The 68693-nt window shown below is 48.0% G+C and overlaps 5 protein-coding genes and 3 pseudogenes across 9 annotated transcripts; 3 read left to right on the forward strand and 5 right to left on the reverse strand.

Annotated features, from left to right (window-relative positions):
• LOC136526571 (uncharacterized) overlaps positions 1-720 on the forward strand; it is a 9701-nt pseudogene extending 8981 nt beyond the window's left edge.
• Positions 721-1682: 962 nt separating this feature from the next.
• On the forward strand, positions 1683-7649 carry LOC136528342 (serine/threonine-protein kinase STY8-like). Its single transcript, XM_066521292.1, has 15 exons — positions 1683-2005; positions 2114-2205; positions 2329-2436; positions 3592-3646; positions 3766-3876; positions 4117-4173; positions 4891-5060; positions 5172-5279; positions 5579-5652; positions 5821-5996; positions 6442-6537; positions 6665-6745; positions 6867-6920; positions 7357-7491; positions 7572-7649. The coding sequence occupies exons 1-15, from the start codon at positions 1700-1702 to the stop codon at positions 7647-7649; spliced, it is 1701 nt and encodes a 566-aa protein (XP_066377389.1). The 5' UTR covers positions 1683-1699.
• A 3050-nt stretch (positions 7650-10699) lies between these two features.
• LOC136525148 (thiosulfate sulfurtransferase 16, chloroplastic-like) lies at positions 10700-21258 on the reverse strand. 3 transcript variants are annotated; one of them, XM_066518144.1, is made up of 8 exons: positions 21106-21258; positions 20875-20973; positions 20483-20614; positions 20153-20226; positions 19932-20051; positions 11175-11245; positions 10999-11052; positions 10700-10887 (listed from the first exon to the last, which is right to left on the reverse strand). In XM_066518144.1, the coding sequence occupies exons 1-8, from the start codon at positions 21162-21164 to the stop codon at positions 10813-10815; spliced, it is 684 nt and encodes a 227-aa protein (XP_066374241.1). In that variant the 5' UTR covers positions 21165-21258; the 3' UTR covers positions 10700-10812. The 3 variants fall into 3 exon arrangements, with proteins under 3 accessions (XP_066374241.1, XP_066374242.1, XP_066374243.1); XM_066518145.1 differs by lacking the exon at positions 19932-20051; XM_066518146.1 differs by lacking the exons at positions 10700-10887; positions 10999-11052; positions 11175-11245 and having other exon boundaries at positions 19385-20051.
• A 625-nt stretch (positions 21259-21883) lies between these two features.
• Positions 21884-24026, reverse strand: LOC136527924 (thiosulfate sulfurtransferase 16, chloroplastic-like). Its single transcript, XM_066520787.1, has 6 exons — positions 23548-24026; positions 23205-23468; positions 22775-22848; positions 22474-22544; positions 22309-22362; positions 21884-22224 (listed from the first exon to the last, which is right to left on the reverse strand). Exons 1-6 carry the CDS (start codon positions 23607-23609, stop codon positions 22147-22149), a joined length of 603 nt encoding a protein of 200 aa, XP_066376884.1. The 5' UTR covers positions 23610-24026; the 3' UTR covers positions 21884-22146.
• A 4107-nt stretch (positions 24027-28133) lies between these two features.
• LOC136529562 (PKS-NRPS hybrid synthetase cheA-like) lies at positions 28134-29689 on the forward strand (annotated as a pseudogene).
• An 11160-nt stretch (positions 29690-40849) lies between these two features.
• On the reverse strand, positions 40850-42727 carry LOC136529532 (GDSL esterase/lipase At4g28780-like). Its single transcript, XM_066522603.1, has 3 exons — positions 42340-42727; positions 42013-42143; positions 40850-41775 (listed from the first exon to the last, which is right to left on the reverse strand). Exons 1-3 carry the CDS (start codon positions 42611-42613, stop codon positions 41053-41055), a joined length of 1128 nt encoding a protein of 375 aa, XP_066378700.1. The 5' UTR covers positions 42614-42727; the 3' UTR covers positions 40850-41052.
• Positions 42728-45501: 2774 nt separating this feature from the next.
• On the reverse strand, positions 45502-46435 carry LOC136528027 (GDSL esterase/lipase At5g55050-like; annotated as a pseudogene).
• A 1190-nt stretch (positions 46436-47625) lies between these two features.
• On the reverse strand, positions 47626-49604 carry LOC136528026 (GDSL esterase/lipase At5g55050-like). Of its 3 annotated transcripts, none has more exons than XM_066520912.1 (4): positions 49519-49604; positions 49045-49406; positions 48687-48829; positions 47626-48612 (listed from the first exon to the last, which is right to left on the reverse strand). In XM_066520912.1, exons 2-4 carry the CDS (start codon positions 49331-49333, stop codon positions 47848-47850), a joined length of 1197 nt encoding a protein of 398 aa, XP_066377009.1. In that variant the 5' UTR covers positions 49334-49406; positions 49519-49604; the 3' UTR covers positions 47626-47847. The 3 variants fall into 3 exon arrangements, with proteins under 3 accessions (XP_066377009.1, XP_066377010.1, XP_066377011.1); XM_066520914.1 differs by having other exon boundaries at positions 47630-48600; XM_066520913.1 differs by lacking the exon at positions 49519-49604 and having other exon boundaries at positions 49045-49504.
• Between the last annotated feature and the right edge of the window lie 19089 nt (positions 49605-68693).

The raw sequence follows: 68693 nt of genomic DNA on the forward strand, positions 1-68693 counted from the left end.
GCCCTTAAACTCTAAAAAAAAAGGTTTGTATTGAACCCTAAGGTGATTATAGGGTAGGTATGTGCTTATTAGAACTGTGGTTTTAATCTTGGAATCTGAGAAATCTTTTTGCAGGTGCCTAATACACCACTGGTGTCAAAAACATTCCTCCATCTCAAGTATTTGAGTATTACTCTTTCTGAAGGGGTATTTTCCCCATATTATGGTTGTTTCTCTGCGGTTTCTTTTTTTGATGCTGCACCGTCCTTGGAGACTCTACTGTTGGGTGTAAGTCATTGTTAATCCTGGAATGGCATATAGTAACTATGGGGCCCAGTAATTTCTCCATATTGGCTTTTCATCTTCAGGTAACACAATTACGGATGAAGCATGATCTGTTTGTTGGAGAGCCTTCGCCCCATAATCAGATCATGGGAACCCGCCACAGCAACCTTAAGAGTGTGAAGATCAGTGGTTTCTGCTCTGCAAAGAGCTTGGTTGAGCTAACATGCTATATTTTTGAGTATGCTACATCACTTGACTGCCTTACGTTGGACACCACTTGGGTTTTTTTTCCCTAGGTGCTCTGATCACGAAATTAGCAAATGTCCACCATTGACCAAGAATATCATCAGGGACTCCTAGAATGCTCTCCTGGTTATCAGAGCATGGATTGAGGGGAAAGTTCCCCCCTCGTTGAAATTTAATGTTCTTGCGCCTTGCAATGCTGATGAAGACTGAGCAACCATAGTTATAAAATGTACTTATAGTTTTTGATGAGCTCTGCTCTGGGTTAAATTATGCTATTGTTTATGTTTGGCTACATTGTTGCAACTGTGTCTATGGCTCTATGCTTGTCTACATTGTTGTAATTGTAATTGTTCATGCTTGGTTAAATTGTTGTGACTGTACTTTGTGTATTAATCTATCACGGTGTCTAGTACTCCCCCCTTCCATAATAACGGCACTTGTAGTATTTAAATTTTGTCGCAACCAAACACATCCTAAGACTGTAAATAGTGATGCCTGATTAGCACAGTGGCTGTTTTTTCTGGTAAGAGAGCGATGCCGCTTGTGTATGTATATACACTAAAATGTTAATGTAGGTGAAACTGAGCCTGGACTTGTCTGGGGTCGTTGTCTCTGGTTCTTGAGAGACGCAGCGACCCTGCAACGTACGGGTACGGCAGGACATGGGTTCATGAACCTGGGGCAGCCAGCTCGTCGCGTCAGCAACCAGCAAAGTAAATGCTCTATATTTGTTGACCTTCTGAACAAACAAGTTGCTGTTGTCGATGATGTGTTGTCTTTCTTATCCAATACATCAACAGTTTAATCAATTTCAGTGCCAGTCGATTGAGATTTGCATGCTGGAAAGGCCAGGCCATATTCGCTGGGCATTTCGTTTCCGTCTCTCGGCTCATGGTTCGCTGACGTGAGGCCGGTTTTTGATCTCTAGCTACAGCATGCGAACCAAAGTCAACTACGATGCTGTCCACGAAGGGAATGCCAAAATAGTACTCTGCGGTTTGGCCAATGGGACGCTAGTCAACGGCCCCGCAGTGGGGGCGCCGGATATCCGGTCGGTGATGCCGGCGGTGCCGTGCGGCCGTACGCCGTCGGGATTCGGGACCAGTACAAAAGCCGGCGGTCGGGTGCGTGAGAACCGAGAACTGAAGAGCCCAACCACGACATCAGCTAGCTCTGCCTCTGCCCGCCGATGGAGGGAGGCCAGCACCGAGTGCACCCGCAGCCGCCGCCGCAGCGGGTGGCGGCGGGCGAGCACGCTAGGCTCGGCGTCTACCACGACATGCTGCGCCGCCTCAGGGACGCCGGCGCGGCCGAGGCGTGCGCGCCGGGATTCGCCGACAGGCTCTGGGCGCACTTCCACCGCTTCAGCGTCAGGTACGCGCTGGAAGTGAACGCCGAGAGGGCGGAGGATGTTCTGGTGCACATGCAGCTGCTCGACAGGGCTAAGAGCTCGGAGACGGAGAACCGGCCTGCCTTCTCTGTCAGAGTTGTTCAGGTGCGATGTGGCCCAGCAAAATCGGCTCTTGTTTCTGAATCAGCTTCTCACTCTGTATCAGCAAGCAACTGTGATGTGTTTCTGAGCCACCTGATGTGTCTTGTGCAGGTGCCTCCAGAGATTGATGCCACCGAGACCGATTCTGCCGAGCCCAATCCGACTGAAGAGGGCGGCGACTCTGCAACCCCAAGAAAACTGGCGTATGCTGCTTCTAGCTTATTTACCTTTCAGCTGATCACCATGAGATACCGATCATCCTCGTTCTAGTTAACAAATTTCAGTGTTTGCCCCCTCAATGATCATTATGTTGTTTGGTTCATCAGTGTGCACCCAGAACCCATTTTTGGCTCCTCACGGAATCTCAAGGCTCTTGTTCGTGAAGCCAGCAGCAGGAACCTCCTGGATGACGGCGATGGTGATGCTATTCTCAGGTTATTTCTCTGTCAGTGGAATACCAGCGCCTACATTCATGTTACCGGCTCAGGCCTTAAAAAAACAAATTACAGAATCCGTCGCTAATCCGCGAGACGAATTTATTAAGTCTAATTAATCCGTCATTAACACATGTGTTACTGTAGTACCACATTGTCAAATCATGGACTAATTAGGCTTAAAAGATTGGCATCGTAAATTAGTCGCAATCTGTGCAATTAGTTATTTTTTAGTCTATATTTAATACTCCATGCATGTGTCCAAACATTTGATGGGATATGGAGTAAACTTTAGGGGGGAACTAAACAAGGCCTCAGTTACATGGTCTCGAAATTCTATGGTACTCGTTTGTAGTATGTGCAAACTTGGGTTGTAAACAGATTATATACATATACCTCCTTTCAAATGTTGTTTAGCAGTCCAAGTTACTCTTACTCGACAGTGTTTTTTTTTTACGTACTAGTATAGAGAAATGCTCCCCCCGTTTCAAATTATAGGACGTTTTGGCTTTTTTAGATACATTGCTTTTACTATGTATCTAGAGACAGTGTATCGGTAAGTGTATATAAAAAACTATGTATCTAGAAAAGACAAAATGTCTTATAATTTGGAATAGAGGGAGTATCATGCTTATGCCATCTTCAGCTGTTTATACTCCTATGCATATGTTCACAATTGTTCCTACCACCCTGCCTGTTTTGTTTATCATGTAGTACTATGTACATGGTTAGTTGGTTGCACACAAAACTATGTATCTAGAAAAGCCAAAATTTTCTTTAACGAAACACAAACTACAAAATTTCCCAGATCTCTTAGATTCATATCTGCCAACTTTGACCACAAGGCTACCAATGGACTAGCATAATGTTGAAAGGGGATTTGTACCCAGCACTGTAAATTCTCTGTCTTTTGTATGCAACGTCCAGACATTCCAAAATACTATTCGCTAATCAGGTGTTTAGTGATAATCATGCCCTTGTTATTTTTTCAGTTGTGGTTGCTTGTTAACAGTTCCTTGTTCAAATCGTTATTTCAAAGGTCAAGCCAACTGCACCCAATGAGGAACTGGTGTATGCTTGTGCAGTAAAGCACTTAGATAAATATAACAAAATTCTAATTTTGTCTCCATTTGGCTACCTTTTCTTATCTTGCAGACCCATGCATGAGATCACCTTTGCGTCCAACGACAGGCCAAAGGGCCTTACTCAAGTACGTTTGTACCATAAGATAGATATTCTCTTACCCTGCATTATTTGTATTTTCATTTGTCTATCGTATTACCTGAGGTTTGGAGGCTATCTGATGCTAACAGTGTCATCACGTCTCAGTTGTCTACACTTTTAGGCCAGCTCAATCTTGACATCAAGGAAGTACATGCACTTTCAACAAATGATGGCTACTTCTTAGATATCTTCATTGTAGTTGGGTGGGATCACAAGGTATCCTTATCCAAACCTCTCCACTTAGCAAACACTTGGTTTGAAACTCTCTGCAGTTGTGTTGCTCGTGTTCCCTTTACACGCAGGAACATCAAGTTTTTCATGATGAAACCATTCCAATATTTATCTCTGTTTTAACCTATATTTATTGAATTGCTAGACATATTATACTCCCATGACATTTTCTTGATTCCAGTACACTTGTCGGTTAGGAGTGAAGTCTTACTTTTGATTATGCAGGAAACTGGACAGCTTGAAGAAGCATTAGACAAGGAAATCCTTAATTATAAGGCAGAGGTAAAGTAGCACTCATCCCATTCCTTCCCTTTTTTGTTCATGGGCTATCTAATGCCCTTTTTTCCGGCCAATGAGAATAATCCATTAGAATTCTTCTGTTCATGGAGATGCATGAAAAGAAAAAACCCACAAACGAGAACAAAAAGACATATGAGTAAACTCAACTAAGAAATTTATAATAAAAAAGTAGTTAAGTATTTGCCTCGCCAGGATTCCGTAAGCATCAGAACCACCACTTTTCGACCAAACTAGTGGCTTATTATGTGCATGCATGATATCTAATATTCTTGTCCAAAAGTAAAAAACCTACAATTTAAGTTTAACATCTCTAGCACAACTGCACTGCATGTCACTAGATCAAATCACAAACTCTTTGATCCACATCAAAGAATTGAGATTCAGAAGTATTAGAACATTTTGTTTCTGTATAGGATGAGATCCTAAGAAAAGGTTGCAACATTAGAATATCTTATGATCCATTTTGTCCTGGTTCTAAGTCTACAATATCTTATGATCCATTTCCCCCCTAGTTTTAAGTCTGCAAAGTGAAAAAAAAAAACATTCTACAGATGTCAGTGTTTATAATCAAGTTGTTTCTACTAAATATCCTGTTCGTTTGATAAGCTTTGGGACCCATAAGCTTTTGCAAGACTTAACATGTGTCTATTTGACTATTTCCTGGTGCTCAAGTTTTGCATTGTCAAAACTCTTCTTCAGATGCATTCAAAAGCTTCTTGCTGGCCTCCTGAATTGGCAGGCAAGAACTGTGTGAATGATTTGCAAGACAACCATGTTGAGATACCTAAAGATAACACTGACGAATGGGAGATTAATTTCAAAGCAGTGACATTTGAAGATAAAGTGGCATCTGGAACATACGGTGATCTGTGAGTATTATGCTGTTGACCACTTGACCTGCATTGTGATTCAGTCTATTAATCATTGCCTACAAAGGAAAAATAAATAAGTCACTCTTTAGTCCACCCTTGATGTTGCAGTTATCGTGGTACATACTTCGGCGAGGATGTTGCTATTAAGGTGCTCAAATCGGATCGCCTTAATGAGAACATGGAGAAGGAGTTTGCCCATGAAGTCTATATCATGAGGTTGTTAAGAAAGTCTGTATTTTAGAAAAATGAAAAGGGAATGCATGCTAGTTTGCCCTTATGGGGAGGCTGTTTCATATCTTAGAACCAGCTGCTTGGGCACCTATTTCTCTTCACTCTTTACTGAATGTGGAGCTCTTGGCATTGTCTATTCTTTTTAAAAAGAAAAGTTTTGATGGCCAAAATGAGCAATCAGTTTTTTTTTTCTACGAGAATATACAAAACCAATGCAAAGTCTTTTCTCGTTGGTAAATAGTTTGCATTTTTTAGCATGTTGTTGACAAAATTTTCATTTTTAGGAAGATCCGTCACAAGAACATTGTTCGATTTCTTGGGGCATGTACCAAGCCAAAAACCTTATGCATAGTCACAGGTAAAATTAGTCACTCTTAAAATTAGTCACTCTTATGCATAGTCACAGGTAAAATTAGTCACAGGTAAAATTAGTATATATACTATTCTTCCCGCCTTGCAGATTTTCTTTATTTGATATATATTTGATATATGCTTATATTTTTCCCAATTATAATAAACTCACCAGAATTTATGAAAAATGGAAGTGTCTACGACTTCCTTCACAAGCGTAAAGGTTCTTTCAAACTTCCTGGACTACTTAAAGCTGCAGTTGATGTATCAAAAGGGATGGACTATTTACACAAAAACAGAATTATTCATCGGGACTTGAAGACTGCCAATCTTCTTATGGATGAACATGAGGCAAGTTTTCTTCTGTCGTTATATGGTCAAAGAACAGGTTTGTATATATTTGCAGTTTTCCTGGGTCCAGCCATTTATTTCTGGGGGCACTCACTATCATATACTCCCTCGCCATTCCAAATTGTAGGTCCTTTTGGCTTTTCTAGATACATAACATTTGCTAGGCATCTAGATATACACTATGTCTAGGTACATGGATATATAGTAAAATTATGTATCTAGAAACGCCAGAACGACTTACAATTTAGAATGAAGAGGAAGTAGTTTGAGTGATTCATATCCAACTGCTTCTTGTATTCCTCGTATCTTTTTGGCATTCTTTACCCCTTCTCTATTTAATTTCTTCGTTATGTACAATGACTTGTTATATTCTTTTCTTCCTGTATCTTCTACTATACTACATCCAAAGTTAACTTCAAACTGATTACCAGTGGCACCTTTCCAGCTCATCAAAGTTGCTGACTTTGGTGTTGCACGTGTCAAGGCCGAGTCAGGTGTTATGACAGCAGAAACCGGCACATATCGTTGGATGGCTCCTGAGGTAATCTTTCCTAATCGATGACAGAGGAACGGCCAGCACTGCCTTTTTTTCAGTGCTGCTTGCTGGTACTGTAATCCAAATACTTGGAAAATTTCCTATCTAGCTATGCAGCGTTTTTCCTGTGTAGGTTATAGAGCACAAACCATACGACTCCAAGGCTGATGTATTTAGCTTCGGGATTGTTTTGTGGGAGCTGCTAACTGGAAAGGTAACACTGGTCCATTAGCTAGAGAATATAATTGATCTCCTTTAATTTGTATAAGCCTAAGCTTGGTCATAGTACCAGACGCCAGCATATCCTTACCATCGAACATGTTATACTTGAATAGATTCCTTACGAATTTCTAACGCCGCTCCAAGCAGCCATTGGTGTTGTTCAAGAGGTAATGAACAAACTGAAATTCTTCATATGATTCGTCTTTCTATCATTTTACTGTGACACATGAATTACATACAGCCTAGGTCCATTAGACATATCTTTGCATATTTTTTACTTTCTTGTTTCCCTCATTAGGGTACCTGCCTATTTTCATAAGGTGTACCGGATTGTGTGTGGGGGTGGGGGTGTTAACTAGGGAGGGGGAGGGGGATTAAGAGGCTGTAAAACCAATGGAATGGTTTTTTGGAGTAACCAAGGTATATGTGGCGGTGCTTGTGTGTTCTTTTGAAATAAGACTGGATGATCATCCATGAATGTTAATGATGCACTGAAGGTATTTGAGCATTTTCAAATCACTAGTAGAGCACACAAAATTATTTCCGCTTCTTAAATTGACCATCATACTTAAATAAGTGAACTGTGAACACTTCATCTTGTAGGGCTTAAGACCAGTTATCCCAAAGGGCACAAACCCTAAGCTCGCGCAGCTGCTTGAGAAGTGTTGGCAACAAAGTCCTCTCCACAGGCCAGACTTCACAGAAATTTTGACAACACTCAATGAAATCGCTGAAGAGGTAAACATCCCTGCCCTCATCTAGTATTTCTCAAAAATCCTATATGGTTAGATTGATTAGTGCATGAAACATCCATGCAGGTCGCCATGGATCATATTAAGCTCCACAAAGAGAAGGAAAGAGGAACCAACTTCTTTTCATTTGGGAAGAGCCACTGATGAATTGCTTGTCTGCTGCATTCGTACTTCACCATTGATTGTACAGATGTATATTTTCTAGATGGGTTTTCCTCTTTTTGTGAAGATTCAGGTTTTCGTATGTAGTGTGGTTGCGGTTGCCTAACTGCCCAAGGCATCTCAACTTACAGGACTGTACCGTTTCTTAAATGGAACCCTTTAGGCACGAAAAAAAAAAGCCACAAGATATAGGGATGAGATCGACCCCCTCCCCTCCCCCCGAGCGCTCCTAAGGGCGACTCGGGGGTCTCCTCGCCGGCGCCTGGGGCCACCCCCTCCTCGCCTCACCTCTGGCCGTCGTCGCCGCCCTCCAGCACGGCGGTGGCGGCCCGAAAAAAGGATACCGCCTGCAGCACCCCCTCCCTCGCCCCTCGCTTCTAATACCCTCCCCTACCCTCTTCTTCTCCGGCGAGGTAGGGCGGCCGCCCAGCCAGATCTGGGCTCCCCGGGGCCGGATCTGGCGTCTACACCACGCTCACGCCTTACTCCTCGGCCTCGGGTGCGTACAACGGCGGCCAGGTCCGGGCAGCCGGCGCCGTCGGCCAGCACCTAGCACCTAGGTCCGGGCAGCCGGCGAGGATGGGTGGTCGGACAGCCAGATCCGGCCTCCCCAGTTCCAGATCTGGCGTCTCCAGCTTCAGTGTCAGTGGCAGCTGGTGCCCTTTTGGGGTGCCAGGGACTGGCCATGGACATGGGGCGGCAGCTGCTTTCTTGGCCGCGCGCCTGCCCCCCTCGGGCGGCTGCTGGTGGCTGGGGACGCGCGCCTGCCCGTAGTGGTTGGCTGCTGGTGGACGGGGCCATGGCCTGCTCCGCCCGGGCGACGACTGGCGGCTGGCGGCCGGTTCGGCCCTGCGACGGCCTGCTCTGGTGCCCTTTGCCGGCAGACTTGCTGGGTCGCACGTCTGCCAACACGGTGGATGGCGGCTGGAGTTTGGGTCCTGTGAGTGGGATAGGCCCCCTTGAGGTGGCGGTTGAACAGTCGCTAGGTGAAACTCTGCCTGACTTCTTGCATCGGGCCAGCGGCGGAGGCAATCCCTGTGTCATCTACCTTCTTGGAGGCGTCATCGAAGTGTTGTTCGCTGCGTGTGTCATTGGGGGCGGCTTTGGGACGAAAGTCCATCTCGTGCATTCCTTCCAGCGTCGTTGGCGTCTACGGATGTCATCCCCTCCTTGGAGGATTCGTTGGGGCACTTCTGTTGTCTTCAGCTTACTCAACGCTTTGGTCTGTCCACCATGGTGTGGTGTTGTCGCAGTCGTTTGGTTCTTCGCAGCGGATGCTTGGCCGCCTGCGCTTGGGCGGATGCTTTGTGTCGACGTCGCTTCGGGCTCCCCCTCATGTAGTTGCTGCTGAGTGCGTGATGGACGCCCTTGCTTGCGGATTCTTTGCCGTGTTCTTTGGCGGATGCTTTGCCACTGGGCGGATACTTGGCTGCCGCAGTCGCCTCTTATCGGTGGATGCTTCGCCACCGCAGCCGCCTCTTATCGGTGGATGCTTCGCCACCGCAGCTCCATCTAGTATGTTGGCAGCCTTGTGTTGATGTTTCTTTCTTTGCAGGTGTAGTCAATTAGGTTTGTGGTGGGGGGTCTCCCCTTTCACCTTTCTTTCTGTACCGTTGTCGTTTTGGTTCCTAACTCAGCCTGGGCGTTCGGTTTTAACTGACCATTCGGTTCGGTTTTTTCGGTTTTTCAAAATTTTGGTTTCCAAAAAATGACTCCCGATCGGTTTGCTAAAATTCCAAAAACCGACCAATTTCGGTTCGGTTTTTTAATTCGGTTTTTCGGTTAAAACCGAATATCAGACAAGACTTAGAACTGATAGCACAACACAGTACAAACTTGCACAGCACAGTATATTATTTGAAGACTCAAGACTGTTACAAACTTAACAATTCAATGCTCAAATAAAATATTACAAATTTACGGTTCATTCTTGATAATAAACCACAGTACTCCATCAGTTTTGATAAACAACAGGGGAAAAAACAGGTTTCTCGGTATTTCGGTTTGGTATGGCATAGAAATCGAAACCGAACCAAAAAACCGAACTTCACAGAACTGGAAACCGAAACCGAACCGAAAAACCGAACTACCGACTATTCGGTTTGGTTTCGGTTCGGTTCGGTCTTCGGTCTTCGGTGAAAAAGTGCCCAGGCTGATTCCTAACCACTCTCTCTGTGGTTCTGTAACCAGCACTATGTGATCTCCCAAGATCTCATAGTTGCGTCGTGTATGCTGTTCTTTCGGCCCTCTTCTTCTTAATGAAATACGTGTGAAGTAGTGTTCTAAAAAAAATGCAATTTACTGTCACTGAACTTGTCAAGGGCTCCACTTAGGTCTATAAACTTTGAAAAGTTATTTTAGGTCCCTAAACTTTACCTAGAAATGTATTTAATTTTTTAACATTTGTAGACCTAAGTGACACATCTTGACAAATTCAAAAACCGTTATGCACTGTACTCAATATAAGAAATCGGCCTTTCCCAAACCACCCCTTCGACGTTCGAGCTCTAGTCACCAAATCTAAATGCCATGGGCCAGATTCAGCAACGATGGCCATTGGGACAATAAACATCTCAACAGACTTTCTTTGTTATTTTTAACTATATTTCACCTTCTCTTTCCTAATCCTCCACGTTCACTTAATATCTAGGTCCACCACTGTATATGCTGCCGTATCCAACTTGCTGCTTTCCCCTCTCTTTCATTCTCTCCTCCACATTATAAAAAATGCTAACTAGCTTGGCTATAAAACTATTGTTATACTTGCTCTAACAAGCTAATTAGCTTTGGCATACATATGCATGCATGGTCGCCTATTGGCTATTGAGATGTGTACAGCTTTGCCTGGGACTGGTGATGGACAACTGAAAAGTGACTTGTTTTCTAACATACCAAAACCCAACTTCGCCGTCTTGTAACTTGTTTTCTAATATATAACGATTTTGTAGTTCTATTAGTATAATGATTTTAAAATTTCTAAGTCGTGCAACCCAATTCCCAAATTTGAAATGATTCAATTGTCCAAGCTAGCGTCATATATTTATAATCAAAGTGAGTATTACATTAATTTAAAAGCCAAGAAGGCTACAATCTATGATCCAAGAGCAGACCCGGAGCCAGAGTAGACAGATTTGGGGGGCAAACATTACTGGGTAATAGGAAGTCCATTCTCCGTCCATGAAGAGAATCCACCGGCGACGTCGGTCACAGTCGTGAAACCCTGAAAATGGTTGCATTGCATATGAGAGAAAACAACCGTGAATCACAGGGAAGCCAAGAACTGATTGGCGACATGATATGATACCGAGGATCATAAGATGATAATGCTTACAGCGGAGCTGAGCTCAGATGCTGCCATGAGAGACCTCCTGCCACTCTGACAGCCCTGAAAACACACATGACAGTTTCTCTTCTTTCAGAATCAGAAACAGATTTAAGATGAGAAAAGAAAGTAGATCAACTATTTTGTAGTTAATCATTGGTTCATCATGTGTTCAGTGAGCGTACAACGATGATCCCATCATTCTTCCCAAATATACTGGCCACTTGCTCGAGGAAGCACGTGTTCTTCGTCGTTCCTATACATGGTTGATAGCAAGTAGAGAAACTGCTCAGATGTGAACCAAAACAAAAAAAGGGATAACACTCCAGGCAGTAAAATTTCAGAAACCTAAGCATGCTGAGGAGTTTTTTGCTAGAACTTAGAAATAAAAGAGAAGGTCAATCAATATTAGGTGTCACACATGTTAGAATTTACGTGAGTACCTTTTGTGTAACCCGTAGATCCGTAGTTAGGCTCCTCGACCGGTGAGGAGCTTCACCACAGCGGCAGCGTGGACGCCGATGCCGCCGTGGATGCATCCTCGCGGACGCCAGTGCTCGGCGTGGTGGTGAAGAGGAGAGGTGGCGATATAGTGGGGCTGCAGAGGTGCCGGTGTAGACCTGCAGGGGCGACGGCGGTGGTTGGGGTACATCCCGTCTCTGGCAGCAGCTCTTTAGATCGGTATTAGGGTTTCTGTGTAGGTGGGTGTGGCGGCTCCGGTCAACCTCGTAGTCCGAGCCCTCACCCCCACCTTCCTTTTATGTGTGCTGTGCGACAGGGGCCCTCCAACCGAATTAGGGTTGGGCTCCCCCGATCAGGGAGCAGAGATAGGGCCCAATAGGCCGTTGGGCCTATCAGTGGAGATCAACTAACATTCTCCCCCTTGATCTCATTCCATCTTTCACTTTCATATTATTTGCTTTTGTTCATTCCATTATAGATTAGCTCATAGAGCATGTCTCATCGTCACGGTCCATTGCCGATAGACTTAACAGCTACAACTCACTACTCTGTTCTGAAATAGATACTTATCTTTGGGCCTTCTTTTGTCCAGGAATATTTTAGGCTTTCCCTTAAACCCAAGCTAGCTACATGTTCTCTGAACACCATGTCCTCTGAACATGTTGGGTGGTAAGCCTTTTGTAAGCGGATCCGCGAGCATCCTTTCTGTTCTCATATGCTCAAGACTTATGACTTGATCCTGGACTTATCTTTCACAACATAATACTCTATGTCAATGTGTTTGGCAGCACCACTTGACTTATGTTGTGAGCATACTGTACTGCCAGATTATAATCGCAGTATTACTTTAAGTGGTCCATAGATGTCGTCAACCACCTTCAAACCGGGTATGAACTTCGTTAGTTAGTTCACTTGCCCGTTGCCTCATAACATGCTACAAACCGTTATACATTGTGGACGATATAGTGACAGTTTGCTTTGAGCTTTTCCATGAAATAGCTCCCCTTTACGAGATGATAGAAAATCCACGTCTGGATATGCATTCACTCTCGTATAATCAGAATCTGAATATCTCACCATGTGGAGTGAATCAGATCTTCTATATGTCATCATGAGGCCTTTCGTTCCTTGCAAATAACGCAAGACTTTCTTTATCAATTTCAATGTTCTATTCCAGAGTTCCTCTGGAATCTGCCAAGTAAAACCCGGTAACAAATGTCAAGTCAGGGCGTGTTCATACTTGAGCATGTTGCAAGCTTCCGACAGCTGAAGCATATGGAACCACTTTCACTTTATCGATTGAGCTCATATTGGTTCCTGGGGCATTTAAAATCCCCATGTCTATCGCCCTTGACTATAGGAGCAGGTGAGGGACTACATTTGTGCATACTGAATTTCTTTAAGATCTTTTCCATGTATGCCTTTTATGACAGTCCTTATACCCTTTTTCTTCTATCTTGGTGAATCTCGATCCCTAGAAGGAACAAAGCTTTACCAAGATCTTTCATATCAAATTTCTTTGTCTCCAGTAGTAGACTGACATCACTACTAGCAAGTAAGATATCATCTACATACAGGACAAGGAAGATAAACTTCCCATTCTTAAACTTTGTATTGACACAATTGTCCTCTACATTCTCTTCAAACCCAAAATGCCTTATTGTCTGATCAAACTTCAAGTATCACCGTCTTGAAGCTTGCTTTAATCTATAAATGGATTTCTTTAGGTGGCATCACATTCGTTCTTTTCCTTCCATGACAAAACCTTTCGGTTGTGCCATATAAACATTTTTCTCTAAGTCGCTGTTGAGAAATGCCGTCTTTACATCCATATGATGTAATTCTTAATCGTAATGTGCCACTAATGCCATTATAATTCTGAAGGAAACTTTACATGAGACTGGATAAAAGGTTTCATTGTAATCAATCCCTTCTCTTTGCATAAAGCCTTTTGCCACAAGTCACACTTTATATGTCTCTATATTCCTTTGAGAGTCATGTTTAGTCTTGTAGACCCATTTATAGCCTACTGTTTTGACTCCTTTAGAAATTATTTCCAAGTCCCAAACTTTATTGGCATTCAATGATTTCATTTCATCTTCCATGGCCTCAAGCCACTTTGATGACTGATCACTACTCATGGCTTCTTCAAACGAGGCTTTGATAATCCTCCATTTGAAATTCTTTAGTGTTGTACTAACTCTTTGAGACCTTCTAGTGGCCTCCACATTTGGCACATCTTCTATTTGAGGCTGTTGTTGCTCCCCCTCATATGTGGCAATTGGTTCTATTGGATACTGAAGAACAGGTTCCTCATTTTCATTCATTATTGCCACAGGTGGAATAACAACAGGTGTTGACACTATAGTATCTTGCACTGTCGATGCAGCTACAGCAGGTAGTGAGAAAATTGGCTCATAAATCATTGAAGTGGGCGCTTACACCTGCTTCACTTCAAGGTCAATTTCTCGAGCAACCATGCTCCCCCTCATCAATTCGTCCTCTAGGAAGACAGCGTGTCTCGTTTCCATAAACTTTGTATGTCTCTCTGGACAGTAGAAACGAAAACCTTTTAACTTTTCTGTGTAGCCAATAAAATGACAACTTACTGTTTTGGGATATAACTTCCCAATATTTGGGTTAAATACTTTAGCCTCAGCAGGGCTCCCCACACACACGCAAGTGGTTAAGTGAGGATACTCTTGCTGTCCACAACTCATACGGTGTTTTGAGCACCGACTTTCTTGATACTCTATTGAGAATATGAATGGTGGTTTTATCGCCTCCATCCACAGGCTCAACTGTAAGGTAGAGTAACTTATCATACTGCCCACCATATCCATCAGGGCACGATTGATTCTTTCAGCTACTCTATTTTGCTGAGGTTCGCCCAGTGTAGAATACTGGACTACTATGCCATTCTTTTAGGGTATGCCGACCGTAGTACTCCCCACGATCAGACCAGACTGTCTTTATCTTTAAATTGCATTGGATTCCAACTTTTGCCTATTTATCCAATGCTTCTGTTCTTTCTTTGATTAGATAAATTTAGCCATAATGGGAGTAATCATTTGTGAATGTTATGAACGAATCATTTCCATCCACACTCTTTTCAGGAAACTGACCACAGATGTCTGTGTGAATAATCTGTAGAATTCTTGCGCTTCGTTTGTCATCTTTCTTACTTTTCTTTATATACTTTCCTTTTATGCATTCTCTGCATTGTTCTAAGTCTGCATTGTTCTAAGTCTGAGAGCTCTAATGGAGGAAGAATATCATTCTTAACTTTTCTTTCTATTCTTCCCCTCGAAATATGGCCTGAACGATAGTGCCATAATTTCGACAACGCATCGTGAGCTCTCTTATGCCACCATTTCCAGAGTAACACTCTGTCACCAGCTGCTTTATCGGCTGAGTAGCATATGTCTTTGAAGTACCAGTGAACTGACTCTTTATTCTATCGATGTACTTGGTGACCATGTCACACTTTGGGATTGAGCCCACAATTGCAGGTTCAATCATGTTCTTTATCACAGCCAAAACATTTCTTGTTGGCAGTGACCCACTTCCTATGCACAACAGTCATAGGACTATCTTTTGGGATTTAAAATCTCTTTCTTTAGTTGCTCAAGTGGCTTCATTCTCTTTTGTCTCCCTCACCGGTGCCACAAACTTAGTGGAACACGGTGAGGTGACTACCCAGTCCATCTTAGACAAGATGAAAACCAGGTTAAAACTTTTATTAACATAAAAATAATACTATTTGCATGCCTTGATTCCAATGTTGGTCAAAATCAAAACATACAACTATTTTTATACACTAATTCTATATCACCGTTGGGCAGAAATAGAATTAATGCATAAGTCTTTAACTTTTACAACTGTTCTTACACATTAATTCTACATTACCGTTGGGCAGAAGTAGAATTAATGCATAAATCATTAAAATTAACATATGTTCTTATACACTAATTCTACATCACCGTTGGGCAGAAGTAGAATCAATGCATAAATCATTAATATTATGATATTGTTATTATCAACATTGGTCAGAAAATAACAACATCATAATCATGTCAAATCTCTTTTTCTCTCCAATTAAATACCACATTGGTTCAAAATAACTGGAGAATCAACGTTTTCTTTAGCAGCGGAAAAATCTCTTTTTCTCCAATTAAATACCACATTGGTTCAAAATAACTGGAGTATAAACAACTTTTCTTTGACTGTGGAAAAACTCTCTTTTCTTGAATTTTACTCACAGGCAAAATTGTAATTTTCTATTTCCTTTAATCCATTAATCAATTTCCAGGAAATAAAGATTTACTGGAAAAAATTTTCTTTTCTCCAGTTAAATACCACATTGGTACAAATAAACTGGAGAATATACTTTTTCTTTAGCAGCGGAAAAATCTCTTTTTCTCCAATTAAATACCATATTGGTTCAAAATAACTGGAGTGTAAACAACTTTTCTTTGACTGTGGAAAAACTCTCTTTTTCTTGAATTTTACTCAAAGGTAAAAAATACTTTTTCTATTTTTCTTTTGAGCCAATTTGCATTTTTCAATTTTCTAGGAAAAAGGAAAAAAAAAACGAAACTGGGCTCATGGTTTACTGTTTCGGCCCATAGCATTAGAAAAGGCACACGGCCCACAGCCGTTTGCGCCCTTTCCCGTGCGCTCCCCCGCGCCCAGGCCGAAAGTATATAAAGAAAAGTAAGAAAGATGACAAACGAAGTGCAGGAATTCTACAGATTATTCACACAGACATCTGTGTTCAGTTTCCTGAAAAGAGTGTGGACGGCGTGGTGGTGAAGAGGAGAGGTGGCGATACAGTGGGGCTGCAGAGGTGCCGGTGTAGACCTGCAGGGGCGACGGCGGTGGTTGGGGCACATCCCGTCGCTGGCAGCAGCTCTTTAGATCGGTATTAGGGTTTCTATGTAGGTGGGTGTGGCGGCTCCGGTCAACCTCGTAGTCCGAGCCCTCACCCCCACCCTGCCGCCGTGGATACATCCTCGCGGACGCCAGTGCTCGGCGTGGTGGTGAAGAGGAGAGGTGGCGATACAGTGGGGCTACAGAGGTGCCGGTGTAGACCTGCAGGGGCGACGGCGGTGGTTGGGGCACATCCCGTCGCTGGCAGCAGCTCTTTAGATCGGTATTAGGGTTTCTGTGTAGGTGGGTGTGGCGGCTCCGGTCAACCTCGTAGTCCGAGCCCTCACCCCCACCCTGGGCTCATGGTTTACTGTTTCGGCCCATAGCATCAGAAACGGCACACGGCCCACAGCCGTTTGCGCCCTTTCCCGCGTGCTCCCCCGCGCCCAGGCCACAACCTGGGCCTGGGCCGGGAATTCGGCCTGGCGCGCGCACCCGCCTGGGCTGAAAGCCGGCCCGGTGAATCTGCGCCGTATGTCTGATCGGACGATCGCGCGCGCGGATAGGGCGAACAAAACCCCCCGCGGCCGCGCCCTCCAAAACCCTAACTTATTCTTTCTTCGCCGCGCTCTCTCTCTCTCTTCTTTCTCTCTTCGCCGCTCTCCACTCCTCTCTCAGCCGCAGCGATGACAACCGAGCGAGTGACCGAGGTGGAGCAGCGAGCCACGGCGCCGTCGCCGGCCCCCTCGCCGGCGCGCGTGCTCCCCGACGGGTGAGCACGCCACCGTCGAGCGGCCTGGCCGCGGCGCCCCCTTGACCGAGCCGGTGAGCAACTGCCCCCGCTCGGCACTTCTCCCGCGTCGGCGAAAGGACGGTTCCGTCCCCTTCCCTTTCTCCTTTCCCATCCCCTTCTTTTCGATTTGGATCTCGTTTTCCTTTTATCCGAACCGGTAATGGGGTATTAGGGTTTGGATCTGGGGTTTCTTTTCTTCTTCCTTCCCCTTCGGATTTGAGTTGTTCTTCCTTTTCTTTTCTTTGACATCCGAATGGATCTAGGGTTCGGTTCTGTTTTCTTTTCTTTCTTTTCTCTTTTGGATTTAGGGTTCGGCTTTGTTCATCTTAAGGCCGAAACCTTTTCTTTCTTTTCATCCATTCTTTAACCCAGTTAGGGTTAGAGTTCAAGTGCCGAGGGCCCTTCCTTTTCTACGATCCGAATGGATCTTGTTTACTTTTCTTATTCTTCTCTGATCCGAACACGGATCTGGTCTTTTCCCCCTTGCGCGGTGGCAGTGGTGACTGGGTTCCAATGAAATCCGCCACCCCCGGTCCCTTTTCTTTGCTTTTACCCGGTTAGGGTTAGGGTTACACACTTGTAACCTGGCTCTGGTACCATTGTTAGAATCTACGTGAGTACCTTTTGTGTAACCCGTAGATCCGTAGTTAGGCTCCTCGACCGGTGAGGAGCTTCACCGCAGCGGCAGCGTGGACGCCGATGCCGCCGTGGATGCATCCTCGCGGACGCCAGTGCTCGGCGTGGTGGTGAAGAGGAGAGGTGGCGATACAGTGGGGCTGCAGAGGTGCCGGTGTAGACCTGCAGGGGCGACGACGGTGGTTGGGGCACATCCCGTCGCTGGCAACAGCTCTTTAGATCGGTATTAGGGTTTCTGTGTAGGTGGGTGTGGCGGCTCCGGTCAACCTCGTAGTCCGAGCTCTCACCCCCACCTTCCTTTTATGTGTGCTGTGCGACAGGGGCCCTCCAACCGAATTAGGGTTGTGCTCCCCCGATCAGGGAGCAGAGATAGGGCCCAATAGGCCGTTGGGTCTATCGGTGGAGATCAACTAACAACACACACTTTTTCTCGAAAGCGTGCATTGGCACGTGCTTCATTAAGAAGGAGATAGAAACGTACAAAGGCCGGGGCTGGCAATGGCGAGGCGCCAATGCCAGTCACCCGGACGAACACACACACAAATCACCGGCTGCAACGGTACGTGGAGCTAAAGAGTTGTAATACTAACTTAGCAGCTAACTTTGCGACTTTGCGACGTGAGTAGCGGCGGCTCAATCGTACCCAGGCGCAGCCCTCGCCCTGCACGTGCCTCGCATGGGGAAGAGCTCGCGCATCGCTGCCCTTTTGGAAGAAGACAGCGGCTCCGCAAACGTGTTGTGAAACTTGGTGCCGATCGTAGCGTCCGGGGTGCAGCTTACAGCGTCGTCAGGCCTCCGCCTCCACTTGTTCATCATGACGCGCTTGGCCTGCTTCTCCGGCTGAGGGTCGCGGAAGACTGATTTGGTCGCGGAACGACAGAGTAATCGATGACGGCGCGAGCCTTGTGCGCTCCACAGCCCCAAATAGCGTATGATCATCACCAAGTATGGAGCCCACGAAGCATGCTTAGGCTACCTGCTGGCCTGGGTCAGCGTCGTGACGGGAAACCGGAGGTCTGGCCTGAGCAGCACCCCGGCATCCGGTATTGGAGAGAGCGACGCTTCATACAGCATTGGGTCACTACCCAACTCCGCCACGTGATCTGGCAGAGTCGAAGGGAGGGCACCACACACACGGCTGAAAGGACACTTGGTGCACCGTAAAGAGTCACTAACATAAAGCTGTGCCCTGATGAGTATATATTATATAGGGCATTGGGACGATGGATATATATCCGGTGGTGTAGTTGGCAGACTTAGCAAAGTTATAAATGTATTGCCCATTCTATGTGTGGTGTGTAGTTGGGACCAGCAATCTGGGAGATCAGGCGAACAAGCATGCATGCACACGTTACAAGGTCAACAGCCTGTTCGTTTCGTCATAAATGATCGTGGATTATTTAGGGCCTCTTTGGCACGGCTTATGCCGGCTTCGGCTTCATCTATTTTGCGCAAATCGAGGCACTGTAGCGTGAAGCCGTTTTGTAAGCCGGGGTTAAAATGAACTAGAAGCCGGAAAAAGCCAGTTTTTCTGGCTTCACCGGTGAAGCCGTTTTGGATGAGCCGTGCCAAAGGGAGCTTTACTGCTGGCTGGTTTGGTGTGAGAGAAAAATAATATTCCAGCTTATAATCCACGATCGTATACGATCGTATAAGCCTAGCCGAACAGTGATAAAGTTTAGTAAGCTGAGTACCGCCCCTTGCCAAGCCAAAGCGGCGCCTTAGTTTGCTGCTATTTTGCTTTTAAACATGCAAGTTGACAGCGGTAATGCGGTCATGTACGCGAAGGGTCCCTTTGTGTTCAGTTTGTCCATCTCAAAGAAAGAAAGAAAGAAAGAAAGAAAGAAAGAAAGAAAGAAAGAAAGGAAGGAAAAAAAGGTTTGTACGCGTGCATCAAGTGGAATTATTCTCCTCCTTCACAAAGCACACGGCCTTTTTTTTGCATTCCATCTGGATAAGATAACTGCATACGAGGAGTTGCATCGGATCGAGAATGCTAGCTGTCGTAATGAACATGGATACATGGTGTTTACGCATCAACACTACTCTAAAATGTTCAGCATGTCTTCCTCCTCCTAATGAAATGCGTGCTTAGCACACCCGCGAAAGAAACAAAAAAACATGAATGAAGCGTTGTTCATAATGGGCTCTGAGAATCATCAGTAGACCGACAGGTTACCCTCATGGTCATGGCGGTGATCACAAGAGCTGAATCGACACGGACACGAAAATTTTGCCTCTAAGGGTACATGCCCCATGCGCGCGCCATTGGATGCGCGCGCACTCATCCCCATGCGACCTGAGCATGGGACATGTGCCCTTGGGGCAAAAACAACATTACCAAACCGGACACACACTAGTTAGAACAATGCTGTTAGAGGCTGGAATGGAAGGCATTACCTGAGCCGGCTCTGAACAGGTAGGGGATGTTCACAGCTCTCTCCGGATGTCCGGCACTGAACTCAGATTCAGTTCTGCAGGAGGAGCAGTAGTAATAAACATGAAAGGCGAGACCACAGCGAGGCGTTACAATTAAATCAAATCGAACATGAGAAGAAACTAAAGCTGTTCGATTTAATCGTAGTTGTTGTTTACGGGCAGTAGATCTTTATTTATATATTAATTAATTTGCTGTTCGATCGGTAGTATATATATATTCTGCTGTCAATTGTCACCGTACTCTCTACTCTGACGGTGGCCAGCAGCGTGGCGTGACCGTGTTTATACTACCTGACGTCGAGGTAGCGGTGGCCAGCCTGCTGCAGCTCGTACGCCACGCGCACCGGCACTGACCGTAGTGGCACCGCCGCAGCCGCCTCCGCCTGCAACGCCCTGCCGCCGCCGGCGCTGGTGACGGTGTGCCTGGCGAAAGAAACAGAAAGCACCGGGAGTATCAGGGAATCCATCAATTAATAACATAATATATGATCCGTCCACATGACAGGACACAACGTTGGCATGCGTTATGAATCATAGATAGATGTAGATCCGATCCCAAGGCCGGGCGTGGGATCGATGGTTTCTAGTTTCAGGAGTTGGAGGATGTGAATCTCGATCGATCGCCGGAGTCGGAGAAGACGATCAGGAGAAGAGACAGTCAGACGGAGAGGATGATGACGCACCTGAAGTTTACGAGGGAGCCACCGGACGTCTCCTTCTTGGCGCTACCCGCGGCGTCGAAGCGGCAGAGAGCAGCTCCTGCAGCGCTGTGCCGCCGCGACCTACGGATCGTCGCACAAACGCAGAGCATGCACCGTGTGAGGGTGAGCAGGGGCAGCGACGTCGCCTTCAACCGAGTACAACACCGCGCGCATGGGGATTGGGGAACTGGGGAATCGGGAGCCGTGGCCTACCTGCTGGCAAGGGATCGGAGGGCCGCAGGGAAGGAGGCGCGGGCCAGGGTCGCTGCCATCGCTCGCTCGCCGCCGCCGGCCTGAGGCTCTGTTCCTTTTCGGTTCCTCTTGTGCGTCTCTTGGGCGGATCGCGGAGAATCTGTAGTCTGTACAGGAGGGGCGTCTCTCTCGGTTTTCAAATGGTAGCTGGACACTACTAGTAGACTTTTTAAAACACTTTTCCTAGAAAGCATGCGCCTGAAATCTGTCTTTGGTTCAGGCGATGACGTGATTCTTTGATCTTGCTTTAAGATTCGTACATCTCTGTGTCAATTCAAATCATACTTTTCCTAAATGACTACTGTTTTTTTTTTGGACTCCTACTGGCACCATTAGGTGTCAAACATTGATTGACGTAATATAATATCTGTGATGATCTAACCTTGTGTTTCTGGAACTTCACTTTTTTTAACGCCGATGTTTGGCTCGCATTTTGGGACGTTCCACATTATATATTGGTAAAGTTCTTCCTTAAGGAGATTGACATGTTAGATGCTACTGTCTACTTCATGGACTCATGTTGGTCATAAACTTGTAATCTGCTCTGAATTCTGATGGAGATGTGTTTTTTCTTGCATTTTTTTAATAAAAAGGAAATATGTTAAACTTCTTTTGATATTGCTAAGCATTTGGTAAGACAATACGGTTCTGAGTTTCCTCAGGAATGGCTGGCTGAATATGTGAAAATGTAGAAATTGGCACATCCAGTTCCCCGGTTCGCTAAAAAAGAAAGAAAGAATAGGTGAAAATGCAACATCCAAGGGCAGGGAGTACCGAGTAGATAATGTACTATACATGAGATGAAGCATAATAATGTAAAAATCACCTATTTGCTGTGCTGCTACTCTGCTTTACTTTACATGCTCCATTTTCCAGCACTCTTATTCGTCCAGAACTATGGAAGACATCAGACATATGTACAATCCTGGAGCAGAACAGGCTTGACAGAACGCTGGGCTAGCCCCAACAACACATGATGCTGCCGAGGCAAGCTCAGATCGATCACTGGATTGTGGCAGGCAGCTCATTCTCCCTCCAAGTCGAGAATCCACCAGCGATGTCGGTCACAGCAGTGAAGCCCTGAAAAATATGGCCGCAATGATTGGATTGCCATGAATTGCAAAAGGCCAAGTGATAATCTTTGGGACGGCCATGCTAGCTTACAGCAGAGCAGAGTTCGGTCGCCGCCATCAGAGACCTCTTGCCGCTTTGGCAGCCCTGGGAAGGAACAACAGGCGAGATTAATTTCCACTGAGAGTTAAGGAACCAACCGAAATGAACGTATAATCTCTGAAAGTTAGATTCAGTCAGCAAACGTAGTTTACGTACAACGATGATCTCGTCGTCCTTTCCGAAGATCCGCGACACTTGCTCAAGAAAATGCGTGTTTTTCGTCATTCCTGCTCGTGCGTGGCACAGCAAGTTCAGAAACGTTCAGAACCGAACACAACTTAATCACAACCGAAAGAAAACACATTTCTCAGCTTTGATGATGACGCAGGCAGCTACATGGAGACGGAGATGCTCACAAATCACAGAAGTTGAACTGAAGTGGCTGGCTCGGACAAGACAGAACAGAAGAGAGGAAGCAATGGTGGTGAGAACAATGGTTTTGGCAGGGAGGCATTACCTGAGCCGGTTCTGTTCATGTAGGGGATGTTGACAGCTCCTTCCGGGTGGCCAGCGCTGAACTCGCCCTCCGTTCTACATACATACAGGATGGAAGCATCACATCAGATCAAAACAGGAAAATTAGAATGGGAACGACGAGCCTGCAAGAATTCTGAATCCCAGTTGAGGTAGCTAACATCAATCGTTCGTTCTCTGAATCTGAGTGAACTGGGAAGTGGTGAATTGAACACGCATTTTCATTCAGCAGCTAGCACTGAGATAGAATAAGGAGCCCAAGCCCAGACCAGGGAGAGGCTAACTACTGAATCACGCAACACAACTGAAGGGACTGTAAAAAAATAAATAAATTGTGTGCTCTTGCTCTTCAACGCCGCGTCTCTCAACTACCATCAGATTCAGGGAGCGTGGCTGTGCTGTGCCGTCCGTACCTGACGTCGAGGTAGCGGTGTCCGGCCTGCTGCAGCTCGTAGGCGACGCGCACCGGCACGGACCGCGGCACCGACGACGGCAGCGCCTCGGTGCCGCCGACGCCGACGCACCTGACGCTGACGCTAACGCTAACGAACCGAGGCGTCCTCCTCTTGGTGATGGCGGCGGGCGCGGGCGCGGGCGCGGGCGCAGCCCTGGCCGTGGCCGCGAACCGAGCAGGAGCAGGAGCCCGCGCGCGGACACCGACGCTGCCGCGCCACAGGCTGCGAACGGAACGGAGCATGCATGCGGTTAGCTAACGCGCGCGATGACGGTGGACATGGTGATTGACTGTGTGTGTACCTGGTGCCGTTGGCAGGGAGTGGCTGGGCAAGGAGGGAGACGCCGCTGGCCGAGGTCGCCATTGCTGCCTAGCTAGCTAGCTGCCCTCTCGGTCTCGGTTGTTTCGTCAGCAAAGGAAAGACTAGTTCCGTCCCGTGCTTTCTTCCTCCTCTCGACTCTCAAGCTCACCGTCCGCGTCTTTGTCTTGTCTGCAGCAGCCTGCAGGATTCACTGGAGACTGGACAGGAAAGTTTAAGCACTCTGCTTGATTACTTCACCACTTCACTTGTGGCAAGAACAAGAGTCTTTCTTGTGTTTGCTCCTGCATATATAATCACAACAGTTTCTCCTTTCCTTCTTTGTTAATTAACACTATTGTTAATTGCGATTAGTTACTGGTTAGTTGGTGATTTTGAGAGGCTTCAGCTCCTGTCATGTCCTATCCTTGCGACTTCTGGGGACGGGAAGGAGAGAGTTGGCTGTTGGTAGGAACACAAGGACCATGGCTAGAGCAGGGTGTCAGTGACTCAGGGCCTGAGGGAGCAGGACGATATGGATGGGCAGGATGCGAAATGGATAACACGCGGTGTGGTGTGGTGTGGACGTGTGTGGTGTGCCGTGTGCGGCGGCGGCGCGCTGATGACGAAGCGACAACAAAGCTATCCGCAAACACATGCATGCATGCCCGAGCCATTCCAGAAGGTGGAGGGTCAGTCAGAGATTTGCTCTTGTTTCTCCTTTCCGGATAAGGCCCTCTTTCGGTTCGAGGACCCATTTCCTGGAAAGATTTGTTGCTAAAATTTTAGTTAATTTATATGAATTTGATCGAGACCGAATGATTTCTAGCCTCATTTCAGGCTAACGGAACGAGCCCTAAGGAGGAGAAGATCATTTCCCTCCGCCACGTATTATATGATTATAATTATATACGGGGCAACATGCCCACGTACACCATGGGTATTTCTTTCTTAATTAGAAAAAAGTGAATTTCATTTTGATCTGTGCATAAATTATACACTAAGTCAAAATGCAGTACAAATCAGCAAGTCTCTAGCTTATAAAACAAGCTCTATAAACAAAAGTGTGCTACATGGCAGTCGGGGGAAAAAAGATGCTGCATAGTTTTTTTTTTGTGTTACAAAAACAACAGCTCTTATCACCATAGCTATTCTCAGGCAACAAACACATGCATTATTTCAGAGCTTTAGATCTGCTTACACAAAGAAATTGTTTCTGGAATACAAACACCTTCATGCGATCTAGGGGACCATACTGTTCGCTTGAACTTATCAGCTATAGTACAATATTTTTCTCTCACAACAAATCAGCGAAAAATATTTTTCAGCCTGGCTTTTCAGCGAAGCGAACATGTATCACCCTCGGCATTAATACTACTTCTTGCCAAATTATACGCATACTCGTGTGTGAATCTTATCTCTTAAAAAAATAATCTCCGGTGACTTGATCTCCCGAATTATCTCGCTACAGGTGTGCCGAGATCTTTCATTCATAATTTTAGTCATAGGCAAGCAGTCGGATACCAGCACGACCTTTCAATCTGTTACCGTACTACTATTGATCGATTGTATATTATTGGTAGAGTTTGGGTAGAACAAGGTCTCGAGCTCCGGCAAATCGCCAGACTCGCCGCCGCCGCCACCGTCGCCAACAAGGCACGGTTCCGAGTTCACGGCCAAGTCAAGTCTCTCCAGGGTCCGGCCTCGTTTTGCCGCCAGCCCAGTAGAGGAGTCTTCAGAGATTAGGCCTTCATCTCTAGCTTCTTCGGGAGCGCCTGCACCTTGCTGCTCCTCTTCTTCAGATGCAGTCACCGGAGTGCCGTCGGTGACACATTCATAATGATCTATGCATTATTTTAATCATGATTTTTTCTGTGTATATCGCAACAACAAAAAAATGATAGAAAAATTCATCACTTCACAGGGCAACCGGCTTGTTGTGCATGACCTTGCTGCACTTGCGCTAGATTCTTTCCTTCAACCATCGTGAGATGAAAGATAAATGAGTTCAGGAAAAGGAAAGTAGTAGATAACGGGCTCTAAAATATATTGTTGTGGATAGCCTTCCTGCAAGCATACCAAGATGCCCACTGTAATTAATTAGAACCCGTACCAGATCCTCATGCTTCAACGTCTCTATCGACGTACGTAAAGATCTAGCTTCTTCTTGCATCAAGTTCCTGAACATTGGTGGGATGTTCAATAACATATTAGCTAGTCAATGATGGTGCAAAGGATACAAGTGTTTTCGGGAGTCCACAACACTGCACAGAGAGCACTTTTGAATGTTCATCCATGTGCCTGTGATGACGTACATATGCAGTCGGAAGTGATCGTTTTGCCGATCTCCAAACCGCATGGATCCCGGATACAGTAATAATTTCCCTCCGCCACGAATTCCAAAGACGTTCCCGGCTGCTGGCCCGGCCCATCACTACGCCAGTTGCCCAAGAGGCCCAAGATCCAACCCAGACATCAGGCTATGACAACCGCGCGGGCTCGCAAGGATTACTCACTGGGCCAATGGTATGGCAAAAGGCTGTGCTCCGTTAATTAGGCGGGCCCAATACAGTTTTCAAACATACTCATTTTTTAGCACATTTGGCGGCTAACCGCTCATGAGAAAATTGGCTATTTGCCATTGTAAACAATGGGCTTCGCAAAATTGCCATTTAAAAAATTAACTTCGTAAAATTATCAGTCTAAACATGTACACTTTGTTTTTGTTGCCATAATCCATATTTAGCTCCTTTGTTTTTGTTTTGGGATTGTCCTCCACGCGAAAAGACATTGTTGTCCTTGGCTGCTGGGAGACGTCCGTTTGCATCACTGTTCGCATCGGACGTCATAAAGATGAGATCTCCAGAAAGATAGTTCAAACCGTTCGTATCAGACGTTACAAAGATGAGATCTCCAGAAAGATAGTTCAAATCCGTATCCAGTAGCAAACTGCATCAGACGTTAGAAAGATAGTTCAAATCCGCATCCACTCGCAAACGAAGAACGCTCGCGTGCCCTAGACGTCCACGATGTAGGGCGGCCGTGACACGGCACCGCCGGCGGACGCGCTCGCCGCCGCCACACAACCACCCATGCTCAGCACCGCCACGTCGTCATCCGCGCTTGCAGCGACCACGATGGCCGTCGGTACAACCATGGAGGAACTCACAGCGACCTTGGCAGCCGTCGGCACAACCATGGTGGAACTCGAAGTGACCTCGCTGCCCCTCGTCGTGGCCCCGACAGCAGGCGCGCTCAGCTTGCTGCAAGCGGCCGACGCGTTCGACAGGCTAGATGTAGCCCCAACGTCGTCACGCGCCCCGCCATATCCTAGTCCGTCCCTCGTGGTGGACGCGCCCTCGCTGACCGGCGTTGACGCGGCTTCGTTGGCACCTGCGCTCGATGGAGACTCTACGCCCTCGACGCTGCCTGACATGGTGCAACGTGCACTGCCTCCGAGGTGTGGTGATGTAGACTTTTCGCTTTTTTGTTTCTTTTTTTTCAAATTGTTTTTTGTGTAAACCGTAAACTGCAAATGATATTTGGTTTAGGTTTGATATGGAGGTTGATGATCCTATACCACAAGTTGACTGGGACAACTTGCAGATAGTAGAGTCACACGATGAGGAAGGAAGAATTGAACTTTTGAGTGAAAATCAAATATCTGTGCTTTTAGGGCTTAGAGATGAGGAGAGTGCACATGTGGCTGCACCAAATGATCGATCAATGGATATGCAGAGTGTCGATAATGATAATGATGCTGCAATTCCTACTAGTGATGTTATACCAAGTGAGTTGGTAATTTCATATGATAAGGATCACCCCAAGATGGACCTTGGCACTATCTACCCATCTATGAAAGAGTTCAGGATGGCAGTGCGGCAATTTGCCATCAACGAAGAGTTTGATTTGGGAACTGAGAAGTCTGATCCGACCAGGTTTAGAGGTTTCTGCAAGTCCACTGGTGACTGCCCTTGGAAAATCAATGGTTCGAAGCATAAGGGCGCAAGCACTGTAGAGGTGAAAATATTTTTATGTAGTTCAGATTTAGATTACTTAATTTGTTGAATTTATTTCATATAGTTCTCACAAATCGTGTAATTGCAGGTCACAGTTTTAACTGATCACCATACATGTGTTTCCACGATGAGGGTGAAAACTATTACACCATCTCGTAACTGGGTAGCTAGCAAGGCTGTTAGTATCCTCGAGGATTATCCTCATATGGGTGCTAAAGAGTTGCAAGAAAAGTTGCAGAAAGATCACTCTGTTACAATTTCATATGACACAGTCTGGAGGGGTAGAGAAATAGCTCTCGCGGAGGTTTATGGTAGCTGGGAAGAGAGTTTTGAGCTGCTGTACAGATGGAAGGCTGAGGTATTGAAGAGGTCACCTGAGAGTGTGGTGGAAATTGAGGTGCTTGAAGTGGATGGTAAAGTTTATTTCCATCGTTTTTTCTGTGCTCTTAAACCTTGTATTGATGGTTTCTTGGAAGGATGTAGGCCTTACTTGAGCATAGATTCTACAACACTTAATGGAAGGTGGAATGGCCATTTAGCCTCAGCGGTAGCAGTTGATGGTCACAATTGGATGTACCCACTTGCTTTCGGGTTTATAGCTTCTGAAACAGAGGACAACCGGACTTGGTTTATGACCCAACTAAAGAAGGCCATAGGTGATCCTCCACTCCTTGCAGTGTGCACAGATGCGTGCAAGGGTTTAGAGAATGCAATGAAGCGTGTGTTCCCAAAGGCAGAGCAAAGAGAATGCTTTCTTCATCTTATGAAAAATTTTCAGAAAAAGTTTAGAGGGTTTGGAAGGATGTATCCTGCAGCAAGGGCATACGATAAAGATACATTCTTTGAGCATATGGCTGCAATCAAATGTGAATCACAAGAAGTGGTGAAATGGTTAACTGACTACCATAACCTGTTGTGGTATAGGTGCGCCTTTAATCCAGATATCAAGTGTGACTACATCACTAATAATATAGCTGAGGTTTTTAATAATTGGATACGAGACATTAAGGACTTACCTGTTGCTGAACTTGCTGATAAGGTTCGAGAGATGATTATGAGATTGTGGAACAAGAGGAGAAATATTGCAGATAGACTACCAGTTGGGAGGATACTTCCAGGTGTTATGGTTCAACTAAAGGCCAACACTAGAGGATTGGGACACTTGAAAGTTGTGTCAGCTGCTAATTGGAGTGCAGAGATTTGGGACCACAGTAAGAATATTGCTGAAAGGCATATTGTCAAGTTGCATCAAAGGACTTGTACTTGTCTTGAATGGCAGCACACTGGTAAGCCATGTCAACATGTATTGGCCTTTGTAACCTCACGACGGGGAGTGGACCTTGAACAATTTGTGCATGACTACTACTCAGTGGATAGATTCAAGGCTGCTTATGGTAGAGAGATTGAGCCAATGACAGGAAGATCACAATGGCCACATGTACAGCTGCCATTTGTCGTTGGTGCACCTCTTAATCCTAGAGAAAGTGGAAGACAAAGAAAACTTAGGATAAAAGGATGTCTTGAAGGTGGACACAAGAAGAGAGGTAGGAAAGATGGTGAGAGTACTAGTAGTGCTACCAATGCATGTGACAATGCTACTAATGCAAGTGATACTGCTCCAACCAACGTTAAGGGAAAGAAAATGATTAGAGGCCCAATGACTTGCAAGAGATGCGGTGAAAAAGGTCACAGGCAAGCTAGTTCCAAGTGCCCACTCAATGGGACAAAGAAAAAAAGGTAAACCTTTGTTTTTACATTCAATCCTATAATTATAATGTCATTATAAAATTTAATTCCCTTTTTCTTGTAGAAAGAGGCAGCCTAGAAAGAATGTCACAAAGGCTAAGCCAGGTGAGGTTAGCACCCCACAGAGAGCAAATACTACAGGATAGTCCTGGAAGGGTGACTAGAAGGTAAGAAACAGTCACAAATAATCTATGTCATTTTGATGTACAAATCTGGTCTAAAAATATTTTTCTAAGTGTAGTATTATCTGTGTGTAGCCGTCTTGCTTACTTGTTGGGAGAGGGCGGTTCAACACAATCTATGACCACTACTCCAGAGAGAATGCCTACTACAGCTGCACCAAAAAAGTTGACGCCAAAGAGAAAGCTACATACTGGATGAACTCGTTTAGGCTTAAATTATAGATTTGCGAGATGAACTCATTTAGGCTCAATTTATGCACGTGTGAGATGAACTCATTTATACTCAGCTTATGGATTCGGATACGAAGAACGCTGACGGTTAAAATTTGTCCATGCATTGTGCAAGTAGCAAAGTGCAGCAATAGCGCATATGCATAGTAGCATCATCGGCCTGTTCGCTGGTTGGTTTCTGGGCTGGTTTGGGCTGGTTGGTGCTGGTTTATTGTGAGAGAAAAACACTGTTGGTTGGCTGGTTTGGGCTGGTTGAAACCAACAAGCGAACAGGGTGTATATCACCGCTCCAAAATCCCCCACCACTTCCTTCCATGTTCACTGCACCCTGTAAAAACAGCCGAAGCACGCTCAAGAAAAGTCAAGAAAGCTGACTTTTGGCAGCAAATTCTTTGGTCTGGACTCTGTAGTAGTGGAATGCATCCCCGGAGTACGAGTGTATGGCAGCAATAGCTAGCTGATATTTAGTAGGTCTGCTCCCTGTTTTACTTTCTGAGAACCTTTTTCTATTATAAAAATTTGACAGAAAGAGCATGTATGTTAATAGTTCTAGGCCATTCAATTGCGGATCATATCCGAAACGTTGTCTCATTTCACATCGCGGTGGATACATGTGTCGCTGGCAGAGATAAGCTAGAACAGTTTCAGGAATGTACATGTGACGCTGACAGATAAGCTAGAACAGTTTGCGACTGGATACGGATTTGAACTATCTTTCTAGAGATCTCATCTTTCTAACGTCTGATGCGAACGGTTTGAACTATCTTTCTGGAGATCTCATCTTTGTGACGTCTGATGCGAACGGTGATGCAAATGGACGTCTCCAGACAGTCAAGGGCAGAAATGTCTTTTCGTGTGGAGGACAATCCAAAAAAACAGAAACAAAGGAGCTAAATACGGATTATGGCAACAAAAACAAAGTGTACATGTTTAGACTGGTAATTTTGCGAAGTCAATTTTTTGAATAGCAATTTTGTGAAACCCATTGTTTGCAATGGTAAATAGCCAATTTTCTCACCGCTCATAGTCATACCATATCATCATCATGTACTAGTGGGCCACCGCAAATTTGTGTAGTTGTTGTCTCACCTTAATTACGAGTATAACGTAGTATTTGATTTGGGATGTGTGTGCAGTGATTTGTTGAGTTACACTTACGGGTAGGGATGAAAACGGATCGGATACGAACGGATATCACTCATATTATATTTGTTTTCATATTTCTGTTCGGATTCGGATTCGGACACGGATAGCGTTCGGATACATATACGAATACGGATTGACTCGGTTACGGAAACGAATAATGAGTATCAAATACGGTATGAATCAGATTCGGAGAAGGTCGAATACAAATATCTATTCGGATATTGAGTAAAAGCAGCATATATATATATATATATATATATATATATATATATATATATATATATATATATATATATATATATATATATATATATATATATATATATATATATATCATACGTGTGTAAACCATTACACCACTCTATGAGTCTATAATCCATCTAGATTAAGCCAAAAGACTAAAGAGTAAAGCAACAAATAAGATACAGATACAGATGCATCATACATCAAACATCATACAAGCACCAATCTTCGCGGCATGAGTAAAAATAGCTAAGCTCATGGCTTCATGGGTCTCATGGAGTCATGGTCATGGATTCAAGATCTACAATCCTTATATAGGCCATTTTTTCATTTGAGAAAGTTTGAACAAAATGTAGTTCAAATTTCATAAGTGTGTGACATTGTTTTAGAAAGTCTATAAGAGATTCAAGAATTTGTGACTAGTGTTTGATAAAACTTTCTCAAATGGGAAAATGAGCTATGTAACAATTGTATATCTTGCTGAGATGATCAAACTTGGTATTCAGAGTTTTTTCATCTGGGGTCATTTAGTGTCTCATTTGAGCAAGTTTGACCAAGTCAAATTTGGTCAAATGAAAAAACAACACTTTGACTCTAGTATTATGAACTCTAAATGACTTCAAATTGAAACTTTTTTAATACCAAGTTTGTTCAACTCATCAAGATCTACAATTGTTGTTTTAGTCAACTTTCCATTTTGAGATAGTTTGGATGGTTCAAATTTATGATTTTTAAATTTTGACGTCTACAAACTAGTTTTCGGAACCGTAGATTGTCTCAAATTGAAAAGTTTTGAATACCAAGTTTGTTCGGCTCATCAAGATCTACAATACTTATATAGGCCATTTTTTCATTTGAGAAAGTTTGAACAAAATGTAGTTCAAATTTCACAAGTGTGTGACATAGTTTTAGAAAGTCTATATGAGATTTAAGAATTTGTGACTAGTGTTTGATAAAACTTTCTCAAATGGAAAAATGAGCTATATAACAATTGTAGATCTTGCTAGGATGATCAAACTTGGTATTCAGAGTTTTTTCATCTGAGGTCATTTAGTGTCTCATTTGAGCAAGTTTGACCAAGTCAAATTTGGTCAAATGAAAAAACAACACTTTGACTCTAGTATTATGAACTCTAAATGACTTCAAATTGAAAAGTTTTGAATACAAAGTTTGTTCAACTCATCAAGATCTACAATTGTTGTTTTGGTCAACTTTCCATTTAAGATAGTTTGGATGGTTCAAATTTGTGATTTTTAAATTTTGACGCCTACAAACTAGTTTTTTGAACCCTAGATTGTCTCAAATTGAAAAGTTTTGAATACCAAGTTTGTTCAGCTCATCAATATCTACAATCCTTATATAGGCCATTTTTTCATTTGAGAAAGTTTGAATAAAATGTAGTTCAAATTTTACAAGTGTGTGACATAGTTTTATAAAGTCTATATGAGATTCAAGAATTTGTGACTAGTGTTTGATAAAACTTTCTCAAATGAGAAAATAAGCTATGTAACAATTGTAGATCTTGTTGAGATGATCAAACTTCATATTCAGAGTTTTTTCATCTGAGGTCATTTAGTGTCTCATTTGAGCAAGTTTGACCAAGTCAAATTTGGTCAAATGAAAAAAATAACAGTTTGACTCTAGTATTATGAACTCTAAATGACTTCAGATTGAAAAGTTTTGAATACCAAGTTTGTTCAACTCCTCAAGATCTATAATTGTTGTTTTGGTCAACTTTCCATTTGAGATAGTTTGGATGGTTCAAATTTGTGATTTTTAAATTTCGACACCTACAAACTAGTTTTCGGAACTGTAGATTGTCTCAAATTGAAAAGTTTTGAATACCAAGTTTGTTCAGCTCATCAATATATACAATCCTTATATAGTCTATTTTTTCATTTGAGAAAGTTTGAACAAAATGTAGTTCAAATTTCATAAGTGTGTGACATTGTTTTAGAAAGTCTATATGAGATTAAAGAATTTGTGACTAGTGTTTGATAAAACTTTCTCAAATGAGAAAATAAGCTATGTAACAATTGTAGATCTTGCTGAGATGATCAAACTTCGTATTCAGAGTTTTTTCATCTGAGGTCATTTAGTGTCTCATTTGAGCAAGTTTGACCAAGTCAAATTTAGTCAAATGAAAAAACAACACTTTGACTTTAGTATTATGAACTCTAAATGACTTCAAATTGAAAAGTTTTGAATACCAAGTTTGTTCAAATCCTCAAGATCTACAATTGTTGTTTTGGTCAACTTTCCATTTGAGATAGTTTGGACGGTTCAAATTTGTGATTTTTAAATTTCGACGCCTACAAACTAGTTTTCAGAACCCTAGATTGTCTCAAATTGAAAAGTTTTGAATACCAAGTTTGTTCAGCTCATCAAGATCTACAATCCTTATATAGGCCATTTTTTCATTTGAGAAAGTTTGAATAATATCCGGATAATATCCGTTTTAATAATATCCGGATATATCCGATACTTAACCGGATTATCCGATATCCGCCGGATATCGATGATATTACATTCGTATTTGATATCCGCCTAAGATATCCGTTTTATTATCCGTATCCGAAAAAAATTACAGATATCCGAGTAACTATCCAGATAAGTGTTCATATTTGTTCGGTCGAACGGACGGTCGAATAAATATCCGTACCGTTTTCATCCATACTTACGGGGAGACTTGGGCAGTGTCAGTACGTCTTGCCGTTTGGGAGGAGGGTACGGGACAAGCAGACCCACATGTCAGAGTTGGAGGAGAGGGAGACGCATGCACGGGCGGTGCCTCCCCCTATAATACATTGTACAACTTTATTTACTCAACTTGGTATATTGACAACAAATAATCTGCAACATCTTGACAAAGTGACGATGAACAAAGCACTCGTGTACTAAATTACTATAATCATATCATCACGCTCGTGTGTTTGCTGCTGCCGACGCGCTCATGCCCGGACCAGCTGCTCGAAGTTGACCGGCGCGGTGAACTGCTCTGGGCCATCGTAGAACGCCGACGCGATGACCTCCGCGCCGCGCTGCGTGGGATGGCCGTAGTCCCAGAAGAGGTGGCGCCGGCGGTCGCCGCACAGCGTCGAGTTCGGCTGGCCGCAGACGCGATCTAGGGGACCATACTGTTCGTTTGAACTTACCGTGGTACAGTATTTTTCTCTCACAACAAATCAGCGAAAAATATTTTTCAGTCTGGCTTTTCAGCGAAGCGAACAGGTATCACCCTCGGCATTAATACTACTTCTTGCCAAATTTCTTATTTCTTCAGTCCAGTGCATTACATCCTGATTGCATAATTCTAAAAGGATTGGATATTCACTCGGCAAGATTAAAGAATTTGCAGTCAGTAATTTATTTGACTTGTCTTGCATACGTTTACATCTCATCCATGGCATAGGGCACGTGCTGCAAAAAATCTAGAGAACTATCTAGTCAAGAGAGTAACTAATATGATGTACCAAGTCGTTTGGAGGCTGTCAAGAAATGGTGTCATAGAAATCACAAAGACTGCGATGATACTCGAGTCCGCACCATTGAACTAACAGTGCAACAGGGCAGTTTGGGCCTTGCTTGCCAAATACTAGACTTCTGATGAGTACAAGGAAAAGAGATGCAGAGGCCAACAATCGCGCATGAGTTGTGATGATCCAGCTCAAAATAGAGGAGGTTTAAGAATTTTTTGCAGAGACAACAGTTCTTGGTATGGCAAATGCTTGTGTCTTGATTATTTTAGTTAGGAACCATTGAAAAAATCTACAGCTTATAATTCTTGTGCAGCTTATAATTCTGCAGCTAGCTTATTTTAGTTGTGATAAATGCTTGTGTTTTGACTATTTTAGTTAGGAACCGTTGAAATCTGTAGCTTATAATTCTTGTGCAGCTTATAATTCTGCAGCTTACAATGTCTGCTTGCTGCTTATAACTGACGCATGCATAATTTGTGATTTTAATCTTATAGGAATTTAAATCTAGCCGTCCACAGAGTGGGATAAACACATTTGCTGCAATGAAATTTGGAGTTAAAAAAGTGGATAGCACTGGAAGGAGTGCTCCAATCCCTAGCCAGAAAGCACAAAAAAGATTGGTATGCTTCGCACAACATGCTTTCATTTGTTCTGAAAACTGAATTGAGGCATCATTTGATACATTTTCCTGTTTCTATGTTAGGATGAGTACATGACATTAGCTCCAGATGCAAATTCACAAAAACTGGACGGAAGAGCATTGTACACTATAGGACATGGCATGAAGCATGGCCGCGTTCCAATAGGTGATGGTGCTGTGGATAAGGCAATTGTTCTAGCACATTCCAAATCTATATCTGTTAGGCCACCTGATCCTGATCATTATGAAAGTGTGCTACAAGAAAATGCACAATTGAAAACGAATAATGACATACTCGCTGAGGAAAATAGAATCCATCACGAGCTATTCAAGGTAATAATTTTTCCATTGTATCTGCAATTACTGTCCTAAGCATACAATTTCATTTGGATACTTTCAATTGCAGAGTGTGTTTGATCGGATAGGTGTAGAACCACCTGCTGAACTGCTTCAACGTCTACAAGACCTTGATGCCCGTCGTCATCAGGTTACATTATTTATTGAATTTGTTTGTGCAATTCGTATTCTTTATTTCGATCATAATTCATCTAGAGAATTAATATTGTTTCATGGCAGAATGCCAATACGAGTTGCAGCAGTGAACAAGTGTATTCTTGTTGATTAACAATTCCATTTTTAGGTTTTATGTTCATGGTAAGGTAGTGAAGAAAAGCTTTGATTGGCAGATGCCTATTTTTTAGGGTTCTCATCTACAAGGTTGTTTTAATAATACAACAAAACAGCCCTCAGTTATTTGATACTTTATAATAGGCTCTTAGAGATTGAAGACCAAACTTTTATGTTCGAGAATTGTACAAAAAATATTTCAATATTGCCTTTTGCAGGCTACTGGGTCACATGGAGGCTATCATTCTGTTGATGAAAGGCGCAACAACGACAACGCTGATGACGAAGAAGACGATGATGACTACAGCTACCATGAAAGCGATGATGATGACTGCAGCTACCATCAAGGCAACGATCATGTCCAGTACTCCAATGAAGACGATGATGATGACCATATTGAGGACGATGATGACAATGGTTGTCTTGAAGATGGTGATGATAGCAGCTCCTCCCAAAGCGACGATGATCACCGCTCTACTGAGCAGTGACTATGCATGCAGACAAACTAATTCCAACAACTCCAAGTGACTACACAATGGGATATGGACTTTCTTTTGGGTTTATTGATTGGTAGGAACTAAGATGATATTAGGCTGATCTTTTGCTAAGTGCAATATTGCCTTATGAACTGTGTGCAGTATTTGCCTTGTGTATGTGCTGCTATCCTGCTGACATATAGGATGATACACTGTTGCTATCTACCTAAGTCTTATATTTGCAAAATGGACATGTAATGAACCAATGGATATTGGATGTGTTATCTAATCTAGCACTGGTTTAGTTTAATTGTGGCCTCTATCCTGATATTTGTTTTGGTCTACATTTATAATGAATGATCAATATTTTTTTTGGCCAATTAAGCCCCTGTGCCATTGAAAGGTCCTTGTTTGGTTTTGGTAATTGAGTGACAACCTAGGTGGACTAATTGTGTTTATGTGAGATACATAGGTGATTAGTCCACAGGTACATGTGTGTGAGCAACATATGCCATGAAGGTGAAAATGGCTTGGAGATGTTGCAAAGCTCACACATATGATGATGAAGGAGCTTAAATGCACATGAGACATGACATTGAGTCATGTGATCAAGGTGGAGAAGATCAAGACAAGACTTGGCTTGATGGACCGGTTGCAAGCGTGAAGGGCAAGTCGAAGGCTTTGGAGTGATGGACCGCGTGGCGGTGAAGCTTGAGCAAGACTTGGCGCCGATGGACGATGACAACGGTGAAGAGCAAGTAAAGTCAAGATCGATGAACCAATATGATCATGTGATGATATGAAGTGGATCATATCATTGTTGATCGTGTTGGTGCATGTGTTGCATCGACATTGAAGGAGATGGAATGGAATGCGCAAGATAAAGGTATAACCTAGGGCATTTCATTTCATCGGTCATAGGTGTGTAGAGAAGTTTATGACCGGGTTTAGGATAAATGACCGTACTATCAAGAGGGGCAAACTTGTTTGCATATCGGTCATCTAGTGTCACTCGAGTGATCTAACTTTGCATCGTCGCTAGGATCGAGTGGCGTGGCAAGTTGAGTGGCTAACATCCTTTGGGAAATGATTGTGAAAATGCTAACACACATACACATGATGGTGTACACTTGGTGGTGTTGGCACATTTACAAAGGAGGTGGTGTTTGCAGGGGTGAGATGGATTTTGGGTCCCTCTCTCCCTCCCACCGAGATTGCGAGGCGGGATTCGGCGCTTTCGGGAAAATGGAATGCCTATTTTCTATTGCGCCGGATGCAAATTCTTGTGGTTAGCACACTTGAGCAAGGGTGAAGAGAATGGAGGAGATGCCAGCATCGGTCAAGTGACCGGACGCTGGATCCAAAAGCACCGGACGCTGACTGCCTGTGTCCGGTCGCGCTGACGTGGAGTGTAGCAGTTGCTGGAGAGTGACCGGCCGCTGGTGCTGTGTCCGATCGCGTTCGATCGGACGCGTCCGATCTTGCTCGGGAGCTTACTGGAAATGACCGGACGCTAGGGGTTTAGCGTCCGGTCAGTTGAAAGCTGCTGCGTCCAGTCAAGTCAAGTGACCGTTGGAACCAGAACACGTGGCCGTCTGCGGGCGACCGGACGCTGAGGTCCAGCGTCCGGTCAACACGACCGGAGCGTCCGGTCGGCCCGACCGTTGCCCAGTGAAGGGGTAACGGCTAGTTTAGCCCTTGGGGCTATAAATAGAAGTGGCCTTCGGCTATGGCTGGTGTGGAGCACCTTGGGGGACTTTGTGTCCATGCTTGAGAGTGCTTAGGAGCCCTCCATCTCACACATACTTGATAGCGATCATCCGATTGTGTGAGTGAGCGATTCTAGTGCGATTGCATCGTGAGGTTGCATTGAGTGGCACTAGGTGATCGAGTTGCAAGCCGGTGGTGCTCGTTACTCTTGGAGGTTGCCACCTCCTAGACGGCTTGGTGGTGGTCTCCGTCGAAGCGCGCAAGAAGCTTGTGCGGCGCTCTAGAGAAGTGCTTGTGAGGGGCATTGTGCTCGCCCCGCGGGAGCCGCGAAGAGCAACTCTAGTAAAGCGTGTCATTGAGCTACCCTCACTCAAGGGGTAGGTTCTTGCGGCGCCCGACATGCGGGCTTAGCGGGTGATGCTAATTAGCCGCCGAACCACCAAGTGAGCGGTCGACACAACGGGGACTAGCGTGTTGGTAAACACGTGAACCTCGGGAGAAAAATCATTGTGTCAACCTTGTTCTTCCCGTTGGTTTGCATCCCCATTACACAAGCTTGCAATTACTTTTATACATATTAAGCTTGTGTAGTTGCTCTTGTAATTAGATAGCTTGTGTAGCTTGCTAATTACCTTCTTGCTTGTGTAGCATAGAAGTAACTCCCTTGCGTGACTAATTTGGTTTTAATAATCTTGTTAGTCACATTGCTTAGTTTGTGTAGCTAAGTATTTGCACTCTCTAATTAGGCATTGGTTGCCTTGTTATTGAGCATTGCTAGTGAGCTTAGTTAGCTTTGTGCTTTTGCTTACTAGCATGTGTAGGAGCTCCCTTGTTGCTTAAAGTACTAGTGGCATAGGTTTGTATAACCTTGCTCCTAGAATTGTTTAGGAGAGCTCTAACTAGCCCGGCACCTTTGTTGTATAATTGTTATCTTTGCAAGGTGCTAGTGAACTTTTATAGTGGGGTATAGTCTTGGCTAGACCGATAGTTTTAATTCTGCATTTGTATCGGTTAGCCGACGCGATTAAGTTTTAGAAAATACTATTCACCCCCCCTCTAGTCCGCCATCTCGACCCTTCAGCCATGCATTACCTTGAGGGTTAGCTGCCAAGGAAACACATTATTCCTTGGGGGTCGAAACCCTTAAGGAAATTACTATTTCCTTGAGGGTGTGAGCCCTCAGATAAAGCTATTGTTTTGACGGTTCATTTGTGTTACCTTGACGGTGCTAACTCTCAAGAAAATATATATCCTTGGGGGCCAGCTATGTTCCTTGGGGGTTGTCAACCCTCAAGAAAACGCATATCCTTAAGTGTTGTTACTTTTTCTTGGCGGTGTTAAAAATCTAACCGCTTAAGTATTTCCTTGGCGGTTGAACCCTCAAGAAAATGATTTGTCACGGCCGGCACTCATGGAAATAGATATTTCCCTGTCTCTCTACCCTTGGCGGTCATTCCTTGAGTGCTAGCCGCCAGTATTGATTTCCTTGGCGGTTTTGGGGCTTTCCTTTAGGGGTTTCGGCCCTCAAGGATATTCAGGTCTGTGGTAGTGTCTATATATGATGTTTGAGAGAAGAACTCTTTTACCCTTGGTGAAGATGGAAAAAAATTATTGCTTTAACTTTAATTGAATACAATTAAATAGTAAAAGTTTAACTTTGGCCCCACCTATTTTAGTACTATAATCACATATTTTGGTACCTCTATGTACTTTTAAATTGGTACCTCCTATTTTTCCACCGCTCGATTTTTCTCTATAGATGGTACATATTTTTCCGACCATTATAAAATTTCTCTTGAGACAAATGAAATAAGCAAAAAATAGTTTGAATTCATGGTATCAAACATCACAACACGTCTGCATTTTCACCATTTACCATCTCTTGCAGCCATTGTCTTTGTTCCGTTGTTTCCCCATAGTGCTTTCTTCTCTATCTTGGAGGTCTTCCATAATCCTTTTGCTCCAATCTCTCCATGGCTTCTATCCTTGGTGTCTTCTACGCTACTATACTCTGCCCATTGCTAGTTACTCCCTTCGTTCCAAATTATTAGTCACTAAATTTGTCCCCCTCTTGAATTATCATCAATTAAGCTCCATCGCCACGGGAGCCTACAACATCATGGAACCATGAGAAAGGGTCACGGGGAGGAGGCAATGTTGCATGTTTTTTAATTTCGGAACGACAATTTTGCATGCACTTAGGAAGTAGGGATTGGAAATGTAAATACTCCCTTCTTCTCTGAATAAATCAATTTCTAAAGTTCTTAAGTCAAATATTTTAAATTTGACTAAGTTTATAGAAAATAGCAACAAACATTTAAGACACCAAATTAATATCATTAGATACTCTATAAAAATATATTTTCATAATTTGCTTATTTGGTGCCATAAGTATTTATGCACTTCTCTATAAATCCACACATAAAAAATAACTTAATGTAATTCTTGGAATTAATTTTTCCAGGGACAAGAAAGTATGGAATGGGGAAGAATGAGATGAGCGCGAAGAAGACCAGCCGATTGATTCTCCTTCTCAATAATTAGTCTTAAAAAGGTGTCTAGTCTTTCGCTTTGAATATGATGATTTTGAATCGCTCTAGCTACTTTATCTCCATGCTCTTTGATATCATATACAGTATATTTTGGTTATCCCAGAACAAATGAAAAATGAGATATGATATCTACTTGATATATATGGGGTTTCTTTGTGGTAATGTAAACAATGTTTTGTTGTTGATTCCATGATAAACCACTGTCGTCTGAAGAGCCGACCATCCTTAGAAATAAATTAATTACACTAACTTATTGAGTGTACAAAACTCTTCAGACTTCAGACTTGCCCAATGAATTATTCTGAACCACGATCCAATCCACCCCGTTGCTATTGGGAAATTAAATGTGACTAACAAATACCACAAAAAAAAACCCCAACCATCTGAGCATGTACCCGTAATTACTTGTAACAGTGAGCAAAATACTCAATGTGGCTGGCTTTGAGAAATCAGCTAGCTTAGCTCTTGTCAGCCAGCTGCTTAAAGTTGATGGGAGCGGTGAACTCCGCCGGGCCATCATAGTAGGCCTGGGCGCTGAGCATGGCAGCGCGCTGGGAAGGGTGCACGCGGTCCCAGAAGAGGAAGCGGTCACGGTCGGCGCAGAGCTTGGCGCCAGGCAGGCAGTCCGCCTCCGCACCGAGCCGGCCGCCGCCGCAGCACGCGCTATCCTGGCTCACGAACCCTAGCGACAGCGGGTCGGTGCGCGCGGCAAAGCCGAAGGAGTCGGCAATGGAGTAGGCGAGGCCCGGCAGCTTCGGGGCGAACCCGGCCAGGAGGGAGTTGAGGAAGCCGTCGAAGCCGGCGGCGAGCTGGTTCAGGCCGTCGGCGCACCCGCCTGTGGCGTTGAGCACGCGCACGATCGGCACGCACCCGACCGGGCCCACGTTGATGATGCCGAACTTCCTGGCGCCCAGCTTGTAGAGCTCCGTGATGGCGGACGAGTAGTTGGAGATGAGGCTGCCGTAGAAGGCGGCGAGGTCGCTCTGCGTCGCCGCAGTCTTGTTCTGCTTCGCTAGCGCCGTGGCGAAGGCGAAGAAGTCGTTGCTGCCGACGCCGATGAGGAAGAAGGACTTGGAGAGGAGCTGGCTCACGGCGCGTGGGCCCACCTTGGACTCCATCGCGGCCTTGGTGGACTCGAAGAGCCGCACCTGCTGCGACAGTGGAATGTTGCCTCCTGCATTCTGCATATGGCACATGCATGCACGTCAGTCACATTACTAGTGGAGCGGAGTGGTTAGCAGTAGCTCCTTCGGCTAATGATATCTTTGTCCAATCATGATTCATGCATTGTTCAGCTTGTTGTCAGTAATAATAGTTTCTTAATTTATTTATTACACATTGTAGATTGTAGATGAAACTAAACACAACACACAGTGTTTTTTTCCCCAGAAATAAATAGGGAGTCGTTGGTGACTTACAGTGGCGTCGAGGATCCCAGCTCCTGCCGATGCGTAGCTTACTCCTCTAGTGATGGCGCTCGGGATCAGATAATTGCGCGCTTTGAGCACCATGTAAGCCAGAGGGCTCTTCTCGAATCCAAGATTCTTCGCTGCATATGTATGCAAGCACATGTATCAACGAAAAGGGGTTCTATTACCCTATTACACAAGCTAATAAGCTAAAACATTCATAGTACTATATAATCGTCGTCTATATATCCTGCCAAAGTTTTACTCTGGTAGTATGCGTGGTATACTTAATGGTAGTCATCAGAAGTCTAGACTCAGAAAGCGAATGCATATTACCAACAAAGTCTGCGACATTGTAGCCATTGCTGAACCTTCCGGTGGGCTTGCCGGAGCCCGGCAAGTCGATGCCGTAGTAGGGCTTGTTGGCCCTGGGGACTTGCTCTCCTTCCAAGTGGTTGTTGTTGCCCACGTCCAGGGTGGAGTCCCCGAACACGTACATCGCCGGCACCCGCCGCCGCTGCACCGGCAGCTCTACGCCGCTGACGACGACGACGCTGAGCACCATGCTGCTCAGAACAAGAACCTTCATGGCAACAAGCCCATACCCCATGGCGGTACGGTCGATCGATCCCTGTTCCCTGCAAACAAATCTAGCTAGCTCTAAAAGTTCTAACAATATGCACTATGCAGGTGTGTGTGTGTGTGTGTTGAACTACACACACTGTGTGTGTGCGCTATTTCTGATGAGGTTGTTGTGACTTGGTATGACTAAGGGGGAGCTATTTATAAGCACTCTCAAAGGCTTTAAGATGATGCCCTGCTATCTAGGAAACTTCTCATGGTGTAAAAGTGAATGTGAATATAATCGAATGAGCACGTTGTGTTTGCTGTTTATCCTAGTCAAATACGCGCATTGGTTGGTGGCATGAGGTCTCTGCATGTGCCTGACAACGAATGTACGAGTAACGAATCTCATGCATATAAGAACAAGTTGTTTTCTGGCATCGATGGTGGATCCGTTGACGCTTTTCTGCTGTCCCGATGCAACTGTACTAATACTGTATATCCTAGCTACTTTACACCTCCGTAGCTAGCTTTTCCTTATCTATAAAAGACTATAAATTCGAGGGTGTCCCATCGCAAATACTGTTCGAATCACGATGAACAGTACCCGCCCCGCTAAGGAACAGTACCATCGTTTTTTCTTCTTCAAGCGTTCACTGTTTCTAGTGATATCTATATATGTGTGTAGATCACGTTCCTGTAACCATACTTTATAGTTGCCACGCTCACATATCAAGACTTGCCTCTCAAATGATAGACACGTTCATATGTAATCACCAACACTCTTGCCTTGTTCTTATATACGGCCTATGGTAGTAGTACTGAGAACCTTTCTTGATCGGTCTACCAGCTAATAAGCTATTGATGCTCGTTCACTCGGAACATGCAACAACAGTGACCTGCTCTTCTTTTTAATGCCCTGCAGCTCGGAGCTACAATGTGGATTGGAGAGCAGATACATCACCATGCCATTCCTAATACCTCCACGAGTCCTCTCGTTTTTTCTTTATGCCTAACCACATGATGATGGAGCCATTTTTTTCTTACTCAAATGTAAAGTTTGAGGTGATTAGCTAGAGTAAACGCGGACCACATGGATCAAAATATCAAGCTTGTGCTTATTAGAATAAATAACATGGAGGAGAATGCTCTGACATTTAGTGGTTAATATAATATATGGAGAGAAGAAGCGCTCTAATCCGACAACAGACCCTGTATTTGTGCACGCTCATGACCTCTAGGTATTAAAAGGATACGTCAGGGATAACCAAACTATATTGCCGACCCTTTAATAGATGTGCACGCGTCGGGAGAGATAGTGACGCACGCCCATTGTCTTCCTCCTCTATCCCACATCTTCTTCCTCCATACCCATCTTCCTCCTCCCTCCCCTCCCACCACCACCGGGCCATCCAGCCCACCCCCTAATCCCAATCGGAGAGTTCGTCAGTGACTCCTCGCCCTCGGTGTTGGCTCCGCCCGCTCAGCGGCTCCCCACTGACTCGCTCACCGCCTACAACCCGCCACCACCGCTGGGCCCACGAATCCTCCTTCTAATCCCTTCGAGCATGGATTTCTTGTAAAAACATAAAACTATAACCGCCACCACCACCACCATCGAAGCCTCATCCTCCACTACCACGGCCCGTGGCGACGGCGCCACCAGCCGTCCCTCCCACCGCCTGCCTCCTCCCTTTCGGATTTCATCGGCGTCCTCGTGTGTGTGTGTCGCTTGGGGTAGCGATGCACACACACCAAATAAGAATCTAGCTATATTGCTCCACATATGACCCTACCTGCCTCTCATGTGCTAGCAGCTTACATTAACAGTGATGTAGGTAGTGACATGTGCTAGGCAGGAGCAAGTCATTTCTACTCCCCCTATCACTCTAATGCTCGTCTCCATTGCTTTGGACATCTTTTTCCACTGCGCTGCATCGCCACCGATGTGTCTGCTAGGAGCAAGCAGACATCCTACTTGCCATGGCCATGGAACACACTTGTACGATGATGCCATGGCCATGGAGATCAATGGGGGCTCCCTTGCCGCCGCTAGACCGAGGTAGCATAGTGGAGGGCTGAGAGTTGCGAGCTCTGCTTCTTGGAGGTGTAGCACAGGCTTTGAGGGACAATCCAACGGCGTGGCCATAAGTGCGAAAGTGAAATAGCTGCGCTGACTATGTTTAATTGTAGCGAGGGAGGCGAGACTGAGAGAATCAATCTGGATGGCTGCACTGAAGGGATGCGAGTGGCTACATGGCTGCAAGAGGTAATAATATATGACCCTTAAGGAAAATGAAGAGACTAAACCTCTCATCATATCCTTGGTTAAAATAATAAGTGTTCTAGCAATGGTTACTGGAAGAGTCCAATCGCTGCTAGTGGGAGAGGAAGAGGCAGGTGATGGCTATTTTTAGGCCTTAATGCTCGTCATTGGATTTGTGTAGAGGGGAAGAGGCACGTGTGCAACGTTGAGCAGATCGGAAAATTAGTAGTGATCTAATGGCTAATAGTATGGATTAGTTGATGAGACGTGGATCGATGTGGAATTGGATAGAATTGATAATGGGATTAGCTTTATAGCATGATATAGATATGTGCAAGTGTAGAGACGTCATTGTGCATGTTGAAAAATAGCCTCATTTGCACTCTTAAGAACAACACGAGTGAGAAAGCAAACAATCTAGTTATTATATTGATTCCCTGCGTGAATCAAGCTAACCATAAATAGTCAAAGGTTCATTGCAATGGTCCCGGTCATGCATATATATGACATTTCACACAGCAATGTTTGATCTACTTAAAGTTTTTCCCTTCTTGTCTAAAATGGTGTGATATATAAAGTACTTTGTATATGTGATAATGTATGTATACGTGAACACAATCTCTTGTATATGTGATAATTGACCGGAGAGAGTACATTTTATTGTTTATACAAGTATATGTCATGTATCTAACTATGTATACGTTTTTTTTTTAGAATCTGTAACTATGTATACGTGAACACAATATCTTAACTAACTGTACTGGGCCAGCTGCATGAAGTTGATGGGCGAGGTGTACTGGGCCGGTCCGTCGTAGACGCCTGGGCCGTGAGAAGACACGCCCGCTGGGCCGGGTGATCCCGGTCCCAGAAGACGTGCCCGTCGTGGTCGGTGCAGACGGTGGAGTTGGGCAGGCAGTCCGCCTCCGCCAGCAGCCTGCCGCTCCCGCAGCACGCGCCGGTGATGTCGGTGTACCCCGACGCCCCAGGGTCAGCGAAGGTGTCCTGCGTGAGGCGGAAAGAGTCGGCGAGCGAGTATACGAGGCCCGGCACCCTGGCGGCGAGGAGTGGCCCGAGCGCGTCGTCGAAGCCGGCGGCGAGCTGGTTCAGGCCATCGGCGCACTCGCCCGCCACGTCCAGCACCCGCACCGCCGGCACGCACCCAACCAGCCCCACGTTGATGATGGCGAACTTCCTTGCGCCCATCGAGTGCTGCTCTGTGCCATGATGCGTATGTATGCGACGACGACTAAAATTAAGCTAGCTATAGAGGAGTAGAAGCGAAGCAATGGAGGAGAACGAAAGAAGTAGTAGTGGCTGGCCGGCCGGCGTGCCGTGCCGCCTTGCGTATACGTACCTTGATGGTGGACGAGTTGTTGGAGAGGAGGTCGGCGTAGAGGGCGGCGACGTCGGTCTGCTGCTCCGCGGCTGACCTGTTCCGCGACTGCTCGCCGGCGGCAAACACGAACAGGTCGTTGCTGGCGATGCCCATGAGGACGACGTACGGAGTCGGCGAGCAGCTTGTTCACCGCGGCGGCGCCCACCGCGGCGACATCTTGGCCTTGGTAGCATTGAAGTAGTGCACCTGCGTGGACAACGGGATGCACTTGCCATGCGTTCTGCGCATGCAAACATGCATCGTCACATCATCATCATCATTTAGTATATTCAGTAGCCAGCTACAAAATAAATTATTCCGTAGCCATCTCCATTTACGATAATTTTATATACTAATTTACGATAATATCAATACATATTTACGATAGTTGGGTTACTATAACACATGAAGATATTTACCATAACGTTATAGTAGACCACTTAGTATGGAGTTACTATAATCTCGTAGATTAACATAGTAATTATCGTAACTCAAAGTGGCTATAGGATAAGTTATTTTATAGTCAACTACAGTGTGTATATATATATAGTTATTCTATAGCCACCTCTATTTACGATAATTCTATATACTAATTTACGATAATGTCAATACATATTTACGATAATTCTGTTACTATAACACATGGGAAAATTTATCATGACATTATAGTAAATCACTTAGTAAGAAGTTACTATAATCATGTAAATTAGCATACTAATTATCGTAACTCAAAAGTGGCTACGGAATAGTCGACGCGGTAGTAGGGCCTGTTGGCCCTGGGGACGTCCGCCCCCGGCAGGTAGTTGTTGTTGCCGACGTCGCCGAACACGAACATCGCCTAGCATTTGCGCTGATATCATCACAAGGCACAGAACGAGACGACGACCCTCCATGGCCATCGTGCAGCAGCCCATGATCGATCCAATGCGTACGTTGAGCTGCTTCAGCTTGTGCTCGGTACGTATCGCCCTTGATGCTGTGTGTGTATATATGAAAATTATTTTCTACTCACAGAGAGTAGTTACTCACTGTTCTGCCTGAATTGTTGTGAGAGAAAAATATTGTTCCGCTCGAAAAAATAAGTGCGGATTATAAGGTAAACCGAACGAGACCAAGAAGTCTCGTGGGTATTAATTGCGCCATACCTAACAGTTGAATATCCGCTAGGGTGCACTATACACACTACTATAGGAATCTGGAAAATCCAAAGCTCTCATCATCTAGCTAACCATCGATATCTCAGCTAGAATGCGTTTCTTGGAAGCATGCATAACCAACCTGTCGGTCGTTAGCGTGGCTGCTATCTCATTTTCCAATTAATTCACATGCATGCATATGCCATGTATGTGTGGTGCATCATGCATGTGGCTGCTATCTCATTTTCCAATTAATTCACAAAACTAACCCTCAATGATTCTAGTATAAGGATTGTTACCACAGACTAGAATGGAGCAGGAAGAGCTAACATGAAAGCTTATTCAATGTTGTTTATTTATTTTTCTGGTCATTTTTTTTTTGCGAATTTCAGGTCAATTATTCATGTAACATGGGATGTACCATGGCTCGCTTTTGATGTAATCATCTTCGGAAAATTATGTCACTGGGTCCCTGAATGAATAAGAAAATGGGCCAACATCGATCAGCTCATGTGGACCAACTGCTTGAAGTTGATGGGCGTAGTGTACTGGGCCGGGCCGTCATAGAATGCTTGGGCTCTCAGCGCCGCGGCCCGCTCGGTAGGGTGGATGTTGTCCCAGAAGTAGTACTGCCCGCGGTCTGCACAGAGCGTGGCGTTGGGCGTGCAGGCCGCCTCAGCGCCGAGCCGGCCGCCGCCGCAGCACGCGTCGGCGACGTCCGTGAACCCCGACGCCAGCGGGTCAGCGAAGGTGTCCGCCATGAGGCCCAGCGAGTCGGCCAGGGAGTAGGCGAGGCCGGGCAGACCGGAGGAAGAGGGGGCGAGGTCGTCGAGCAGGGACCGCAGCGCGGCGTTGAAGCCAGCGGCGAGCCGGTTCCGGTCCTCCGCGCACGCGCCCGTGGCGTCCAGCACCCGCGCTACCGGCAGGCATCCGGCGAGCCCCACGTTGACGATGGCGATCCTCCGCGCGCCCAGCGCGTACAGGCCCCTGATGGCGGCCGAGTAGTTGGAGACGAGGCTGCCGTAGAAGGCGGCGGCGTCGCTCTGCAGGTCGGCGGCGCCGGACCTGTTGCGCGCCTGCTCCGCGTTCGCGAACGCGAACACGTCGTTGCCGCCGAAGAGAAGGAGGAAGAAGGACCTGTTGATCAGGGTGTCCACCGCGTCGGAGGATCCCACCGCCGCGGCGACGATCATCTTCGACCTCGTGGCGTTGAAGTACTGCACCTGCTTCGACAGCGGGATGGTGCTGCCGGCGTTCTGCATGCGTTCCTGTATGCTTGTTTGTTAAAGTTTCCTATGGATGCTAGTACGCACGTCGGACGGAGCACACGTACAGTACTTACCGTGGAGTCGAGGATGCCAGCTCCTCCGGAAGCATAGCTGACGCCAATGGTGAGAGCCGTCGGGACCAGAAGGCCGCCGGAGCTTGCTGGCGCCACCAGCGACAGGTACGGCGGAGGGCTGCTCACGAACCCTATGCACTTTGCTGCAATGCAACGTACTTATGTACTATAACCTATACTCTATATGAAGGAGAAAAGATCGACCAATCAAAACTAACTATTCTGTTCTATACACATAACACATTACACAAACACATGCATGTCCATATATATTAAAATAAAAAATAATACTGCTATGAAAATGGAAAAAAAGAGCAGTATATATATAGCAGTAGACCTACGAATACGATCGACCTACCAATGAAATCGGCAGTGTTGTAGCCGTTGCTGAACCTTCCGGTGGGAACGCCGCCGGGGAAATCGACGCCGTAGTAGCGCCTGTTGGCCCTGGGGACGTTCTCCCCCGGCTGGTAGTTGTTGTTGCCGACGTCCAGCGTCGAGTCGCCCAACACGTACATCGCCGGCGGCGGCTTGAAGACGCCGGCAGCGGCGCCGAGGACGTCCATGGATAGTACCATCACGAGGCACACCACAGGACGCAGCTCCACCATGGCCAGCTTGCTGTAGCCCATGGAAATCATAATCATCTCTCAATCTCTGGCTGATGCAGCTGGTGCTTGATAGAAATGGAAGTGTTCCACCTACTTGTATATATTACTCCTAAATATATAGCACATCAATTGAACTAATCATGCCGATTCAATGGAGCAAAAATAATGTGTATACAAATGAACTAAGGTACTAATGATAACATAAAACTTTCATCAGGTACCCGGAAATTTGCATTCCAGAGTCCAGATACTGCAGCGGCTCCAGCTTCGATATGCAGGCACGGCACGGCACTTGGACACACGTACCACACAACCGGTTGGTTAGTAGGACCATGCTCATGAACTGTCTGTGCTAGCTCCCAATTTCAACTCCAATCGCTATACCCACTATAAATCGTCCACATTAATTATAACACGAAAAAGAAGACGAAAAAAAAACTGGTCCACCCGTTGGGTCGCCATCCATCGTGGCCTCGTCAGCGTGACCGTGCCTGCTGCGTTTTTTTTAATATAATAATATACTAGGTAGCGTGTCTATGCGTTGCTAAGGAATAGCTAATAATTTATAGTAAAAACACATGGATCGCACGATATGATAACGATACTGTAAAAATTAAATATCAACGTTAAAGTTACGGTTAATCCAAAAAATAAAGTTTATGAAATTAACAGTCACGGCGAGCGCGGCGTCACATGCTTACAAACTCTACTTTATAGACCTTTCCATGATGCGCCTAAGATAATGTTTTATATCGGCAGGAAGATATCTCCGATATCCATTTCTTTCGTACGCCAATAAATCCACGAATAAGTTTTGCCGCATCTCCATACCATCCTGTACACAGGCTCGAGTATATATGTCAATATTAGTGGCTGTCGCATGGGTAATACTGCGTCTCTTGAAAAATCTTCCACAAAAACTTAAAACAAAGTGTTATACTCACCGTATAAATATATGTGGCTTTTGGTCTATTCCACGTAGACATATACTATAGAATAAGATATCCACTTAAGTGTCTGTGGCAAGATTCACGTCCAGCGATATATAGAAATAGTTAAATCGTAGGTATTATTATTGCAAGACATAGTGACTCTGAGTTAGTTACACATCTATGTTCTCTGCAATGTTTTTTTCTTGTCTGAATTTCCATTTGAAGACATCCTCATTTTATCTAGGAATATGTACATTCACTGTGTCCGTGTACTACAAGATAAATCCAAGAGTATACCTAGCATACATTAGCGTTGGTGTGTCTTTACATCAGTTTTCAATAGGTCTAGGATCAATCATGATAAGCATCTTCTCCTTCTGATCGAAAACATAAAGCATATACTTTCGAACGTGCAGTTGTAGCAAAAAAACTGCAAACATGGTAGCGTTTAGAATAGTATATAGGAAACAAGTAATAAAAGCAGAAGCAAGCAACTTACGTATCTGCATTGTGCTAAGTTGTATTCCATATCCTCACATACACCAATCACAACAGTCATTTCTTTCTTAGTGTATTTTTACGGTATTCTGGTATTTTTGTTAAAGCACATATTTTCTGGAAGAGAAGGATACCGAGAGTCAGGATTAACATAACTTGGCCTACTTTATACAATTAGGAGAACAACAAATAAGACAATATAATATAGCACGATAAGAATTTTAAAAATGTGCTTACACAGAATCTCAGGTCCATGTGATGCTTCGTAATACTATTGTATTTTTTTCATTGTGTTGTACTCTCGAGCTACCTGAAAATGGACACCTAAGTTGAAACAGTTCTTAGAGATGTCTCGATTGTTCATTAACAACTCTTGTAGATCCTTGACACTTAGGGCAATCATGTAGGGATAAAAACCTTTAACCCAAGGCTTCCTGCAAAGCATTAGACATAGATTATGGTTTTCGTCAAATAAGATATCACACAATTATTAGTAAATAAAGTAATTAAAATAAGCATGTAGCTTACTTCAACATCGCTTCATCCTGAATTGCCATGACGTAATCACACAGTAACTCAGTCATCTCTTCATTGTTCATTGGCATGTCTTTCATGGCCTCAAATGCTCAAAACTCACCAGGGTCTTGGTTGGCATAGACTTGTGGGGATTTATTATGAGTTTGTTTGTGTTGAGGAGTGCCCTCAGAATGTTTTCTCTTTTTTGTGGACACTTGATTAGCCATCTTTGGATTCTCTATTATGGCACAGTCGCTTGGGCTTTCAATATTTTCATCCCTATCAAGATATGGAGCATCCTTTCGTTTGTTTAACTCTGACGATAGCAAGATCGTCGCAAGCTTCAATCTAAATTCTTTCATATCATCCTGCATGATAGTATAAACCTAATTAATTATTAATTAAAAACCCACAGCTAGTGCGCACTCATAACTTGTGGTAAGACGCATAGTTTACCTGATTGAACTCGTCTGACAAATCATTCCCAGTCCAATACCCCATAAAGTTTATTAAGAATAAATCACATGAAAAACTTGTCGGTGCTTTGGAACCAGGGGTCCCTCAACCAACGAGTGAATTTGTGCTGTGTGCCCCTAATCCCGGATGGTGATGCAAAGAGACACAAGGTTTATACTGGTTCAGGCCATCGAGGCCCTACATCCAGTCCGAGAGATCAATCTTGTATTCTTTGCACCGGAGTGCTCGTAGTAAGGGGTTACAAACTAGGTGAGAGAGGGAGCTAGTCCCAGGTCTCGGCGTGGGTGGCGCGGGCTACTTGAGGCGTTGTTCCCAAGCAGCGTAGGAGTGCGTAGTTCTAGCGGTGTGTTTTTCTCTCTTTTGATCGCCCCTAGAAATGGCCCCGGTCCCTCCCTTTTATACCCCAAGGGAGACCTGGGACCGTACATAGATTGCTACACAGCGCTTCTGTAAATAGGGTGGCGTGTCCGAGCCCTGTAGCCGGCCACTATTGTGGTATGGTCGATGGAGTGGCCCCGTCCTTGTCGTGCAGAAGTGACGCGCCGGTCATACTCGATTTTGTGCGTCGTGGGGCTTCGGTACAGCTTGATGCAGGACATGGCGGGCGACGTGCTGGTCACCGTGCAATGACGTCGTAGGGAGCAGCGGCCCTGCAGATGCCGAGGCCAGGCCATCGCGGGGGGCTCGGCGGACGTGGATCCTCAGGCTGCCGAGCCCCTGAAGCAAACTGCCGAGGCCTTGGGGAGTTATTGGGCCTGGGTACTGATTCCGAGGCCACAGTAGCCCAGACGTGGCTCCCCACGCTACGTTGTCCTCAGAGCAGAAGTTGGCAGCACAGTGAGGCATGGGCGTCTACCATGTGTATGGTGGTTAGTACAGTGGCGGGTAACCCCTGCCCAGTCCGGGCGACGTGCAGGTCATCGTGTGATGACGTCGTGGGGAGCTGTAGCTCTGCAAGTGCCGAGGCCAAGCCATCGCGGGGGGCCCTGGCGGACGTGGGTCCTCAGGCTGCCGAGCCCCTGAAGCAAACTGCCGAGGCCTTGGGGAGTTGTTGGGCCTGGGTACCGATTCCGAGGCCACAGTAGCCCAGACGTGGCTCCCCACGCTGCGTTGTCCTCGGAGCAGAAGTTGGCAGCACAGTGAGGCATGGGCGCAGCACAGTGAGGCATGGGCGTCTACCATGTGTATGGTGGTTAGTACAGTGGCGGGTAACCCCTGCCCAGTCCTGCCTCCTGTCCCGTCGGCCATTCCACTGTACTGTGCCGAGCATGCGGCCGATGTCAGGGGCAGCAGTTGGCTGAGTTAATGTGACATGACGTTTTGTCAGAGGGACGGGAGAAGGAAGAGGCAGCGGAGTGCTGCCGAGCCTGCCTCGCGCGAGACGGAGGGTCAGTGGCTCGGCCGAGGCCTTTAGCGAGGAGTCGCTCGAGGTCAGTGGTGAGGGGGCCTCGGGCGAGTCGGAGAATTGGCCGAGGCCAGCGGTGTTTAGCTGGTTTCGATCTTTACGAAGTCTGTGCAGTCGTTTTTTGGGTCTTGCTTAGGGTACCCCTTCTCACGGCATCCGACAGTAGCCCCCGAGCCTTGGGGGGAGTGAAGGTACTCCCCCTGAGGTTCTGACGAGGATTGGCTCTCGACAGTTCCTGTTGGGATGGTGTTTGTACTCGAGGCTTTGGTGGGTGCGCGCGAGCGCACCCGCCGGGTGTAGCCCCCGAGGCCCTGGAGGAGTGATTTCACTTCTTCAGGGGCTTTTTTCTCCTTCGAGTGAGGGGTGTTTGCCGGGCCCATGGGTGCGAGTTCGGATCGCAGGGCCTTGACGATGCTGCGAAAAAAGCCCCTCAGCCTCCGCCTAGAGCGAGAGGGCCGTCAGGGGTTCCCCCGGCTTTTTGTATGACCCCCGTACTTCTTTTTCGCTCGGAAGGAGGGGTGGAAGATGCCGCGCTACCCTCGGTGGGCGCGAGCATTGGCATTTCCGGTGAGCTGTTATCGGGTAAGTCCGAGTGGAGGCCCGTACCCCGTTTGCTGGGGGTCGGCTAGCGGTCCGGGGACGCGCTCCAAGAGTACCGACGGGTTTCTCTAGTGGGTGCCGAGGCCGTTCGCTGGGCCTCGGTGGCTCGGTGCCTCCCTACGGTGGGATCCCATTCGAAGACCTCCCTGCCGGTCTCGGACACGGCACAGGGTGCGCCCGTACAGGCTCGCCCGTGGTCGTCCCTAACTCTTTTGCCCTGGGGCAGCTGTCAAAACCCCCAGGGGGTCCAGCCTTCGAACCCCTAGACCGTAACGGGCTTGGGTCGCTTTTGTCTTTATCTTGGGCGTAGGAAGAGCCCCCGAGCCTCCGCACGGGGCGAGAGGGTGGTCAGGGGTCCTCCCGACTGTTTTGTCCGTCCCCCGCACGTCCTTTTCGCTCGGACGGGGGGCTGTTTGCCGAGCCCACTCTTGTGCGAGCTTGAGCCGCTGGGTCTCGGCAAAGTTGCAGGAGGAGCCCCCGAGTCTCTCGCGCGGAGCGAGAGAGCGATCAGAGGTCCCCCTGGCTTTTTGGTTCGCCCCTCACGCGTGAGGGTCTGTCTGCCGAGCCCCCCTCGGGTGCGAGCCTAGGTCGTGGGGTCTCGGCGTCTTTAGCAGAGGGAGCTCCCTAGCCTCTGCACGGAGCAAGAGGGCCGTCAGGAGCTCTTCTGGCTTTTTGAACGACCCTCGTGCTTCCTTTTCGCTCGGAAGGAGGGTTTGTTTTGCCGAGCCCCCTCGGGTGCGAGCCTAAGTCGCTGGGTCTCGGCAATGTTTTTTGCAGGAAGAGTCCCTTAGCCTCTGCGCGGAGTGTCGACGAAATATGGTCGGCAGTCCACCAAGGGGGGTGCCCATGGTGGTAGATTATCGGTAGGATGCGTGTGATCTGGAACTAGATGGTGACACAAGGCGCAGAGACAACGATTTAGACAGGTTCGGGCCGTCTGATCGACGTAATACCCTACGTCCTGTGTCTTTGGTGTATTGTATTGAGATGTATATTGTATGATCTGTCCCTGAGGGGGACCCCTGCCTCTCCTTATATACTCTAGAGGAGGAGTGTTACAAGTAAAGTATCCTATTTGGTACTATTATAATATCTAGTACAACTTGTAATCTTGATGTGCACGCCTTGATCTTACGGGCCGGGCCACCTCGGATGGTGCGGCCCATGTACCATCTTGTGGTACCCGGGGGTATATCCCCCACAGCTAGTCCCCGAGCGCCATGTATTCTGATGCGACACGCCGTTTCAACCTTCTCCGAACAGTGAGGCTTGAGTTCTTGACATCTCCAACCACCGTTGTCGCCGAAGAAGTAGGTTGTTCGAAGAATGTATGGAGCTCTTAAGAAGAAAGAAAAAGATTTCCGTCCTAGGAAGTGTGCCCACTTGTATTTCTAAAAAGAAATGTAAGTGTGTCTTGAAGCATAGCGTCTTTGATCGTCAGAGGCGTAGTGGTCAAAAAACAAGCACATTCACCGTAAGGTGAAGTGTGCCCACTTAGTCCCCGAGCCTAGTAGTAGGTGATGTAGGCACGTGGTGCCAGGGTCTAAAAAGAATTCCAAGTTAAGTTGAGAAATGAATCGTCGTACAAGCGATACGAGATGCACCGGCAGGTGCATCGTACCGATGTAGTCCCCGAGCTTGCTGGAAGGCGAGGTATGAGCCTTGTAGCAAGATCTAAGTGAGAAAAAATATCCCAACTGTATGCGAGTCGCCAGTCGCATGTAGTCGAGATGCAAAGTCCCCGAGCCATGGTCGGAGAGTGGTCGAGCAGTCCCCGAGCACAGGTCGAGGAGCGAACGACGAAGTCCCCGAGCCATGGTCGGAGAGTGGTCGAGGTGGTCGGAGCTCGGCTGGTCGACGTGGTCTGCTGGTCGGAGCTCGGTTGGTCGACGTGGTCTGGTGGTCCCTCGGGACATGGTCGACGTGGTCTGTGGTCGACGTGATCGGCTTGCTTAATGGCTCAGGCGCTCGCTTGGTGGCTCGATGAAGTCGTGCGGGTGCGCAGAGTCAGAGTTGTAGTCGGCCAAGCGTAGTCGGAGGCTGACATAGTTACCCAGCTTATGGAGGCGAAGCCCGTGTCTGACAAGGCGAGGCGCAGCCCGAGGTCTTCCTCCCGCGTGCATGCATGGCGATCCTTGTTGATTTGCTTGCTGACCAATGAGATCTCGTCGTCTTGGCACTTGGGCTAAATTCAGGCGTACAGCATGTCATGCATGCACGGACGTGCGAATTATGCCTTTGTTAAATATCTTGCATGGCCCCCGTACATTGTTCTTGCTTGCTTGCATCGGCTTCATGGTAATGTTGTCATACATCCTTGCCTGCTTTGCCTCGTGTTGATCTGATGCCGTAGTCCACGGGCGCGAGAGGTTGCCGAGCATCGCCACGAGTGAGCAAGAGGCGCGGCCGAATATGCAACGTATATGCATGAACATGAATACATGTAGCTCCTGATTGCTTGCATGGCCATGACGTTTGCATGCATATACCCATATATGATGCATGCATATATCCATATATGCCTTGTCCCTGCTTGCTTCCTGCTTGCTCGTAATAAGAGGAGATCGACGAAACCTTAACTTGAAAATTCCGTGTCGATGCCGTGTTTGGAGATGGAGACCGCGTTGTAGTCCAACTTGTGCTCTAATTTTGATACTTGGGCTTTAGATTGGATCTGGTCATCTCGTGGAGACAGGGCGCCGTCTTGGAAATCCGACGTGGTGATCTACATGACAGACTGTTGCTTTTGCTATTGTTGTAGAACCCCGAGCACGGAGTGGTCTGGCGAGAAGTCCCAGAGCGCGGAGTGGTCTGGCGAGAAGTCCCAAAGCACGGAGTGGTCTGGCGAGTCCCCGAGCACGAGCGTGGTCCGGCCAGAGTCCTCGAGCACCGTAGTGGTCTTGGCGAACCCTGAAGCATGAGCTCGCTGACCGAACTGTGTTCCTGAAAAATAAACACGGAGAGCGGTAGTACATGATGATGTATGAAATATATTGACCTCTCTGTAGGAGGTGAAGTAAACACGTGGTGTTCGGTTGGCGATGAATTATACTTGGTGTAATATTCGAAAAATAATATTAGTTGTTTTTAGCCCTTTTGTTATGTAGTGGCGTAGCGCGATGTATTAACCTGTCCTGAAGAATGCGCCAGCCCTGGGCTGACCAACATCTCGTAGCGCGAGGTACGGAACGCTGCCGCGCGTAGAGTGCCAGTGTTACCAGGGAGCGACTGCCGACTACCTGTAGCGCAGAGGGCAGACTCTCATGCACGCGTGGGGTGGAGCCGGAGACAGTGCCGGCTCTGGGATTCTCAAGCAAGAAGGAAAACATATCGGCGAACCGTTGTAAAAACTTATACATGTTTTGGATTGTATGTATGGAGAAAATTCGACGCGGAGTGCACCCTAAGGGCGGTCGGCGGAGGTGTATGATGATCGAAGAAATTTTCAATTAAAAATAATACTTAGCTTTATTGACGACCGGTGGGTGTAGTTGGCGTGTTGCGATGTTCGAGAGATGGCTTGACGTGTCGTTGGCGATGAAGTTGTCCGGTCCTTGAGCTTTTCGACCTGTCGTCATGACTGTGGTCGCGATTGTCGTAGCGCCGTTCTTTGCGGCGATCATTATTGCGACGTGGTCTGGTGGTTGAGGTGGTCGGAGCTCGGCAGAGCCGCTCGGGACGTGGTCGACGTGGTCCGTGGTCGACGTGGTCGGAGCTCAGCAGAGCCGCTCGGGACGTGGTCGACGTGGTCGATGTGGTCGGAGCTCGGCGGAGCTGCTCGAGACGTGATCGACGTGGTCCGTGGTCAACGTGGCTGCTCGATCAGTTCGGTGGTCGGAGCTCAGCAACGTGCGGAGTCGTGGCGTAGCTTGACGAAGTCCAGAGCACGGGTTGAAGTTGTCGGCGTCGATCCCATTGATGTCGAAGTCAAAAAGCGTCGAAGTAGAACTGTGTTCCTGGGGCGAAGCGCATGGCCTCGACGTCCGCTGGTGGAGAGACTTGGATAAAGACGGCTTGCTTGTATGATCCATGGTCTTCGTATGCATGGTGCTGTAGATGCACGTACATGCAAGCGTCCATCTATATACATACAACTCCTGATTGCTTGCATGCTGGATTGGGTCGTGTCGTGTAGACGTCGGACTCTTGTCGTAGCAGAGGCAATCAGCGCGGAAGCCGAAGCCCCCGTCGTGTCTTAGTTGGAGTCGGACGTGGTTCGGATCTTGGCGATGTCAATCCGTGTGGTGCTGTCGTTGAGGTACATAGAGCATCGTTTGTATATGGACTCTTCGCTGCTTTCTTGTTAACAGATGGAAACGTACGCACCCTGGGACGTATACATCTTGGATTTGGATTGCTCAATAGCTTGCTTGCATGCTGAAGGTAGACTAATGCGGCAGTGCCCGCGCAGAGGCAGGCAAGCCGCCGCATGGCGCCGTACGTGCCTCATGTACCCATGAAGTCGACCTCAATGAAGTTGTGTTTTAGATCTTCTAGAGTTTTTACCGCCGTTTGTGGATGGATTCCGTCACCAGGAGTTTCTCGGAATGACGACCGGATGGACACGTCGGTCCGCAACGGAAGTTGCCGAGTTGCCGTCGTAGCAGATTGATTCCATAGCCGGTTGGATCTTGTAGATGCGCATGTGCTCTTGATTGCTAGCTGGTTGATTAATCGTCTTGCCTGTATGGTGCATGCATACGTGCAAATTGGCTTGCATGCATGGTCTTGTATGAAGTATCAGATGCTATGCAAGGAAACGGTGACATATACATGTACACGCACTCCATTGATGCATGGCCCTGTATACCACGTATATGCTTCCTTGGTTGCATGGGCATGGTTCGATCCTTGATGTGGCCTCTGATCCTTCTGGTGATGATGCACGTAATGACCAACACCGCCCACGATGTCCGATCAAGGCCTATCATGTGGCAGCGGTTCCGTCGCTAGATTTGTTGAAGTGCAGGCGCCGCTCTTCGTCGCGATGCTGATCGTCGAAGCCACCTGTTGATCCCGCGACAAGTTGCCTGGAGACGCCACAATCCCACGATAGGAAGAGCGCCGCCGTCGGATATTGTCGTGGGACGATGCTCGCAGGTCGTCGATGGTTGTTGCCGTGATCTGACAAATTCTCGCGGACTATGTTGATGATCTTAAGGTCCATCTGGTTCGCCACAAATCAGCGTGCACACCCCCTACCTGGCGCGCCACTGTCGACGAAATATGGTCGGCAGTCCACCAAGGGGGGTGCCCATGGTGGTAGATTATCGGTAGGATGCGTGTGATCTGGAACCAGATGGTGACATAAGGCGCAGAGACAACGATTTAGATAGGTTCGGGCCATCTGATCGACGTAATACCCTACGTCCTGTGTCTTTGGTGTATTGTATTGAGATGTATATTGTATGATCTGTCCCTGAGGGGGACCCCTGCCTCTCCTTATATATTCTAGAGGAGGAGGGTTACAAGTAAAGTATCCTATTTGGTACTATTATAATATCTAGTACAACTTGTAATCTTGATGTGCACGCCTTGATCTTACGGGCCGGGCCACCTCGGATGGTGCGGCCCATGTACCATCTTGTGGTACCCGAGGGTATATCCCCCACACGGAGCAAGAGGGCCGTCAGGGATTCTCCTGACTTTTTACTCGACCCTCGCGCTTCCTTTTCGCTCGGAAGGAGGGGTGGAATGTGCCACGCTACCCTCAGTGGGCGCGAGCGATGGCAGTTCCGGTGAGCTGTTATCGGGTAAGTCCGAGTGGAGGCCCGTACCCCATTCGCTGGGGGTCGGCTAGCGGTCCGGAGATGCGCTCCAAGAGTGCCGGAGGGTTTCTCTAGTGGGTGCCGAGGCCGTTCGCTGGGCCTCGGTGGCTCGGTGCCTCCCTATGGTGGGATCCCATTCGGAGACCTCCCTACCGGTCTCAGACACGACACAGGGCGTCCCAAGCGTTTCGCTTGCTTGGGCCTCGGCCTCGTATAGGCTTGCCCATAGTCGCCCCTGACTCTGTTGCCCTAGGGCGGCTGTCGAAACCCCTAAGGGCCCAGCCTTCGAACCCCTGGACCATAGCGGGCTCGGTGCCCAGTTCCTTTGCCTGAAAGGAATGGGGGGGGTTATTTCTCTCCCTACGGCTAACAACGGCAGGCGCGTCTTTTGAGGCGACTTTTTTGGGGTAGTGAAACGGCGCCTGCTGCTGCTGCGGTTGGACGTGACGTGGTGTCTGCCGACGGGACGTATCTGCACGCACGATTTAATGAGGAGGGAGTGGGCGCGTGGGCGGTAAAACCAGATCTAGATAACCGCGCCAGATCTTTTGGGGGAAACTTCCCCGATTTCGTCGCCCGGCGGTTTCGCCCTGTCCCTGCATAAATACGCGAAGAACCTCGCCCTTCCCCTTCTTACCTTTTCCGCACTCGCCTTTGCTGCCTCTGTGCCGTTGCTGAGAGCATAGAGCGCCGGGGAGGAGAAGGAGAAGGGCGAGAGACTGAAAGAGAGAGGGAGAGAGATTACCGCCGTAGCAGCGTCCTCCGCCGCGCAATGGCTGGTTGTCCCGTCATCCTCCCGGCGGATCCCGGCCTCGGGTCGCCGGTGGATAACTTCATGCGGGCGCTCCCGCACTACTATGGCGTGGAGCTTCACAATTTCAGCCCCAACTCCATCGCGCAGGCGGCCATCTTCGTCGCCGTCTGTGAGGGGTACTTGGGGATCGCTCCCCACTGGGAGTTGTGGCTCCACTTGTTCCGAGCGACGTTCACCACCAAGCCAGGGGGAATGAGGGGGGCTCGGAAGGTGCAGAGGGCCGGCGGCTGCACCCTTCATGTACGCCAAGACCGGCAGTCCCTCTACATCTTGGCCCAGCTGTCCTTGTCCAACCGTCGTTGGTATGACGGCTGGTTCTACCTCCGTAACGACGGCGGAGGACTTCCCCCTTATACCGGGTGGGTTGTAGAGAGCTAACCAGAGAAATGGGGATACGATGTCGTCAAGGTCGATCAGCCTAGGCTGGAACCGCTCTTGAGGGCCTTGGGGAAGCTGCGTGACCACGGCCTTTCGGCGGTCGTGGTCGTGGCGGCTTTTCACCGCTGGAGGGTGTTGCCGCTGATGGCCCGGTGGCGGCGGTTGTTCGAGATGACGCCGGGCGATCCGATCGCTGGTGTCAAGATGTCCGCCTTCGCCCTTACCGACAACAAGATCCTGCGTCGGGTGAGAGAGGCGGTAGACGGGAAGCCGAAGATTGACGATTTGATGCGTTCCCGATGCGCCCGTCGCGGGGGTATGTCTCGCTGGTAAGTTGGATGTTGTCGAGGCTTTCGCGGCCTTCTTGTTTTTCGTTTTTCTTTTTCTTTTTTGTCTGTTGTCTTACTTCGTTGTTCCCATAGGGGATAAGAGACGTGCGAGGCTCCCCGCCACCCGTTCCCGAGGACGCCCGGTGGCAATCCGTGAACAGGGCGCGTGCCGAGGAGGAGAAGAAGAAGAAAGATGCCAAGGAGGTGAAGCGCACGAAGAAGCTCCTCGCGCGCGAAAAGCTGGATGCCCATCGCCGGCGTCAGAAGCTCGACGGTCTCCCGTTGGAGCCGTCTCCCTCGTCGTCGATGTCGGATTCTTCGGGCGACGGCGGCGGGCGCGAGGTGGGGACGGCCTGCCTGGAACACCTCCCCGACATTAGGGAGATGGTGCCCGGGGCACCGGCAAGGAGCCTGACGCTCCCAGGAGGAGGAGGTGTCCCGGGGCCGGTGGCGGCTCGGCTTGGGGCCGAGGCCGACACACCCGAGGCGCGGGTGTTGGAGGAGCGTGCCGTCAGCCCGATGGGTTCGATGGTGGAGGTGGAGCCGGCGACGATGGGGGCAACCCCATCGTCCCCGCGAAGGGTCGAGGAGGTGCCGGGGCCCGACGGAGGCCAGCTGGCACCGGTGGACACTGAGGCCACGCTGCTGCCACCACCGCTGCCGTTGCAGAGGAGGCTGGCAGTGTCGAAGCGGCTGCATCCCCGTTCGCGGTAAGCGTTTTTTCTGGTGGAGTCCGTAGTACTTCTTGTTTGCCCCTCGGTCGCATGCTGACCTTGGGAGTGTCTTTGCTTCTAGCCAGACGCATCTGGTGGAAGATCCTCCCTTGGCGCCCCGTAAGGCGCTCAAGGTGAATGTTAGCTCCTCCGCCCATCAGGCAGCGGAGGCGCAGGCTGGCGTGCAGCGTGGCGCGGCGTCGGGCGGGGCCGTTTTGGAGGAGGCGGCTGCCCAGGAAAAGGGTGCCGAGGCAGCCGCGGAGCGGGTGGAGGAGGAGGAGCCCACGCCTCGCGATGTCGCGAGTCTTGGGGCGAAGGAGGCTGGGGCGTCCACCATTGTCGAGGCCGTTGAGGGTGAGGCCGGAGCCCCCAAGACCTCTGAAGCCAGGGCGGTGGATGCTGGGGCCACCGAGGTAGAGATGGCGGAGGCCAGAGCCCCCGGGTCCGTCGAGGCTGAGGCGATGGAGGTGGAGACGGAGCAAATTTTGGCGCCGCCCCTAGTTCAGACAATCTCGTCTGATGATTCTTCCCGAGGGAAGGAGGTGGCGGACGTCGAGGAGGCCAGTACCGTGGAGCAGCCGGTCCCAGATCCCGCCGAGGGGAGTTCGGCCCTTGCCCGGCTATGGCCCAAGCCCCGTGGGTGGAACTTCCCGCGTGTTTTCTGGCGGAACCAGGCTGATCCCGAGGGGGAGCCTGTGTTCGCCCTTGAAGATATCATAGAGGGGGGGTGGTGGGATACCCTCGAGCAGTACCGCCAACTGGCAGTGCGGTCGCTGCAGATGGTGATGACTATTATGGGACGGGACTTGCCCGGTGTCACCCAGGTAAGTACCTTCCTCTCCCGTGCCGAGTTGTTTTCTCTTCGAGTCCCCTCGCAGTGTTTTGACGCGCGTTTCTTACCTTTATAGGAGCTCGAGACCCAGTCCCTTGGGAAATCGGTGTTCCTACGAAGGGAGAGGGATATCTGGGACCAGCTCCGGCGGCAGAAGGGCCTGCTCGCCGACGCCCAGGGGCTTTTGTCAGCGCGGAGTGCGGAAGTGGAGGACCTCCGCCTTCGTTGTGCTGACCTTCAGGCCGAGTTGGTCACAGCTAAGGGGCAGGCTGCCCCCTTGGAGGTGAAGATCAAGGAACTGGAGGAGGAGCGAGACTCCTTTAGGTCTCGGGCCCAAGAAGCGACGGCCTCTACGAAGGCCACAGCCGGGCAGCTGGGTGCGGAGCAGAGCGAGCATCAGGCAACGAGAGTCGCCTTGGCAGAGGTTACCAAGGTGGCCGAGGCCTCTCGGGTCGAGGTCCTAGCCTGGAAGAACAAGGCCAAGGGTAAGTTCCGCTGAACCGTGTTCCTTGTTCCATTTGTTCTGGTTCACGTTTGACTCCTGACCCCTCGTTGCGACGTAGATCTGAAAAAAGAAGCTTCCTAGGTGGCTGAGGCCTCCGTCGCAGCGCAAGCGGCGCTGGATGCTGAGGTCCGGGAGCATGAGGCGTTACGTGGCGCTGTCCGTACCACCTGCGAGGCCCTGGACGTCGAGGAGGTCCAATCAGCCAGCTCCCTTGGGAGCCGCCTGATTGCGTTGAGCGGCCGCGTCCGCGAGAGGCTCCGGGGGGCGTTGCACACGGGTGTCAAGCGTGCCCTGGCCGTCGTCTCTTCGCACTACGCCATCAACCTCGAGGCTGTCAGCGATGGCTATGTGTTGCCAGAAGATGACGAGGAGGCTGATGCGGAGGTCATGAAGCTGTTGGAGGCGGCCGAGGCACCTGGCACGGCGCTGGCTGGTCTATTTGAAGAAGAGGTGGTCCCTCCCGCGCCGGCCACCGATCCTTGAGCTTTGACCTAGGCCAAAAGGGGTCATGTAACCGGATTGAGTTAGTTGCTGTATCGTGACGTTTTTGTGGCTGTTGAGGCCTTTTAAAGTATTTGCGTATGTGCGTCTTTTAACCGTTTTCTGTTCTACTTCCAAGCCTGTGCCCTCTGTCTCGATCTTGGGAACCCGCAAAGAAATCCCTCGGGACTTAAGCCGTCCTTCGGCGAAGGGTGGTGAGGGAGCTACCGTAGCCCAGAGGCGTAGGCCGTTCTCACGACTCGATCGGCCCTTTGGCCTCTAGACAAACTTTTGGTCTTTTGGGTTTCTTGTGAAGGTCCCATCGGAGCGCGCGAGAGTTTGGCGTAGAAGTTTTTTTTTGAAAGACCATTAACAAACGGTGTTCGAGACTTAGGGGGTTTCGGGACTTAGGGGGTTTCCCCTTTTTAGCCCCCGAGGGAGGCTCGGCTTTGCAGAGGCAGAGCCGAGTCTCCCTCATAGCGCTATCATGACGTTGAGCCCCGCCCTCTAGATAGAGCCTCCTCGGAGCCTACGCTGTCCTTTGGGTGAAAAAGGTGGTGAGGGAGCTGCCGTAGCCCGGAGGCGTAGGCCGTTCTCATGGTTCGGCCGGCCTTTTCGCCTTTGAGGCGATCGTACGGTCCTTAGGTTCTATACAATCGATTTGTCTATAAGGGGGGGGGTTCCTCGAAAGATTATAACAACTAAGAACGCCTCTTTATTGTATTTCGAGGAACAATGTAAACAACGTTTGAAAATTTAAGGGTAGAAATGACGTAGCTGTTCTATGTTCCAAGCGTTTGTGAAGATTTGGCCCTTCTCGTTGGCCAACTTGTAGGTCCCAGGCTTCAGCACTTGAGCGACGATGTACGGCCCTTCCTAGGGTGGGGTCAGCTTGTGGCGGCCCTTGTTGCTCTGCCTCCGTCTCAGCACCAGGTCGCCCACCTTCAGGTCTCAGCTTTGGACGCGCCGGGCTTGGTAGCGTCGTAGGGCTTGCTGGTACCTGGCTGAGTGTAGCAGCGCGACGTCTCGAGCTTCCTCCAGTTGGTCGAGGGCGTCTTCGCGGGCAGTGCGGTTGCTTTGCTCGTTGTACGCCTGTAGCCTTGGGGAACCGTATTCTAAGTCAGTGGGAAGGATGGCCTCGGCTCCATAGACCAGGAAGAACGGTGTGAATCCTGTGGCTCGGCTTGGGGTATTTCTTAGGCTCCAGATGACTGACGGGAGTTCGGCAAGCCATTTCTTGCCAAACTTCTTCAATTGGTTGAATATTCTTGGCTTGAGGCCTTGTAGGATTATGCCATTGGCACGCTCTACTTGGCCATTCGTCCTTGGGTGTCCTACGGCCGACCAAGCCACCCGGATGTGGTGGTCGTCGCAGAACGTCAGGAACTTGCGTCCAGTGAATTGTGTCCCATTGTCAGTGATGATGGTGTTAGGAACCCCGAACCTGTGGATGATATCGGTAAAGAACAGCACCGCTTGCTCGGATTTGATCTGAGCGATCGGACGAGCCTCGATCCACTTGGAGAATTTGTCGATAGCTACCAGCAGATGGGTATGGCCCCCGGATGCCTTCTGCAGAGGCCCAACCATGTCCAGCCCCCACACAGCGAATGGCCATGTGATGGGGATGGTATGGAGGGCTTGGGCCGGAAGGTGCGTCTGTCGAGCGTAGTACTGGCATCCCTCGCAGGAGCGTACTAGCTTCGTGGCGTCGGCCACCGCCGTTGGCCAATAGAAACCTTGGCGGAAGGTGTTACCTACGAGCGCCCGAGGCGCCGCGTGGTGCCCGCAGACTCCCGTGTGCAAGTCCCAAAGTAAGGATTGGCCAGCCTCGGTGGTGATGCATCGCTGGAGAACACCAGATGGGCTACGCCTATACAACTCGTCGTCGTAGAGGGCGTAAGTCTTGGCGCGTCGCGCAAGCTGTCGGGCTTCGGTTCTGTCAGCGGGTAGTTCTCCTCGAACGAGGTGATCAAGGAAAGGGACTCGCCAGTCCGTTCCTTGGTCGACCTTGGGAGGCTCTGCGTCAATCGCCATGGCCTCGGGCTCGGCGGGCGAGGTCTTGGTGGCAGAGGGGGCCTTAGGCCCTGCGGTGGGCTCGGCCGATGGGCCCTCTTCCATCGCTAAGGCGTAGTCAATGGATGGCTTGTGGAGGTCTCTGGTGAAGACGTTCGGGGGGACCGGGGTCCGTGCAGATGCCATCTTTGCTAGTTCATCCGCGGCCTCGTTGAACTTTCGTGCAACGTGGTTGAGTTTGAGACCGTCGAACTTGTTCTCCAGGCGACGTACCATCGCGCAGTACGCCTTCATTTTGGGGTCATGGCAGCTTGACTCTTTCATCACCTGATCGACGACGAGCTACGAATCACCCCATACGTTGAGACGTCGTACTCCAAGTTCGATGGCAACTTGCAGGCCGTTGATGAGGGCCTCGTATTCGGCGACATTGTTGGAGGCGGCGAAGTGAAGCCGGATCATGTAGCGCATGTGTACTCTGAGGGGCGAGACCAGGAGCAGGCCCACGCCAGCCCCAGTCTTCATCAGGGACCCGTCGAAGTACATGGTCCAGCATTCTGATTGGATCTGAACGGGTGGCAGCTGTGTGTCGGTCCATTCGGCTACAAAGTCAGATAGGACCTGTGATTTGATCACCTTCCGAGGCGCGAAGGACAAGGTTTCCCCCATGAGTTCGACAGCCCACTTGGCTACTCTACCCGAGGCCTCCCGGTTTTGGATTATCTCTCCCAGAGGAAAAGATGACACCACAGTCACCGGGTGGGACTCGAAGTAGTGACGCAGCTTGCGTCGAGCCAAGACTACTGCATAAACCAGCTTCTGGATGTGGGGGTAACGCGTCTTAGTTTCAGAGAGCACTTCGCTGATGAAGTAAATAGGTCGTTGGACGGGTAGAGCATGTCCCTTCTCCTGCCTCTCGACTACTACGGCCGCGCTGACCACTTGGGTTGTCGCGGTGATGTAGAGCAAGAGGTGCTCGCCCTCGGCGGGCGGTACCAGGACGGGGGGGTTGGTCAGCAGTGCTTTGAGCCTGGCGAGGGCTTCCTCGGCCTCGGCAGTCCAAGAAAAGCGCTCGGACTTTCTCAAGAGGCGGTACAGGGGCAGGCCTTTTTCGCCGAGGCGCGAGATGAAGCGACTTAGGGCCGCAAGGCATCCCATGACCCTCTATACTCCCTTGAGGTCTCTGATTGGTCCCATGCTGGTTATAGCTGAGACCTTCTCTGGGTTGGCCTCAATGCCGCGTTCCGAGACTATGAATCCCAAGAGCATGCCACGGGGGACCCCGAACATGCACTTCTCGGGGTTGAGCTTGATGCCCCTCTCTCTAAGGCATTTGAAGGTCACCCTCAAGTCATTCACGAGATTTTCGGCCTTTCTGGTTTTGACCACGATGTCGTCTACGTAGGCCTCGACGGTCTGCCCAATGTTGTCGCCAAAGACCTAGGTCATGCACCGCTGGTACGTGGCACCTGCGTTTCTGAGGCCGAAGGGCATCGTCACATAGCAGTACATGCCAAATGGTGTGATGAAGGAAGTCGCGAGCTGGTCGGACTCTTTCATCTTGATCTGATGGTATCCGGAGTACGCATCAAGGAAAGACAGGGTCTCGCACCCTGCGGTGGAATCAACGATTTGATCGATTCGAGGTAATGGGAAGGGGACCTTTGGACAGGCTTTATTTAGACCGGTGTAGTCTACACACATCCTCCACTTCCCATTTTTCTTCTTGACTAAAACGGGGTTAGCCAACCACTCCGGGTGGGATACTTCCTTGATGAACCCGGCCGCCAAGAGCTTCTGTACCTCCTCCCCGATGGCCCTATGTTTTTCTTCGTCGAAGCGCCGCAGGCGTTGCCTCGCTGGTCTAGATCCAGCCCGGATGTCCAGGGCGTGCTCGGCGACTTCCCTCGGTATGCCCGGCATGTCCGAGGGACTCCATGCGAAAATGTCGACGTTCGCATGGAGAAAGTCGACGAGCACGGCTTCCTATTTGATGTCGAGGGTGGCGCTGATTTTCAGCGCCCGATCGTCGGGGCATGCGGGGTCGACTGGGATGAGTTTGATGGTTTCAGCGGGCTCGAACGCCCCCGCGCGACGCTTGGAGTCAGGCACCTCACCACTGAGCTGGTCTAGGTGGGCGATGAGGGTCTCGGCCTCCGCAAGGGCCTCGGCGTACTCGATGCACTCGACGTCGCAGTCGTATGCATGTTCATATGTGATGACACCATTAGGGCCTGGCATCTTGAGCTTGAGGTAGGTATAGTTGGGCACTGCCATGAACTTGGCGTAGCATGGTCGCCCCAGGATGGCCTGGTAGGCTCCCCCGAACTCGACTACTTCGAAGGTGAGGACTTCCTTGCGGTAGTTGGAAGGGGTGCCGAAGCAGACGGGAAGGTCGATGCGCCCGAGGGGTTGCGTGCGCCTCCCCGGCACGATGCCGTGGAAGGGTGCAACGTCGCCTCGTAGCCTCGACCGGTCGATCTCTAAGAGCTCCAGGGTGTTGGCGTAGAGGATGTTGAGGTCGCTGCCTCCGTCCATCAACACCTTGGAGAGTCGGGTGTTGCCGATGATCGGGTCGACGACCAGCGGGTACTGCCCGGGATTCGGAATACGGTCAGGGTGGTCACCTCGATCGAAGGTGATCGCCTCTCGGGACCAGTCGAGGTACTGGGGGGTGGCCACCTTGACCGAGAAGACTTCTCGGCGCTCCCTCTTGCGCTGCCGCGCCGTAAGGCATGCCGAGGGCCCACCGAAGATCATGAAAGCGTTGCGTACCTCGGGGAACCCGTCGTCCTTGTCCTCGTTCCGACCGCCGGCACCCTTCTACTTGGCGTCGTCGTCGGGGAGCCCGAGCTTGGCATAGTAGCGCCGCAGTATGGTGCAATCCTCGAGAGCATGCTTCACCGGACCTTGATGGTAAGGGCAGGGCTTCTTCAGCATGTCGTCGAATAGCCCGGGGCCACGGGGGCCTCGGGGATTCCTGCGATCTGCTGTAGCGACATGGATGGCCTCGAGGACCTCCTGCTTCCCTGGGCGACCCTTCTTCTTTTTCTTTGGGAGGTGGGAGGTTGAGGCCACGGGGGCCTCTTTCCTCCGCTTACCCTTGCAATCGGCCTCGGGGAAGATGGCTCCG

This window comes from Miscanthus floridulus, chromosome 19 (genome assembly GCF_019320115.1).
Source record: "Miscanthus floridulus cultivar M001 chromosome 19, ASM1932011v1, whole genome shotgun sequence".
Taxonomy (NCBI): domain Eukaryota; kingdom Viridiplantae; phylum Streptophyta; class Magnoliopsida; order Poales; family Poaceae; genus Miscanthus; species Miscanthus floridulus.

What these genes read in the sequence shown, in the direction of transcription:
- LOC136528342 (XM_066521292.1), top strand. Translation starts at nt 1,700, where the DNA reads ATGGAGGGAGGCCAGCACCGAGTGCACCCGCAGCCGCCGCCGCAGCGG. An exon ending in TCTCTGTCAGAGTTGTTCAG is followed by an intron (nt 2,006 to 2,113) that starts GTGCGATGTGGC and finishes TGTCTTGTGCAG; the next exon opens with GTGCCTCCAGAGATTGATGC. An exon ending in ATCGTTGGATGGCTCCTGAG is followed by an intron (nt 6,538 to 6,664) that starts GTAATCTTTCCT and finishes TTTCCTGTGTAG; the next exon opens with GTTATAGAGCACAAACCATA.
- LOC136525148 (XM_066518144.1), bottom strand. Translation starts at nt 21,164, where the DNA reads ATGGCAGCGACCCTGGCCCGCGCCTCCTTCCCTGCGGCCCTCCGATCC. An exon ending in CACCGCTACCTCGACGTCAG is followed by an intron (nt 20,227 to 20,482) that starts GTAGTATAAACA and finishes CTCCTCCTGCAG; the next exon opens with AACTGAATCTGAGTTCAGTG. An exon ending in CATCTGAGCTCAGCTCCGCT is followed by an intron (nt 10,888 to 10,998) that starts GTAAGCATTATC and finishes AACCATTTTCAG; the next exon opens with GGTTTCACGACTGTGACCGA.
- LOC136527924 (XM_066520787.1), bottom strand. Translation starts at nt 23,609, where the DNA reads ATGGCGACCTCGGCCAGCGGCGTCTCCCTCCTTGCCCAGCCACTCCCT. An exon ending in CACCGCTACCTCGACGTCAG is followed by an intron (nt 22,849 to 23,204) that starts GTACGGACGGCA and finishes GTATGTATGTAG; the next exon opens with AACGGAGGGCGAGTTCAGCG. An exon ending in AGGACGACGAGATCATCGTT is followed by an intron (nt 22,363 to 22,473) that starts GTACGTAAACTA and finishes GTTCCTTCCCAG; the next exon opens with GGCTGCCAAAGCGGCAAGAG.
- LOC136529532 (XM_066522603.1), bottom strand. Translation starts at nt 42,613, where the DNA reads ATGGGGTATGGGCTTGTTGCCATGAAGGTTCTTGTTCTGAGCAGCATG. An exon ending in CAATGTCGCAGACTTTGTTG is followed by an intron (nt 42,144 to 42,339) that starts GTAATATGCATT and finishes ATACATATGCAG; the next exon opens with CGAAGAATCTTGGATTCGAG. An exon ending in CTGGGATCCTCGACGCCACT is followed by an intron (nt 41,776 to 42,012) that starts GTAAGTCACCAA and finishes TGCCATATGCAG; the next exon opens with AATGCAGGAGGCAACATTCC.
- LOC136528026 (XM_066520912.1), bottom strand. Translation starts at nt 49,333, where the DNA reads ATGATTATGATTTCCATGGGCTACAGCAAGCTGGCCATGGTGGAGCTG. An exon ending in CAACACTGCCGATTTCATTG is followed by an intron (nt 48,830 to 49,044) that starts GTAGGTCGATCG and finishes GTTGCATTGCAG; the next exon opens with CAAAGTGCATAGGGTTCGTG. An exon ending in CTGGCATCCTCGACTCCACG is followed by an intron (nt 48,613 to 48,686) that starts GTAAGTACTGTA and finishes ACAAGCATACAG; the next exon opens with GAACGCATGCAGAACGCCGG.